Source organism: Bufo bufo, chromosome 2, assembly GCF_905171765.1.
Source record: "Bufo bufo chromosome 2, aBufBuf1.1, whole genome shotgun sequence".
Taxonomy (NCBI): domain Eukaryota; kingdom Metazoa; phylum Chordata; class Amphibia; order Anura; family Bufonidae; genus Bufo; species Bufo bufo.
In genome coordinates this window covers 310,072,169-310,144,257 of record NC_053390.1, presented here as the reverse complement: position 1 = coordinate 310,144,257, position 72,089 = coordinate 310,072,169, and the positions used below count along the sequence as shown (strand labels likewise).

At 43.5% G+C, this 72,089-nt stretch overlaps 1 protein-coding gene across 4 annotated transcripts; it reads left to right on the top strand.

Annotated features, from left to right (window-relative positions):
* The first annotated feature begins 22,530 nt into the window (after positions 1-22,530).
* TGM1 (transglutaminase 1) lies at positions 22,531-40,372 on the top strand. 4 transcript variants are annotated; one of them, XM_040416928.1, is made up of 15 exons: positions 22,531-22,662; positions 25,855-26,083; positions 26,215-26,403; positions 27,374-27,592; positions 27,729-27,847; positions 32,549-32,656; positions 32,780-32,954; positions 34,215-34,353; positions 34,665-34,768; positions 34,891-34,979; positions 37,054-37,207; positions 37,466-37,750; positions 38,101-38,261; positions 39,082-39,218; positions 39,903-40,372. In XM_040416928.1, exons 2-15 carry the CDS (start codon positions 25,864-25,866, stop codon positions 40,039-40,041), a joined length of 2,238 nt encoding a protein of 745 aa, XP_040272862.1. In that variant the 5' UTR covers positions 22,531-22,662; positions 25,855-25,863; the 3' UTR covers positions 40,042-40,372. The 4 variants fall into 4 exon arrangements, with proteins under 4 accessions (XP_040272862.1, XP_040272861.1, XP_040272863.1 ...); XM_040416927.1 differs by lacking the exon at positions 22,531-22,662 and adding an exon at positions 25,383-25,503; XM_040416929.1 differs by lacking the exon at positions 22,531-22,662 and adding an exon at positions 25,401-25,434.
* The last annotated feature ends 31,717 nt before the right edge of the window (positions 40,373-72,089 follow it).

The window sequence follows — 72,089 nt, the reverse complement described above, 5'->3', positions numbered from 1 at the left end:
GTTAACCCGATATAGTCAGACACCTGTCGGTCTAGGCGTTCCCTGATGCTGGATCCAGAGGGCAGCTCTCGATGGGTTGGCTGCAAGAATGATCTCATATAAGTGACCAACACATCTTCAAACCGTCCTCTTCTTGCAGGAGCGGTAGGATTGGTACTCGCACCTATTTCGCTGTGGGTGGAAATTCATCTGCCAGCGCCCGCAACAGCAGAATGCAGAATCTCTCGCAGCAAGGCCTGGAAATGCTGCATTCTGCCAGCCCTCTGTGATGCTGGTAACATGTCCACCATTTTGTGTTTGTACCGGGGGTCTAAGTACGTTGCTACCAGTACTGGTCCTTGCCCTTTAAGATTTTTATATGGGGGTACCTCTTCAAACACTGGAGCATGAAGGCCCCCATTTGCACTAAATTGGAAGCGGTGGAGTTCCCTGGCTCCTGCTTATAGCCCAGGAGAATGTCGTCCTCGGTCTCCTCCCCCAGCCATGGACAACACCAGGGATCCCTGAAAAGTTTTAAGTCCTCCTCAAAGCCTGCTCTTCTTGCTCCTCCTCCCCCTCTTTCTCCCCCCAGCCACCATCCTTCTCTTCTTCAGACTCCTGCTGACTTGTCTCAGATGGAGTAGCCCCCCCTGGGACTTCCTCATCTTCCAGCTCCTGCTCCTCGACGGCTTGATCAATGATACGACGCAATGCACGCTCCAGAAAGAAGGCGTAAGGTACGATGTCCCTGATGGTGCCCTGGCTGTGACTGACCAGTTTGGTGATCTCATCAAATGGCCGCAGAAGTCTGCATGCGTCGCGCGTGAGAAGCCACTGGCGCGGTGAAAAGAAACCAAGCACCTCAGAACCTGTCCTGCTGCAGAGTTCGTACAGGTAGTCGTTAACGGCACATTGCTGCTGGAGCAGCCTATCAAGCATATACAAGGTGGAGATCCAGCATGTCGGGCTGTCACAAATCAGAAGTCTGTCGGGCAGGTGGTGTCGCTGCTGAACGTCAGCAAGGTGAGCCATGGCCGTGTAAGATCTTCTAAAATGGCCAGAGATTTTCCTGGCCTGCCGTGAGACGTCCTGGACCCCGGGATATTTGGCAACGAATCGCTGCACGACTACAGTAAGTTCAGGACCTATGCCATGCACGGCACGTTCGTCATTTTGTCCTGTTTCAGCGCGCTTAGTAGATTGGCACCGTGGTCGCACACCACTTTACCAACTTTCAAATTGAGCGGGGTTAGCCACTGATCGGCCTGTGACAGCAGAGCTGAAAGCAGTGCAGGACCGCTGTGGCTCTTGGCTTCCAGGCACAACAGCCGCAGCACAGCATGGCAACTTCTCACCAGGCAGGTCGAATAGGTTCTGGGGAGCTTGGGGGGCGCAGCGGAAGAGGCGGTAGCAGTGGAAAAGGAGGAGTCAGCCGAGGAGGAGACGGAGGATGGAGTAGGAGGAGGAAAAGAAGAGGCAGGCCTGCATGCAATCCGTGGCGTTAACACCAAATCCATACGGGTGCCACGGGTTACATGCTTGACGGCCGCCAGAAGGTTCACCCAGTGGGTAGTAAAAGTTAGGTACCTTCTCTGCCCGTGTTTGCTAGACCACGTGTCTGTGGTCAGATGTATCTTGGCACCGACACTGTGTGCAAGAGATATATTCAATTGCCGCTGAACGTGGCCATATAGTACAGGGATGCCCTTCTGGGAGAAATATTTCCTTCCGAGCACCTTCCATTGCAGTGTGCCAATGGCCACAAATTTTCTAAAGGCCTCCGAGTCCACCAGTTTATATGGCAGTAGTTGGCGGGTTAGCAGTTCCGACAGCCAGCAGTCAGCCGTTGGGCAAGAGGGTTATCCGGCATCATAAACTTTTTACGCTCGAACATTTGGACCACTGAAGCCTGCCTTCTGCCAGATGAACGCGACGACGACACTGTGGAAGGTGGAGGACAAATGGGAGGAGAGAGGAGAGGGAAAAGAGGCAGGACGTGGAGCGCCGGGAGTGTGGCTTTGTGGGTTACGACGGCATTGCTCCCACTGGGCTCGTTGATGGGAGGCCAGGTGCCTTCTTAAGGCGGTCGTCCCTAGGTGAGTGTTGGGCTTACCGCGACTTATGCGTTGACAGGACAGGCTGCAGATGGCAAAACTATTGTCTGCAGCTGACACGTTAAAAAAAGCCCACACTGCGGAGCCATGTGCCGGCGTCCTGCGAGCGCAAGATGTAACCGTGCATGGTGGATGGCTCGCTCCAGATACATTTGCAGTCTGCTTTTTGCCTCCTGTGCACTGCGAGTTCTGCCTGCTTCTCCTCCCTATCTGCTGCTCCGTCTCTCCCTCTGAACTCCCCTCCTCTCCCATCCTCTTCCTCTCTTGTGGGCACCCACGTGACGTCCATCAACACGTCATCATCATCACCTTCACCACCACTGACAATAGAGATCTCGGAGTAGGCAGCAACAGCGGGGACCACCCTCCTTGGGCTGATCTGGGTTCTGTCTTCAGACCACTGGGTGGCAGCCGTTGCTACCTCCTCTTCCTCATCCGATGCCAAGAATGGCTGCGCATTGGTAAGGTCTGGGAATGGATGGGAAAATTATTCCTCTGACTCGAGTGGAGGGGCTATTGTGCTGGTGGTGGTGATGTCTTTGGGTAGTGCACACAGCAGAGAGTTTGGAGGGTGCAGAAACGGAAGGCTTAGTGAGCCACTCAACCAACTCTGGTGCGTCCTTTGACGTAATCGCACGCACCTTCTCCAACTTCCCACTTAGGCTCCGGCCTGGTGCACCTGCCCGACCCCTACCACCCCTGCGGAATGGCCTACCTCTTTCTCTGCCTGTCATTTTCAAAATGACCCTGTGCCAAAGTCCCTAGAGAAGAGCAGTATTTGTGGAAGCAGGTATATCGCAGGCCTTTATCAGTATTTGATGGAAGCCAGTATATCACACCCCTTAATCAGTATTTTGTGGAAGCCGGTGTATTGCAGGTCTCAATCTATATTTGGTGGAAGCAGGTATATTGCACCCCTCAATCAGTATTTTGTGGAAGCCAGTATATCGCAGGCCTAAAACAATATTTGGTGGAAGCAGGTATATCGCACCCCTCAATCAGTATTTTGTGGAAGCAGGTATATAGAACCTCTTAATCAGTATTTTGTAGAAGCAGGTATATCGCACCCCTCAATCAGTATTTTGTGGAAACAGGTATATAGAACACCTGTATCAATATTTGGTGGAAGCAGGTTTATCGCACCCCTCAATCAGAATTTAGTAGAAGCCGGTGTATCGCAGGCCTCAATCAATATTTGGTGGAAGCAAGTTTATCCCACCCCTCAATAAGTATTTTGTAGAAGCTGGTATATCGCAGGCCTCAATCAATATTTGGTGGAAGCAGGTATATCGCACACCTCAATCAGTATTTTGTGGAAGCAGATATATAGAACCCCTTAATCAGTATTTTGTAGAAGCAGGTATATCCCACCCCTCAATCAGTATTTTGTGGAAATGGGTATATAGAACACCTGAATCAATATTTGGTGGAAGCAGGTATATCGCACCCCTCAATCAGTATTTTGTGGAAGCAGGTATATAGAACCCCTTAATCAGTATTTTGTAGAAGCAGGTATATCCCACCCCTCAATCTGTATTTTGTGGAAGCAGGTATATCAAACCCCTTATTCAGTATTTTGTGAAAGCAGGTATATCGCACTCCTCAATCAGTATTTTGTGGAAGCTGGTGTATCACAGGCCTCAATTAATATTTTGTGGAAGCAGGTATATCGCACCCCTCAATCAGTATTTTGTGGAAGCAAGTATATCCCACCCCTCAATCTGTATTTTGTGGAAGCAGGTATATAGAACCCCTTAATCAGTATTTTGTAGAAGCAGGTATATCCCACCCCTCAATCTGTATTTTGTGGAAGCAGGTATATCGCACCCCTCGATCAGTATTTTGTGGAAGCAGGTATATAGAACCCCTTAATCAGTATTTTGTAGAAGCAGGTTTATCGCACCCCTCAATCAGTATTTTGTGGAAGCTGGTGTATCGCAGGTCTCAATCAATATTTGGTGGAAGCAGGTATATCGCACCCCTCAATCTGTATTTTGTGGAAGCAGGTATATAGAACCCCTTATTTAAACCTACAACAACCCAAACTGCAATACAAAACTCTTCAAAGCACCTACAAACTATACCAAAAAGAACGAGGATGTTTTATGATAAAAAATATAATTTTTATTAAATACAGTAACACAATCAATACAAGTAGAGTCAAAAGGGACAGGACATGAAGACAGAGCCTCTGGGGGCTCAACAATGTGGAGAATCACACTCGAGGTGGGTTGCACCACGAACAGTAAAGTTTGCAACAATTATACAGGTACTGGAGACACTGGAGTGGTTGGGGGTACCAATACTAATCCCCACAATGTATAACCTAACATCCAATCTGTCTCAGCATCCCACATGTGAACACTGTAGGGTATTAGGACTGCAGTGTTATACTGACATAACTGATGACTATAATAACCATGGTAAGTGCCGCCCGTCCACCCCACACAGAGTATCACGTTAAATACCCATGTTGCTGCTGTTCACTGGTGACAACAAGACCCCAAGCGCTTTAACCTCGACATGTGTTTCGCCACGCAGGCTTCGTCAGGAGGTACAAGGTATAGAACCCCTTAATCAGTATTTTATAGAAGCAGGTATATCCCACCCCTCGATCAGTATTTTGTGGAAGCAGGTATATAGAACCCCTTAATCAGTATTTTGTAGAAGCAGGTTTATCGCACCCCTCAATCAGTATTATGTGGAAGCTGGTGTATCGCAGGTCTCAATCAATATTTGGTGGAAGCAGGTATATCGCACCCCTCAATCAGTATTTTGTGAAAGCTGGTGTATCGCAGGTCTCAATCAATATTTTGTGGAAGCAGGTATATTGCACCCCTCAATCAGTATTTTGTGGAAGCAGGTATATATAACCCCTTAATCAGTATTTTGTAGAAGCAGGTATATCGCACCCCCCAATCTGTATTTTGTGGAAGCAGACATATCAAACCCCTTAATCAGTATTTTGTAGAAGCAGGTATATTGCACCCCTCAGTATTTTGTGGAAACAGGTATATAGAACACCTGAATCAATATTTTGTGGAAGCCGGAGTATCGCAGGCCTCAATCGATATTTTGTGGAAGCAGGTATATCCCTCCCCTCAATACGTATTTTATGGAAGCAGGTATATCAAACCCCTTAATCAGTATTTTGCAGGAAGCAGGTATATAGAACCCCTTAATCAGTATTTTGTAGAGGCAGGTATATCGCACCCCTCAATCAGTATTTTGTGGAGACAGGTATATAGAAACCCTGAATCAATATTTAGTGGAAGCAGGTATATCACACCCCTCAATCAGTATTTTGTGAAAGCCGATGTATCGCAGGCCTCAATCAATATTTGGTGGAAGCATGTATATCGCACCCCTCATTAAGTATTTTGTGGAAGCAGGTATATAGAACCCCTGAATCAGTATTTTGTGGAAGCAGGTATATCGCACCCCTCAATCAGTTTTTTGGGGGGCAACAGGTATATCACACCCATTGCAAATAGTTGTTCCAATAACGCTTGTCGCTCTATATACCTGCGGTATCGCAGCAGAACCGCACACAACTGCTGCTCAATGCAAATGCACTATAATATACTTTCTATGTTAGTAAGTATATTATAGGTATATCACACCCCTCAATCAGTTTGTTTTTGTGCAACAGGTATATCACACCAGTAGCAATCAGTTATTCCAATAGCATTTGTCCCTCTATATAGCTGCGGTATCACAGCAGAACCGCACACAACTTCGGCACAATACAAATGCACTATAATTTACTTTCTTTGTTAGAAAGTATATTATAAGTATATCACACTCCTCAGTATATCAAACCTATCGATAGCACACCTATACCAGTCCTTAAAAGGACTTTTGTGGCTCTATTAGCTAGCGTTTGGTGTCCCTGCTCCACAAAGCAACCTCTCCCTACACTGGCAAAACACAGAATGTAAAATGGCTGTGGGGGTGTGTCCATGTGCTGAAACGTCTCAATTGGCTGTCCTGCCCCACCTGATGGATGTGTCATGGGTCAAAGTTCGGCGCAATGCAAAAGAATATGACGCATGCGAACATCGCCATATGTTCGCATGTTCGGCGAATCGAGAATGAGCAAAGTTCGCAGCGAAACGACCGCCGGTCGAACCGCAAGGCCATCTCTAATGAGCAGCTTTCTTCACCTGCATAGTGAAGAATCTACTCACCAGCAGCATCAGTTAGACCTGGAGCAGTACCTGAACCAGCAGGTGATGGCATACTTGGACACTTCCCTGCCACCCCACATTGAAGATCCACTGGACCACTGGGCAGCCAAACTGGATTTGTGGCCGCAACTGGCAGAGTTTGCCCTGGAAAAGCTGTCCTGGCCGGCCGGTAGTGTGGCTTCAAAGCGGGTGTTTAGTGCGGCGGGGCCATAGTTACCCCAAGGAGAACTCGCCTGTCTACCCAAAATGTGGAGAGACTGACCTTCAAGATGAATCAGGTGTGGATCAGCCAGGATTTCCCCCCACCAATGCCTGATGCATCAGACTAGATCATCCATGGTGCCACACCAACACTTTGACAAAAGAGACCGGTTTCTTCTGGCTACCTGCCTCAGCTACTATTCTGATGCTGCCACCCTCCTGATGCCAAGTGCTCCTTCTTACACCCACCATCGTCAGCGGGTACAGTTATTGCCACCCACCTGCCCACTCTGTCAGTGTGTCACTCTGTGGTCTCCTGATGCTGCTGCCACTTCAACACTCTGTCACCTTCCCACTCTGTGGTCTCCTCATGCTGCTACCACCTCCACACTATGTCACCTTGCCACTCTGTGGCCTCCTGATGCTGCTGCCACCTCTACACTAAATTACCTTGCCACTCTGTGGTCTCCTCATGCTGTTGCCACCTCCACACTATGTCACCTTGCCACTCTGTGGCCTCCTCATGCTGCTGCTACCTCCACACTCTGTCACCTTGCCACTCTGTGGCCTCCTGATGCTGCCGCCACCTCCACACTGTCATTGTGCCACTCTGTGACCTCCTCCTGATGCTGCTGCCGCCGCCACCTCCACACTGTCATTGTGCCACTCTGTGGCCTCCTCATGCTGCTTCCACCTCACCACTATGCCATAGGGCCACTCTGTGAACTTCTCTTGCTGTTCCCACCTTCCCTACTTCATGACTGGACCACTATTTTGCCTGTCGGCCTGGCTGACATCATCATTTAATTGACCCTACTTCTGATCGGTCAGAAGGAAGGACAAATGAGATGCACAACGGATCCTGTCTGTGTAGCAGCTGTATGGCCTGTATGGTCCCATCAGAAATGGCTTATGATTTCGTAGCCAACAGCAGTGGGTCCAAAACACAGAAGACATGCAAATATTCAATTCACGGGTCAGCTCTGTTTTGGATCCACTCCTGTTTTTTTGGGCATTAGCAATACTGATGGATTACTATCCAAATGCTGACCGAGTGAAGGCGGATGCTCCACAGACAGGATCCGATATTTGGGGGTTATTGTTTTGACAGATCAGAGGAAGGGCAAAATAATCTGTGACATCAACACTAACTTACTGCTGACACTCTCTCCACTCTGTCGGGGGGCTCTACTTGTATAAGTGTTTAATAGAACAGATTCTGTAGACATCTATGTGGAATCTGCTGACGACGGTGTAAAAGGAGTGCGCTTCTTCTTGACGCTAACATCAACCTGAGTTCATACTTGAGTTATTTGGTCAGTTTTGGCCTCGTGACTGCCCAAATAAGTGAAGTGTGCAGTGATTCTAAGAGCGACGCCTGTCATCTGCATGTCATACTGACTCGCAGTATTATTTCCCTACCACAGCAGACTCCCTATGCGTGTTACTGCAAGGCACAGTATTCTACACCACTATAAAGGCTCTCTGCAGCCAGGAAAAAGCCGTTTTTGACCGTGATTCACCGTGAATAAATTCGGATCGAACCACATTTTTTCTGAAAATTCGTCGAACCGGCCAAATCTAATTTTAAAAAAATTCGCTCATCTCTAGTTGTGGCTTGTTTTGTCTGGAGAGCAATCATCAGGGGAAATAAAATGGCTGTCGTCCTATTAGTACACACAAAACCTGTCCTAATCACACAGCAAGACAATATACTTCACAACACTGAGCTGAAGAACTGCCTCAGCCTCCTCTCCTATGTGTCAGGGATTATGGTCCTTAATACAGCTAATAAGATCTTCAGCTGAATCTATGTAGGAATGTGGGAGTTTATGAGGAGACATTAAGTACAGAAAGGAGGTGGGGATGTGGCACATGAGCAGCAGTACTTGTATGCAGTCTTCATTACCACAGTCTGAACTAGCTATCCTCTCTGTACTTCATGTCTCTTCATGAACTCCATTCCCACAGAGATTCAGCTGAAGATCTTATCAGCTGCATTCAGGAATGATATAAAAAAACTAACAAAATGAATGGGTCAATAATGATAAGTGTAGGGCAACCCTATAAACAAAATATATAACAACAGAAATGGGTGACCTTGTTAAAGATTAGCCTTTAATCAACAATAAATATAAAATAATAGCCCGGAAGTACAATAATATACAAAAAATATGTGCTGCACGAATATACCTTGATTACCAGTGCTCAGTAAAAAAGGAACAGTCTTACCACAGGGTCACAAAGTAGTGCCCCATTAGGGTCTCAAGGATCAAAGTGCTGGGTCTCTGACCCTATCTCGCCCTACTTGGCCTGGACTTATACCTATGAAAGGAGCACCACAATCACCCTATTGAGGGTGACCCCAGTGGACCAAAAGAACTCACCTACCTCGGTATCCGTACCAATTCCCCTGTGTAGCCTAATGACTGCCCAGCTTCGTCAGTAGAGGACCTGTTTATCCCTACGCGTTTCACTGGCCGTCGCCAGAGCATCAGGGGACCATCAATCCAGGCTGAGTCTACTGAAGTTGTAGTGAAAAGACAACAGACATGTAGTGCAAAACTTGGAGACCAGCACCAGACACAGGTTCGCCTGATGTCACTGGCAGAAGTTAGAGGTGCGCATGGCGTCCTTCACTCATTGCGCCTCAGCCGAATACAAAACGGGACAGTGCAGGCGCTGGATTTCTTCGCCGATCAGGAGAAGTCAGACGTCACTCAAGAGGACCTGGACGTGCTAAATGGAGGACCTGGGCGTGCTAAATGGTTCGTAGACCGAGCCTCTAGGTGCTGAATCAATGCCCTCATAGCACCTAGAGGCTCATTAGCATATTTTAAAAGTGTATTTTTTAGGAGAACGGCGGCAGCGACACAATTATAAATCACACTGTTATGTACTGCTGACATTAGCAAATCGCTAATGTCAGTCAGCTACATAACAGAATTTCTGATGACAGAAACCCTTTAAGGTGATCTGCATTATTGCCGGTCGCTGTAATTAGCTGCAGGTCTCTGCTGTTTGAAACAGCAGAGACCTGCCAGCCATGTTTGCCTATCGCTCTAGTGCTGATAGCGAAGGAGTTAAAGGGGTGTATCCGAAGTTTAAAGGCCCCCCCCCCCCCCCCCCAATGTTTTGATCCGCGTGACGGGGAGATGCAGAGGTGGCCATGCAGGGATCCGGAGCAAAGCGCGTGTCGGGGAGAAGGTAAGTATAATGGATATGAGGGGCCCGGGCTTTGGGGGTGGATCCTTTAGACTTCTGATAACCCCTTTAACCCCACTGAGTGTGTTTCTTCCATCTGATTCTCATGGGTCAGCAAGGGATATGACATGAAGGAATGTATTCAGAAGGTTTGGAGTGAGGGTCCCTACTCTATACTAGGAGGCTTACTGTTGTACAAACAGAATGGGGGTTCCCATGGGTCACTGAGCTGTCCTGCAGGGATGTATTCAGACAGGTGCAGGGTGAATATGATGCAAAAACACAGCATAGGTCCATAATCTATGCTAGGATCAGAATAGATTTTCTTTGCACAGTTGTTCGCTCAGAATGGGACAGCTGGCTCACGGCTACCAGCTATTTCTGCAGGCATGCCTGGGAACAGGATGGACACAATGACATATTGGGGGTGTGCGTGTGTAGATATATATATATAAATATATATATATATATATTAGCAGAAAGACCCGGCTTCGCACGGGAATATTTAATCTATTTCATTTTATGTTTCCGTGTGTCATAAAAAGATATCAACAGTTTCCCCCATAACAGTCACCTCTACAGTACCCGCCCTTTTAATAATGACCTCCACAGTGGCCGCCCCTTTAACATTGACCTCCACAATGGCCGCCCCTTTAACATTGACCTCCACAGTGCCTGCCCCTTTAACAGTGACCTCCAAAGTGCCCGCCTCTTTAACAGTGACCGCATCTTTAACAGTGACCTGCACAGTGCCTGCCACTTTAACAGTGACTTCCACAATTCCTGCCACTTTAACAGTAACCTCTACAGTGCCCGTCCCTTTAACAGTGGCCTCCACAGTGCCCGCCCCTTTAACAGTGACCTCCACAGTGCCCGCCCCTTTAACAGTGACCACCCCTTTAACAGTGACCTTCATAGTGGCCGACCCTTTAACAGTGACCTTCGCAGTACCCGCCCCTTTAACAGTGACTTCCATAGTGCCCGCTCCTTTAACAGTGACCTCCATAGTGCCCGCCCCTTTAACATTGACCTTCACAGTGCCCGCCCCTTTAACAGTGACTTTCACAGTGCCCGCCCCTTTAACAGTTACCTCCACAGTGCCCGCTCCTTTAGCAGTGAACTCCAGAGAGCCCGTCCTTTTAATAGTGGCCCCTGCCCCCCATGCATGTAGCAGTGTAGTTGTACCGTCATACGTCATATGACTGAATATTTAAGGACCAGCGAACTGCTAAAACCTCTGATCAGTTGTTATGGAAACCTGGAGTAGGACCTGCAAGCTTCTATTGGCTGATAAGGGACATGTGACCGTGTAAATGGCAGTTCGGATTTAAGTGAAAGGCTTGCTGTCTTCTATTGGCTAATGCAGGTCATTTTTGGGAATATCTCAGTAACGGTACGTCCTAGAGAGCTGAGAACCAACCCAAAACCTTCCCGGACTCCTGATGTACCTGTGTGACAAATTTGGTGAAGATCGGTACAGTTGTTTGGTCGCGCATGAAGAACATCCAGACAGACAGACGTCTAGACAGACAGAAACTCATTTTTATATATATAAGAGATATATATATATATATTAGGGCTGTCGAATATAATCGATGCAGCGATGCATCGCGATTCGACCCCCGGCGATTCTGCATCGATGCGGTTGCTTTAAATAATCGATGCATGTTGATGACGTCAGCGTCGCGTCCGCCGTGCAGAGCCGAGTCGGAAAAAAAAGTTTTTTGGCGCCTTCTTTCCCGCCTCCCGCCTCCCGCTGACGTGACGACAGTGACACCCCCCTCCCCCTGTGTAAATCTTTATTGGATCACACGAACCAAAAAAAAAAACACACCTACCTGACCTCATGTTGTCTGTGGCTGTGCCACATTGCCCGCTTGTCTGTCTGACCTGCTGTGGCCTGCCCTTTACCAATCATTATCCAGTGTCATGTGTGTGTTTTCTTTTTTTTTTGGTATTCTGTGGTGACTGTTTGTGATCCCATAAAGATTTGTCCAAGGTTTTCAGATTCAGTTGCCAATTTTTTCGGTCAAGGATTTTCCAGCTTCCTCTAATGGTGGCGTGGCTTGGCTTCAGTTGGTGTATGCGACTATGCGTGGTACAGTGCAGGTAAAATTTTCTGTTAAGTCACTGTGTGACGACAAGCTTTTCAATTTCTAGCACTGGGGAGAATGGTATTATTTTTTAAGATTGTGTCGGACACAATCTTCAAAAATGTGTCCATTCCATTGAATTTTCTAACTTGATGCACTGTCTATCTTTTGAATGTCAATTTTTAGGGGGGCTCAACTTAAAACCTCAGCCAAATATTCTAAAAGTGTATTTATTTGATTAAAGACAACTGACGCCCGCCAAGCCACCAGAGGAAGGCAAATCATTGAAAGAATAAATTGAAACTTAAAACCTGGAGTAAATCTTTATTGGATCACACAAATACACATTCACACAAACCAAAAAAACACACACCGACCTTCTGACATCATGTCTGACTATGGTGGCTGTGCCACATTGCCCGTCCTGTGGCCTGCCCTTTACCATTATGATTCAGTGAGGAGGATGTGTGTTTATTTTTTTTCTGGTATTCTGTGGTGTGTGTTTGTGATCCCATAAAGATTTGTCCAAGGTTTTCAGATTCAGTTGAAAATGTATTCTGTCAAGGATTTTCCAGCTTCCTCTAATGGTGGCATGGCTTGGCTTCAGTTGATGTATCGTGGTAGAGTGCTTGCTGAGTGCTCAGTGCAGGTAACATTTTCTGTAAAGTGACAACTCTGAGAGCTTATAGCACTGATCTAGACGTACTACCCATCTGGTGCTGGTGGTGGTGCTGGTGGTGGTGCTGGTGGTGGTGCTGGTGCTGGTGGTGGTGGTGGTGGTGCTGCTCCTGCTGCCAAAACAATCACGGTGAACCAGGAAGTTCTGCAACACAGACAACTTGAACACACTGTGTGACAGACAGTTCCTGACTGGCAAACATCACAGTGAGTGAACCTATAACACAGTCACTGACTGTGTTATAGGTTCACTGACTCACTGTGATGTTTTACAGTCAGGAACTGAAGTGCTCCTTTTTTTGTAGGTACTGTTTAATATTATATAATATATAATATATATTATATGGTAAAACTATTGTAAAACTTATAAACTAACTGCACCAGCCAGGCCAGCACAACAGTTTAATGTTACAGAGACACTGACAGTACTGTTTTAAATAAATACTGTTGTCTGCTGCACTGTTTTGTTCATTCAGACTTTGCTATATGATATGCAGGGAACTTGGTATGATTTGTTTAAATAGCAGATACAAATAAATATTTTTGTGCAATTTCTGACTGATTGAATTAATTTTTTGATGTAAAATTGAAAAACAAGGGGACTTGGGTAATAATCTTGATGCATCGTGATGCATCGCCGAATCGAATCGAATCGTGGACTTGATAATCGTAATCGCATCGAATCGTGAGACGAGTGAAGATGCGCAGCCCTAATATATATACATATATATATACACACACACACACACGTACATACATATGCACACAGACCATATATGTAACAATACTTCTCTTTACAAAAATTGGTAGTGGTAGCACTGAAGAAGGAACGTCCTGTTCCGAAATGCGTCTGGTAGGACCGGCCTGTTATATACTGAAAGTGTACATTAATATTTTAAGATAATCTATACAAGAGCATCCAAGTTGGTTTCGGTGACCCTGCACTACAACTACACATGCGTGAAAAAGTTATTCAAGCCGGCACATAGCAGAGCGGGCGGCCGACTGAGACATAGAGGGGGGATCACATCGCTGCAGGATTTGTGAGTTATAACCTCCCGAACCACTACCAACATAAGGAAATATACCAAGTTAATATATTAAGACAATGTATAGAGGAGTTACCTTACTGGGTATAGTACATTAAACAACAGGACATCTCAATAACAGCCCGTACCAAAGTGAGTCTCCAATAGTACTAAAAGTCCCAGTTCAAGCAAGTGAGTGCTAGTATATTGAACATTAATCAGATTTTATGTGGATGCCATGCTTTATTATAAATAAGGAGAAAGACTCGAATTCCTGCTCTGGCGCTTCAAAACCCAGTGTAGACAGTGACCTCCCACAGATGCGTTTTTTTAAAGGTTTTTTTACTGTATATATACCCCCACTTGTACCATATATATGATTACTAATGCCAACCTGATGAAGGGTACTATAGCCTCTCCGAAACGCGTTGTTTTTATTCTGTGCGCATTTTAATGAAATAAAGAAAATTTTGTACTCAAGAATGTCTACACTGGGTTTTGAAGTGCCAGAGCAGGAATTCGAGTCTTTCTCTCAAAGCACCTTTTTGGAGGGACTGGACATCCCTTTCCAAAGAAACCACGACCTGCGGCAGCACACCCGTCGACAAGATCTTGTTCAAAAAGCCTACAATAGAGTTGTGCCTACAGTAGCACAGATGAGCCTCTATTTGCACACCGTTCATACTACTAACATAATTCTGAACGTACTACTCTATTGCGCGCATTTTTCATTGAGCCCTAGGCACGTCCACACTATAAAAAAATCATTATAAATAAGGCCCAACCAAAGCATATACTATGTACACCTACACAATGAACTATAAGCATCACAAAGCCGTACCTTTTTATCATATAGTCAGGTCCATAAATATTGGGACACCGACAAAATTCTAACATTTTTGGCTCTATACACCACCACAATGGATTTGAAATGAAACGAACAAGATGTGCTTTAACTGCAGACTGTCAGCTTTAATTTGAGGGTATTTACATCCAAATCAGGTGAACAGTGTAGGAATTACAACAGTTTGCATATGTGCCTCCCACTTGTTAAGGAACCAAGTAATGGGACAATTGGCTTCTCAGCTGTTCCATGGCCAGGTGTGTGTTATTCCCTCATTATCCCAATTACAATGAGCAGATAAAAGTTCCAGAGTTCATTTCAAGTGTGCTATTTGCATTTGGAATCTGTTGCTGTCAACTCTCAGGCTGGGTTCACACTTGAGCGTTTTACAGCGCGTTCAAACGCGCTGTAAAACGCTCAACACATGAAAACCAATGCTTCCCTATGGCCCTGGTTCTCACTTGAGCGTTTTACAGCGCTGAAAAACGCGCTGTAAAACGCCCTACGCTCAAACAAGTACTTGAGCTTCTTTGGGGCGTTTTGACGCGCGTTTGTGGCCATAGGACATTGCAGTCAATCACACAAACGCGCGTCAAACGCGCGTTTACTATTGCACAAAACGCGCGTCAAAAACGCGCGTTAAACGCGCATATCAAAGACGCTCAGGTCTGAACCCAGCCTCAAGATGAGATCCAAAGAGCTGTCACTATCAGTGAAGCAAGCCATCATTAGGCTGAAAAAACACAACAAACCCATCAGAGAGATAGCAAAAACATTAGGCGTGGACAAAACAACTGTTTGGAATATTCTTAAAAAGAAGGAACGCACCAGTGAGCTCAGCAACACCAAAAGATGCGGAAGACCACGGAAAACAACTGTGGTGGATGACCAAAGAATTCTTTCCCTGGTGAAGAAAACACCCTTCACAACAGTTGGCCAGATCAAGAACAGTCTCCAGGAGGTAGGTGTATGTGTGTCAAAGTCAACAATCAAGGGAAGACTTCACCAGAGTGAATACAGAGGGTTCACCACAAGATGTAAACCATTGGTGAGCCTCAAAAACAGAAAGGCCAGATTAGAGTTTGCCAAACGACATCTAAAAAAGCCTTCACAGTTCTGGAACAACATCCTATGGACAGATTAGACCAGGATCAACTTGTACCAGAGTGATGGGAAGAGAAGAGTATGGAGAAGGAAAGGAACTGCTCATGATCCTAAGCATACCACCTCATCAGTGAAGCATGGTGGTGGTAGTGTCATGGCATGGGCATGTATGGCTGCCAATGGAACTGGTTCTCTTGTATTTATTGATGATGTGACTGTTGAAAAAAGTAGCAGGATGAATTCTGAAGTGTTTCGGGCAATATTATTTGCTCATATTCAGCCAAATGCTTCAGAACTCATTGGACGTCGCTTCACAGTGCAGATGGACAACGACCCAAAGCATACTGCAAAAGCAACCAAAGAGTTTTTTAAGGGAAAGAAGTGGAATGTTATGCAATGGCCAAGTCAGTCACCTGACCTGAATCCGATTGAGCATGCATTTCACTTGCTGAAGACCAAACTGAAGGGAAAATGCCCCAAGAACAAGCAGGAACTGAAGACAGTTGCAGTAGAGGCCTGGCAGAGCATCACCAGGGATGAAACCCAGCGTCTGGTGATGTCTATGCGTTCCAGACTCCAGGCTGTAATCGACTGCAAAGGATTTGCAACCAAGTATTAAAAAGTGAAAGTTTGATTTATGATTATTATTCTGTCCCATTACTTTTGGTCCCTTAACAAGTGGGAGGCACATATGCAAACTGTTGTAATTCCTACACCGTTCACCTGATTTGGATGTAAATACCCTTAAATTAAAGCTGACAGTCTGCAGTTAAAGCAAATCTTGTTCGTTTCATTTCAAATCCATTGTGGTGGTGTATAGAGCCAAAAATGTTAGAATTGTGTCGATGTCCCAATATTTATGGACCTGACTGTATATCCATTTTTATGTGAGAGTTCCACATTTTAAATGTTTAAAGGGACAGAGATTATGTTTTAATAAGTGTAGGCAACGCAGTTGCCGTATTTGTGGGAGGGGAGGCTCCCGCACATCGTATATAGAGCACTGCTGCGCCCTTCCCCCTGTCAGCTACGTTCGTATCACGTTCACAGCAGCGTTGTGCGCAGGCGCAGCTTTACTTCCGGGTCGCGAGCGGGGTCAGCGTCCTCTGCGCTCCAACGTACGGCCGGCAGTGTTCCCACATCGTTCGTCGGCATGTGTGTCCGGTTCAGGTAGGGTAAGTCCGGCACTCGCGTGCTCTTCCTTCTTACAGCCGAGCCCCACGTCTGGGCAGCGTTTGGCTCTGTTACATGCGGCTCGGCACATTCGGCTCTCTGTGCAGCTGCCTTAAACTACATGCAAACAGCGGACATCGGCTCTGATTTCACGCTTAGCTGTATGGGTAAATGTAGTAACCACATAATAGTGGACATATATATGTAAAGCACATAACAGTGCCCATAGGAATGTAACAACCACATTTTAGTGTTCTTATAAATGTAGCAGCCACATATCAGTGGCCATGTACTGGAAAATAGTAACCACATGATTCTGACCGTACAAACGGAGCTAACAGATCAGTGGGCACACAAATATAGTGGTTTCAAATCAGTGCCCATAAAGTTGTTGCAACTACATAACAGCCCATACACAAATTGGGTAACCACATACTGTATCAGTGCCCATACAAGCGTGTCAACCATACGTCAGTGCTCATCTAAATGTACCACTGTAGGGTTGATTCAGCTGATTTCACTACCTCTGGGTCAGCTCTAGGATACAGCAGCATGGTGTGGAGGCTCCTTACGGCTGGGCGACGGCAGAAGGTCTCAGGAGCGCGCTGGTATTCATGGTAGGATCGGAGTTGTTTGTACGGGACCCACACTGCGGTCAGCAACATGTAGTGCTCTGGGATGAAGCAAAGTTTGGGCGCTAATGGTCGAACGATGGTTGCTAGTATTGTTTGTCCAGCTATTCAGAGGCCTGGTGGGGCCATACAGTTATTGGGGTAGCACGTGCTTAGAGTAGGTATGGTTGTATGTTTTCTGATACCTGGTTTACATGCGTGTCTGCAGTTGGCTCAAGCTTTGCACGCTGTGTTTAAGTGATGGTAAATGTGGTTCAATGGTTGATAAAAAAAAAAACAGAAGCATCGTACGGAGGCTCTTTCACGCCTGGGCAACGGCAGAAGTGCCAGGCGAGTGCTGGTGTTCACTGTAGTATCAGACTTGTTTACACGAGACCCACATTACGGTCTGCGACTTGTCATATGCTGGGACGAAGCAGAGTGGGGCGCTAATGGTCAAACGACTGTGGTTAGCGTATTTTGTCCGGCTGTTCAGGGGCTTGTTGGGGGCAATTGAATATTGTTTTTGGGGTAAGCATGCGCCTAGAATAGGTATGGTCGCATGTTTTCTGATACCTGTTACATATGGGACGCATGTCTCCAAGCTACGCACGCTGTGTTTAAGTGATGATATTTTATTCAGTTCGTTTTTGATAGGGTCATGTATCTATGGTCGTTTAAAAAAAACAACGCAGCTTTGTGTGGCAGCTCGTTCACGCCTGGGTAAACAGCAAAAGGTGCCAGGCAAATGCCGGCGCTCACGGTAGGATCGAACTTGCTGCACAAGACTCACACTGCGGTCCGCGATTTGCAGTGTTCTGGGATGTAGGGGGTTGGGCGCTAATAGTCGGATGTTGGTGGTTAGGATTGTTGCCCGGCCGTTTCGGGGCTTGGGGGGGGGGGGGGGTCTACTGTATACATAGTTATTGGCATGATAGATGCCTAAAATTAGGCAGGAATGAGAGAGAAAAAAAAAAAAAAAGCTGCATGTTTAACGGTCACCTGTTTTACATGTGGGGCGCACGTCCGCAGTTAGCGCCGGACATGCAAGGTGTCGGTTAATGTGTATCAGTGGTCTGTGTATGGGGGCACAAGCAGATTTGGTCAAGGCGTCTGTAATTGAGTTCCGATGTTCTTGTATGTAAGTGTGTTTATTCTATAAACATTATTGTATGGGCAAGCATGTGTCAGCGGTTCCGTGCTATGTTTATAGGTGCACCATATGTCTATCAATTGGTGTTGCATCAGCGTTATGTTCAACCATGTTTATGTTTTTCTTAGGCCAATACGAGGTGGTGTGGTGGTGACCATCCTAAAATTTTTTATAAATCCTGCAGCATCATGTGGAGGTTCGTTCGCACCTGGGCAATGGCAGAAGGTGCCAGGCGAGTGCTGGCATTCACGGTAGGATCGGACGTTGTTACACGGTCCGTGACTTGTAGCGCTCTGGGGTGAAGGGGGTTGGGCACTAATGGTCGAATGATTGTGGTTAGGATTGTTACCTTCAAAGCTACGTCCGCGTGTCTGCATTTACATTTGTCCTATACGCCATTCACTACTAGAGCTGCGTTCATGAGTCCGCTGTTGCATTACATTAATACTCTGCTCACTTTCAGATTGCATTCATACGGCTGCTTTATACCATGCCCTTCATACTCATACTCAGAGCTGTACCCATACCATGTTAAGGCACCACTCACATCCAAAGCTGCATTCACCCACTTGTTCTTACATCATGTGTTATACTCTGTTTCCAATTAAAGCTGCATTTCTTTTCATTTCTAGGCCAATAGGAGTAAGTTCCGACTATGTTTTCACAAGTTGTTCATTCGTTTGTCACGACAAGGGTCTTCTCTTAGCGAACTGCAATGCCTCTGGCCCTTGTTTTTCTCCCATCTGTTCAATTTCACGGTTCGCGGTTGGTTATGTTTTGGATTGTGCACGTGGTTCGGATCACTAATGTCTATGCATTTTCCATCAGGTCTGGCTCACGTTTAATTACTTATCGTCACCGTAAGGTCATCCAGTTCAGTCTCTTGGCTTCGGGGGGCCTCATGGCTTCGGGGGCCCGATGACAGTTCTTCATGTTGTCCGTTAGGGGTACAATATGGTTGTAGGCTGGTTAGTGTCCCAAGTTCACTGTCAGAGAGGGTCATGGTTATGCGAGTCACCAAGTCATACTGTTGCTGCATAAGTGGTTTAAAAAACAAACAAAAAAAAAACGCCATTAGTCTCGCACGCATGGCTCCGCCATTAGTCGCTCACGCATGGCTCCGCCATTAGAGTCTCTCACGCATGACTTCTCCGGTTCAGTTTTACACATATGGCTCCGCCATTAGAGTCTCTCACGCATGGCTCCGCCATTAGAGTCTCTCACGCGTGGCTTCTCCGTTTTAGTTGTATACATATGACTTCGCCATTAGAGTCTCTCACGCATGGCTCCGCCATTAGAGTCTCTCACGCATGGCTTCTCCGTTTAGGTTTTACACACATGACTCTGCCATTAGAGTCTCTCACGCATTACTTCTCCGTTTTAGTTTTACACATATGACTCCGCCATTAGAGTCTCTCACGCATGGCTTCTCCATTTAGTTTTACACATATGACTCCGCCATTAGAGTCTCTCACGCATGGCTCCGCCATTAGAGTCTCTCACGCATGGCTTCTCCATTTTAGTTGTATACATATGACTTCGCCATTAGAGTCTCTCACGCATGGCTCCACCATTAGAGCCTCTCACGCATGGCTTCTCCATTTTAGTTTTACACATATGACTCCGCCATTAGAGTCTCTCACGCATGGCTCCGCCATTAGAGTCTCTCACGCATGGCTTCTCCGTTTAAATTTTACACACATAACTCTGCCATTCGAGGCCGGCTGCGTGGTCCCACAACAAGTAGGTTCCATGTCTTTTCTGCCTTCAGACCCGCTCGCATGGCTCGGTCATCTGCGGCTCGCAATACAATTTTCTCGTGGTGGCTCGCACGCCTGGCTTGTGCCATTAGAGTCTCACTCACGTTATTGTTTTCTCTGACTTTTGTTTTCTAGGTTGTTGGGTCTTCATTGTTTTCTTTATAAGCAGTCACCCCAAGCCTGCCTTGGCGGACATCATCTTCTCCCAGGCATGCTTACTTCACCTACAAATTTGGGCTGAGGGTGTTGGTGTCCGGCCTAAGTCCTGGGTATCGGTCCGTCTTCCAGTAGGAGGTACAGTAATAAGGCCGAAGTCATTATCCAAGAACACGGCAAGAACTTACGAGATGGCTTGGTCCCATTTTACTAGGTTTAAACAGTCTTGTCCGCAACAGGGTTTGGATCACATCACATACCTACTAGCGTTTATAGCATTTTGCCACTCAGATCTTAAACTTCCCACGGAACGATCAAGTTATATTTAGCCGGAATACAACACTATTGGCATATTTCCTATCCAGACAGGTCATCTTTATTCTTAGCACACCCTATTAGAGCAATCCTAAAATGAATACATAATACATCAACTGTGAGTAAGATTTCCAGGAAACCATTCTCAGGTGAAATGTTTAAATCCATTTCGATAATGTTAAGTGCAAACCCCTTCGGTTTAAAGACTAGCGCTTTGATCAAAACAGCCCTGTATTTATGTTTCTATGGGTTCCTACGACCTGGGGAATTCACGTGCCCTATCACTAGCAGTACCTTTGTGCTAAAACAACAACTAAAATGCCAAGGTTCCACTATGTCCTTACACTTGATCATACAAAAACCACACGACCAGGCGAAACCGTAAAGGTGACATACTTCCCTACGGGTAACAAGTGGTGTCCAGTGGCAGTCTTTAACGAATGGTCGGAATTGATCAAATGCGCTCCACCTAACTCCCCTCTTTTAGCATACAACTCCGGCCCCTAAGCATTCAAACATCCCTAAAGTACATACGTGTCTTATTGCCTAAATTATATATTGATCCGTTAAGCGTAACCGGCCACTCATTAAGAATAGGAGCCGCCTCAGCCGCATCAAGGAACAATCTACCTGTTCACATTATTAAGAAACCGGGTCGTTGGAAATCGCCATGGTACGCTCGTTACATACCCAACCCTAAACGAGAGATGTCATTGGCTTTTCAGAATTTGATGTCATAATGTTATTGTAATACAGTTCCTTGTTTTCTCTACTACTGAGTCTTGTATTTTTGGCCCCTTTAGGCTACCCTTTACAGCAGTTCCGCCACTACTCTACTGCTATGTTTTAGGTTACTGTCATTCTGATAGTCGATCCGAGCACAAGTGTAGGCAACGCAGTTGCCGTATCTGTGGGAGGGGAGGCTCCCGCACATCGTATATAGAGCACTGCTGCGCCCTTCCCCCTGTCAGCTACGTTTGCATCACGTTCACAGCAGCGTTGTGCCCCTCCCACCCAACCCTCATATCATCCTTACTTACAGGGTGGCCCCCTTTAGGCTACCCTTTACAGCACTTCCGCCACTAATCTACTGCTATGTTTTAGGTTACTGTCATTCTGATAGTTGATCCGAGCACAAATATTTTTATTGTCATTTTCATTTGAGTAATAGGAATATTGTTTTTGTAATGTATATGTATTGATTTAGTAAAGCATATGCAAATTGACTATGAGCCAGCCATTTTCTTTTTACCTTTAATAAACAATTACCGATTTGAGTGCGAGTTGAGAGTAGATGAAAGCGACATCAGGGAAATATAACTCAGTAAATAAATGACCAAGTCTAATTTTTTGGGCTCATTTGTTTGATTTGTTTATCTTTATCTGCTTATAGGCCTTGTGTGAAAAGCTGATGTAGCGTTGGGTCAAATTTATGAAGCAATATAGAAAATTCTTAAGGGTTCACAAACTATAAAGGAACACTGTATATTATCAAAAAATGAGATAGATACATTTATAATAGATATGAGATAGATAGATAGATTTAGGAGACAGATAGATAGATAGATACTGTAGATAGATAGATAGATAGATAGATAGATTGATAGACAATTGGAACGGACAGATAGATTACAGGAGTTGTGGTATTAGTGACAATTGCTCAGTAAATATTGGCAACACTGCCTGCACAGGTGAATTACCAGGTATGTTACATTGTTTGCTATTAGTTAGCAATGGAATGAGTTGCCTTTCATGCAATTAGCGGATGTGGGCACGCGAGTGTCACACAATGAGAGGTAAAGAGGTTGAGGCGTGTAATAATGTGAGGTGTGTACTGTATGAGAGGCCCTCCTATGGGTGTGAGGTGATGAGCACTGACAGTGTTACAAGTTGCACATTCCTAGGATTCCAGTTGTTTGGCATGGCACTCATATGGGAAGGGCCTTCTTATGAGGTGTGGATCTTTTTTTTTTTTGTTCCACCCCTTGATTTATAGACACCCCCCACAGCATAAACCACACTGAGAAGATCTGTCATTATTCACACAGCAGCTTACAAGGTCAGTGCCACATTTATTTCATACTTTAGAAACGTAGATTATTACAATATGAAGTGTGTATTGTAGACTTTTATGCATGCTAGTTTCTGTCACATTATGAGATGATAGGAGCAAGTTTATTGGATAGATAGATAGATAGATAGATAGATAGATAGATAGATAGATAGATAGATAGATAGATAGCATAGATAGATAGATAGATAGATAGATAGATAGATAGATAGATAGATAGATAGATAGATAGATAGTGTAGCATAAAGGTAAAACTGCAAGTATACTTCACAGACGTGAGTTGAGCCACAATGTAGAAAATACATAATTTCAGAAAGTGTGAAATGACAGATGGATTTGAGGATGGAAACAAGCAGGAGATTCCTTTTATAAGCATTGTAGATATGTAAGAATAGGATGGTTGGAATAAATTAGAAATAGGGAGAAACTCAATAGTAACCAGGGCTTATGCTGTTCTTCACTATGTACAGGGACTGAGGGTAATGACTGATAGACTGTAGCAACTGGGTGAAACATCAATGTATGACATTTCCTGGAAAAAACATAATCTCTATGTATCTTATCTATCAGTATTCTCTCTGAGAAACATGAAAAACTCACAATTCCTCCTTAGGAATAGTGTGAAGACTGGAAATGAACCCTTATGTCCCAAGAGAAGCAGTGGGGTGGCCACATAGGAAGTATTCCATGGGTACTCCAGAGTGGGAGACACTCTTGGCAACAGCTCTCGCCTCTGGTTGATAGAAGCGAATTTCGATCAGGGGCATGAGGAATCCTGATGGCACATCCCTTTTCATAGTTTTCATAATTTAACTATTCACAGAATGGAATTGTGGCTGGAAACTGATATATTCTAACCTAGTTACCAAAGCATCACAGCAGTCATTTACACAGAAAGGTATGCATTTAGGGCAGTGTAGACTGGTTGAGCTGATTTTTATGTAGTTGACTTAGAGCAAAATGTATGGAATGCCATTTGTTATTTTAAAAATATGTCACTCATACCAGCATTTTACCAGCTGAAATGAAATTGAGGGAGTTTTACAATACATGCTAACACTACATCTATATGTAATAGAGCTACATGAGCTTTTATTAGTCAGAAATTGGGGAAAACCGCAAGTCAGGGACCATGCTATATGGAGGTGTGATTGTTTACATGGGTGAATCCATAGTGCAGCACAGCCTGCTTTATACATTTTTATATAGCAGATCTGTAGACTCGCTTTATAGAATTATTTCAGTACAACTAGGCGCTCTCCATAAGAAGATATAGTATCCCCTGAATCCTGACCTAGGCCTCTCACACAGTTAAGCCAGGGGGCAATCACCATGTAACAACTGTCTGCAGATGAGGTGCTGGCTTAGCTATAATCCTAAATCATGTCTTAAGGCCTGTTTAAAAGGTTGAACATTACATAGTTACATAGTTAATACGGTTGAAAAAAGACATAACTCCATCAAGTTCAACCAAGGGATAGGTGGGGACGTAAATCCCAAAGAAAGTGAAGAATCCCAGAAGGAAGTGAACATTGATTTATAGGATGGCTACCTTACATCTGGGAGCCTTAGAGACAGATCTTGTTAAGAGTTCATTTGCATATCCTCTTCCCAGAATTCCCAGAGGAGTGTTGCCTGGCCTATATGACTCCTCATACCTTTTAGGCACTCACTATAAGGAGATATAATATCACCCGTTACCCTCTCTCTATATATATATATAGTATATGGAAATTCAATATATATAGGTAACTTACAGGTATGTGTATGTAAAGACTAATGCTAATATAGACCAGATTTTTATTTTCCATGTATACTGACCTTTTTTGAGAAGACCAAATTTATGACCATTTTTTATTGCAGTCCCTGTATATATATAATATGTATGCATTAGGGTGTTTCATTTTGTAATGGAAAAAAGGGATCCTGAAACTGAAGTCGTTTTTAGACCAACCTCCTAGGTACAGGTGTGAGAGTAGTAATAAAAGTGATCAATGTGTGCAACCCCTAAATATAATCCAATCTTCTTGAAATTTGGCATATATATCTTTTACATCACTGAGACTCTGGGCGTAAACAAATTCATATGAAAATCACATCTTTGGAAAAATGAAACACCCTAGTATGCATGTTACTGAATTATTTAAAAAAATTGGATTTTCAGATGGTCATTAATTGAATTAGTTGTATAGGCAGAGGACATTCAAAAGAACAGCTCAAAAGTTCTGTTTTTCGTCAGAGATGTAATTGATTTGCCATGATTATTGTTCCTCATCTTCCTACATTATTTAGCAGACAGGGCTGACATGTAGCAAAGTCCATAGAGATGACCTCCTCTGTGTTTGTGTGTAGCCTGTGTTTAAAAGTCATATTTATTGTATTTCAGCATTTTGCTGAATGTGTAGTATGAGTTTCCCGGAATCTATACTGACTTGAAGGGGATTTTTACACTAGCAGACAGAAGTAACAGTACGGTGCATTTTGTGTGTCTGTGTCACGGGAAGGACACAGCTGAGCGTGGGGAGATATGTTAAGAGAGCTTCACAACCAGGGTGTGGTTACTTGTTGGCAGAGCTTCCTTTTTCGTTTCATTTCTTATTTTGGCTGTATGATCAAGTGGGTCAGTAAGTGATACTATGGGGTTAAAAACTGATGAGCAGGGAGGAGGTTACGAAAGGGGAGGTTTAAAAGTTCACAGTAACAGGATGGGGGCCTGCTCATGGGTCTACTAAATGCTTGAGCCTTCCTCTGCTACATACAGTAAGACTGCTTCCAAGGCAAGACTACTTATATACATGGCTGTTTAGAAGAGGAGAAAGCTATTACAAAGTATGGATTCTAGTTGGGACACTAGATGTTTTCTGCTGTGACAAGTATCTATTTAGACAGAATACTTTTCTCTAAAGCAATGACTTCCTCTCCTTTATAATTCTTCAATGTCTGCATTTATTGCAGCGCTTGGAGTCCTACAATGTGAGAATTTATGAGATGGCTTGTTTTGGCGTGCAGTCACAGGAATATGATTATGACATTAGAATGAGTTGGCTTCATTCAAGCAGCCACTCATCAGCATCCAACCAGCAAACTTACATACTGTATATGTGTGTGAGCGTACACTTTCTACACAGATGATGAGAGTAGTCTACTGCATTTTATAACATGACTGATCTACTCTTTCAGATATAAAACATGTCACGGTATGTGGAACGAAAGAAGTCCTGGTGGCAACGATGCTGTTCTTGTTGCTCCAGAGGGGAAGATGTTGAGGATTATGGGAGAGGACCTGGAGGACCAGGCGGCAGACCCTCTGACAGAAATACAAATGGAGACTACCATGAAGAAGGCGACAGAATTCCAGATAGAAACACTGAACCAGGACGCAACAATGATGATCTGCCAATGCCCACAGGTAAGAACTAACCCCTACTTCTATTTTTATCTATTAATTTAACCTTGCCTGTAATGGTGAATAAATTCTAATTTACATCACTAAGCTCCTGAACCACCTTTACTGAGGTCTGCCAATCTTTGAATTTTCAGGCACATTACAAATTCAAAGTGTTGACTTACTTAATTCTCGGAACTCGGAAAATCGCAAGTCCCATCACACTGATGAGTTTGAATGTGATGAACTAATTGTAAGGAGAGGACAACCCTTCCAGATCTGTGTCACCACCCAACGTCCTTTTAATCCTAAGAGTGACCAATTCTGCATCATTATGCATTTAGGTGAGTTATTTGCAGGTTTGGATATTAAAGACATAATATAACAGAGCAAGCTATTAAATGCACTGTTTGAGTAAAAGCCCCATTATACCCATATAACCGTTTAATAGGATTAACAAGGTGTACTGAGTCACTAGGGGTTTACCTGCTTAAATTATTTTATACATAGAAATCACTACGTTATAAATTCTTACATATGAAGTATGTGTTTCATAGGCTATGCTTGGTTTTGAGTTTATGATCGCTTACTGAGTCACACCACTTCTGCCCAAGTTTTAAGGAGTTCTCAGTATGAAGATATGTGGATAATTACTGGTATTGATAATAAAGGACTTGCTCATAACTTCCTTGTCCTTAAAATGATGGCTCATGATGAGGAATGAAAATTATGCTGTGCTGTGATGAATCTCAAATGATAACCTCCTAGGTTGTGTAAAGATGGTAATACGCATGCATGGAAGTACGAAAAAAATAAAAAAATGAAGTAGCACTGAGATGTAAAAAGGATGGTTACTGACCCAATGTCAGACAGCAAAGTCAGCTGCTCATATGACCACCTTCTATTCAGATGATCTCTCATTGATCAGCTTAAAGAATTGTTTGCCGTTAATTGATCGTTAATTGGCTGAAATTGTCCAATTTGATCACCTTTAATGTGTAGGGATACCTCTTTCTTCGGTGCCATTCCCTGCCGCTGCTTGTTTACATACCTGCACGTGATTGCAGCAGTCTGTAAAAGAGCAGCGGCAGACAGACCGGACCAGCGTCACAGAGAACAGCACCAGAGAAAAAAGTGGTAAAAGTATAATATTTTTTTTTTACACCAGTTGGGGGCTTGCCCGAGACATTTAATATCCTCCTTTAACTCCTTTTCAATCCTGAGTAAAATACATCCTACTATATCTTATGGTAACATGGTATGGAACTATGTGCGACACGTAACCGATTGACGCTGGTTGTCATTCTCTTTCAGCAAATTCCCAACCGATCACTGTACCATTTGTCAAAGAATTTGATGAGGGTGGCTGGGGATGTCAAGTGTCTGAAGATAGCGGACAAAAAGTTTTACTATGGGTGAACACCTCTGCACAGGCTGCTGTGGGAAAATATCAGCTCAGTGTTAGAAGTGGCGCAGGAACTTACAATGACTCTAAACTGAATGTCTACATCCTGTTCAACCCTTGGTGTCGCAGTGAGTATGAACCATTGCATCTTTTCACTGTTCCTCCTATTCATTCAATTGCATTCCACTCCCATTTCCCTTTATCTACTGTAGATTGCCAAGAATTTTGTTTTCCTAAATTAATAACTTTTTCCTTTGCCTTTAGTGGATGCTGTATTTATGGACAATGAAGCATGGAAGCAAGAATATGTTCTCAATGAAATTGGAAGAATTTACTATGGCACAGAACATCAAATTGGAGAACGTTCCTGGAATTATGGACAGGTAAAAACTACTACCAATAGCGAATGTGCCATCAGAGATGTTTGACAGAGGAAGGGGCCTCCTTTTGTCAAACCATTGGTGCCCCTCTGGGGTGTGTGTCACTGGGTTACTAACAAAGGCCTACACATCAGCTATAAGCATCTGTTTCTTAGGCCATGCATGCTATGTATTCCAAGGTATTATGTAAGCGATCAAGAAATCACTGCTTTAAAGAGGACCTTTCACCGATTCTTACCCTATGAACTAACTATACAGATATGTAGAGCAGCGCCCGGGGATCTCACTGCACTTACTATTATCCCCGGGCGCCGCTCCGTTCTCCCGTTATGCCCTCCGGTATCTCCACTCACTAAGTTATAGTAGGCGGAGATACCAGTCCCTAAGTTATGGTAGGCGGAGTCTGCCCTAGCGCTGGCCAATCGCAGCGCAGAGCTCACAGCCTGGGAGGTTATTTTCTCCCAGGCTGTGAGCTCTGCAATGCGATTGGCCAGCGCTAGGGCAGACTCCGCCTACCATAACTTAGGGAACGGAGATACCGGAGGACATAGCAGGAGAACGGAGCGGCGCCCGGGGATAATAGTAAGTGCAGAGAGATCCCCGGGCGCCGCTCCACATGTATGTATACTTAGTTCATAGGGTAAGAATCGGTGAAAGGTCCTCTTTAAGTCCCTTTGGGGGACAAAAGAAGTAACATGTTTAATTAAGTTTAACAAAAACAACATGTAACAAGACTGCAAATGTGTATGGCCCAGGACCTCTGAGGCCAGTGACCATGTGTATATGGGAACATCACCTCTGCAGCATGGTAAACAAAGTTCAGGGGGAGGCAGAGAAGCTGTGGCATAAGTGTGGCTTCTTTTTTTGTTATATTACACCTCCTGCATTGTGCAACTGTTTATTTTTTTTGTTTACAGTAACATGGACAATTGTTTTAAGAGGCTAAAGTTTGTCTTAGTCATGGAAATCATTTGCTAGAAGGTTTACTGAGTGCTGTGGCTCCTTTATTTTGAAAATCGGCGGAGGTCTCACAAGTGACCTCCATTATGTTGAAGTTGGGATCACACATGCAGTTGTTTTTTTAACTAGGAGTGGATCCAAAAAGAAGGAACAAATAAAGGAAAGGCTGATCCTTCTCTTATTTTTCCTTTCCTGTTTTTGGCTCAAACAACTGTTGCAAAAACTGCATGTGTGACTCCAGCCTTAGGAATCGAACATGCAGTTTTATGTGACAGTTTTTGTGTGCAATTTTTTTTATCCAAAGACAGATGTGAACTATCACTTCAACTGAAAACGCACCATTGACATATAGCCTTTAATTCAATTATTGAAACTCGACAATTCACAGTTATTACTGATGATAACCAATCAAGTTACGGAGAGCTTAAAGGGTTTCTACCATCAGAAATACTGTTCTGTAGCTGACTGACATTAGCGATGCGCCCATGTCAGCACTACATAACAGTATGTTTCTAACATTAGTCCCTGCAGCCGTTTTTGTAAAAAATGCATTTTTATTATATGCTGATGAGCCTCTAGGTGCTATGTGGGTGTAGAATCAGCACCTTGAGGCTCCGTCCACTCAACCATTATCCCGCCCAGGTCCCCTTTTCTGCCCGCCCAGCTCCTCTTGATTGATGCCACGGTCCACCGCATCATTGACGAAATCCCGCGCCTGCGCCGTTCACTTCTGTCTTTGGCGCAGGCGCAGTGAGTGAAGGCCGCTTTCCTGATGCCGGCTTCCTCACTGTGACGTAGTCGGCGCAGGCGCAGTGAGGAATCCGGCACCAGGAGCGCATCATTTACTCACTGTGCCTGCGCCGAAGACAGAAGTGAACGGCGCAGGCGCGGGATTTCGTCAATGATGCGGTGGACCGTGGCATCAATCAAGAGGAGCGGGGCGGGCAGGATAATGGGTGAGTGGACGGAGCCTCTAGGTGCTGATTTTACGCCCACAAAGCACCTAGAGGCTCATTAGCATATAATAAAAGTGAATTTTTTACAAAAACGGCTGCAGGGACTAATGTTAGAAACATACTGTTATGTAGTGCTGACATTAGCGCATCGCTATATCAGTCAGCTACATAACAGTATTTCTGGTGGTAGAAACCCTTTAATATGCACAGTTGAAGGATATAGCCAGTCACAATTTGTTGGGGGGACTTATCCCAAATATTCGTCTAGTACTTGTGTCATAACTTGGTGACAGGGAGATTTACATAGGTGATAACTATAAGTTTGTGTTAAGAGAATTGTCCCTACAATCATCCTTTACTTCTCCTGCCTGACTGTGGGGCAACTGACATGATAAAGAGTGCCCTCACTCAGCGATGGCTTTCCACTGCTGATCTGCTATAAAGCCCTAACGACATACACCTCCCAATGTGTTCCCCCTATGTTTATACCTTAAGAGTTCATCATGGAGATGATGTTAGTGAGTTATGATAACATGCAGGATGTTAGATCCTGCCCCATAGATGCTGGCGGCCTGATGTTCAAGCATGTGACACCTCAGGATGCCATCATCTATGGTGCAGGATGTTTGACTATCTACCTGTAGTATCCTGCATAGAATCATATCACAATAATTCTGGTTTTCCCTTGATGAATCCTCATGATGTAAAAACAGGGGGAAACACATTGGAATGTGTATGTCTTGACAGCAGATCAGCCATAAACAGCCAAAAGCAATTACTGAGTGGGGGCATTTTTTTCAGGGAAGTTTAGGGTGAATTTAAGGAGAGTTGGTATAACGTGAACTTGGAACAATCGCCTACAGAAATCACCATGTCACCAAGTGGAACCCTCCCAACAATTGGTGACTGACTATAACAGTGTTGGCGAACCTATGGCAATGGTGCCAGAGGCGGCACTCGGAGTCCTCTCTGTGGGCACCCGCACCATGGAAAAAGTCTAAGGTGTACCAATATGCCATAGACTTTTCCAGCCATTTATCAGCGCAGGGCGCACTATGAACAGCACAGGCAGCGCAGAGCGCACTATGAACAGCACAGGCAGCGCAGGGCGCACTATGAACAGCACAGGCAGCGCAGAAAGCACTATGAACAGCACAGGCAGCGCAGAACGCACTATGAACAGCACAGGCAGCGCAGGGCGCACTATTAACAGCACAGGCAGCGCAGGGCGCACTATGAACAGCACAGGCAGCGCAGGGCGCACTATGAACAGCACAGGCAGCGCAGGGCACACTATGAACAGCACAGGCAGTGCATTGAATGTAGGCAGGTTATTATAGATAAATGATAAAAGTACATGGAAGATATACTATATTGGTATTCATATTAAATTGCAGTGTTGACACTTTGCAATAAAAAAAAGTGGGTTTTGGGTTACAGTTTGGGCACTCGGTCTGTAAAAGGTTCACCACCACTGGACTATAACCTCAAGCTTTACACATCACTGCAGCTTAAATTAGAAGTGAATTTTTGGAGTTTTAATTATTGAATTAAAGGTTATATTTTAATAGGGTGTTTTTCAGTTTGCCGTGATAGTTGATTTCTATGATTAGATGATTTGAACTGTGACAGCGAAGTCAGGAGTGGATTCAAAATGAATGGGAAATATTACGGAAGGATTTGAACTCCTCGTTCCTTCACTTTCTTTGGCTCAAAAAAACCTGCATGAAAATCTTCAAATTCTTGCCTGTGCAGTAGTTCTCCCAGTGGGGGAGGCTATGCAGGCAACTGCTGATGGCCTCATTCTCTGGAATGGGGCATCAATGTAGGTCTCCACCTAGCAGGTGTTCGGGGCACTGCCGTGGAGAGCAAAGGCACGGAAGGAGACACAGTGCTGGTGTAGTTTTGTGCCTCGATTACTGTTTGTTCTCCTGTACCCTCAGGATCATTTTCAAATACTGGACCCCTACAATCATAAAGTGAAAGCCTATATTAGGCTACTTTCACACTGGCGTTTTGGCTTTCGGTTTGTGAGATCCGTTCAGGGCTCTCACAAGCGGTCCAAAACGGATCACTTTTGCCCTAATGCATTCTGAATGGATAAGGATCCGCTCAGAATGCATCCGTTTGCCTCCGTTCCGCTCTGGAGGCGGACACCAAAACGCTGCTTGCAGCGTTTTGGTGTCCGCCTGACGATGCGGAGGCAAACGGATTCACTGACACAATAGAAAACGGATTCCGCCCCCTATTGACTTTCAATGGTGTTCAAGACGGATCCGTTTTGACTATGTTAAAGATAATACAAACGGATCCGTTCTGAACGGATGCAGACGGTTGTATTATCTGAACGGATCCGTCTGTGCAGATCCATGACAGATCCGCACCAAACATGAGTGTGAAAGTAGCCTTATTAGTCTTTCTAGGATAACAGTATAACATGGGAAAACTCCATGGCTTTGTGTTTTTCACTGTGGCAAATCTGCACTGTTCAGATATTACATACACACAAACTTTCTGTTTGATAGCTGAGGGTTTTTTGGCTCATGCAGGTTTTACATGGCATATGTGATTTCTATGGCATGTATGCTTTATTCTAGCCTCATTTTTCTCCATTTATACAGCTCTGTAAAACTTTTGCAAAGAAAGTGATTATGATTTATACTTGAGACTGCATTTGAGTCATTTGGAAAATAAGCATGCTGTGAGAACACCAAGAACATATATTGGTAAAATGTTTCCTGTAATTAAGTAATACCTATAATTACATAGCATTCTTTTTAACCTACAGTTTGATAAGGGGGTTCTGCAAGCTGTACTGTACATACTGGATCGTGGAGGTATCTCACCTGCATCAAGATGCGATCCCATAACTGTTACCCGAGTTATATCTGCTATGGTAAGAATTTTAATGAATTTAATTATATTGTCCTAGATGCATACAGTAATAGAAACAGGAAGGAGAAAAAGCTATGTTTTCTTTCTAACCCATGACATAAACCTTTCTCCTTCCACCTTGCAGGTGAATTCCATGGATGATAATGGTGTTGTTGCTGGAAGCTGGTCTGGTGAATATGCTGATGGTGTAAATCCTGTTGCTTGGGTAGGCAGTGTGGATATTCTGCTCCGATATCACCAGACTGGAACCCCTGTAAAATACGGCCAGTGCTGGGTATTCGCTGCTGTTACAACAACAGGTAGATACAACTAAGATGATTATTCTAGATGGAAACCAAACTTACTTTCAAAGATCAGAGCTTCAAAGAGGACCTTTCACCGGTCTTGACATTACAGTATTAGTACCTGGTACTGTAGGACATGTTGAGGAGATGTCCTCATACTTATTTTTTCTCTATGAGCTACTTTCTTTTCTCCCTGGCTGTGATGCGCTCCGCTGCGATTGGACAGCTCACCTTTCGGGAGAAGAAGACGCCCCCTGAGAAACACAGCCATCTCCTCCTCCCTGTACCAATGGTATGGATTACCATACAGGGCGGGAAACCAGAACGGGGGGCACAGCGGGGAAACGGAGCAGCCCATAGGAAAACAAAATAAGAACGAGAACGACTCCTTAACATGCCCTACAGTGCTAGGTACTAATACTGTAGCATAGTAACATAGTTTATAAGGCTGAAAAAAGACATCTGTCCATACAGTTCTGCCTATTATCCTGTAAGTTGATCCAGAGGAAGGAAAAAAAAAACCTGTGAGGTAGAAGCCAATTTCCCCCACTTTAGGGGGACAAAATTCCTTTCTGACTCCAATCAGGCAATCAGATAACTCCCTGGATCTACGACCCCTCTCTAGTAGCTATAACTTATAATTTTATTACACTCCAGAAATACATCCAGGCCCCTCTTGAATTTTTTTAGTGTACTCACCATCACCACCTACTCAGGTAGAGAGTTCCATAGTCTCACTGCTCTTACCGTAAAGAATCCTCTTCTATGTTTGTATATTGTAATGTCAAGACCAGTGAAAGGTCCTGTTTAAAGGGGTTTTCCCATCTCAGACAATGGGGGAATATCGCACCTGCACCTACAATGAGAACGGAGCCGGGAAATGAACGGAGGGCGCACTGCTATTGCCGTCTGCCCCATAGAAATGAATAGGAGCATGGGCCGCGCATGCGCGGTGCGCTCCCATTCACTTCTATGGCAGCAGCGCTTGGTGGTGGACGGACCCCGGGAAATCCGGGGTCCTCCAGCCGCAGCAATCCCGCTTCGTTCTCATTGTAGGTGCGGGTCCCAGTGGTAGGACCCGCACCTATCAGACAATGGGGGCATATCCTAGCGATATGCCCCCATTGTCTGAGATGGGAATACCCCTTTAAAGGTAAATCCCTTCTTCCTAGAAGGGTCCTCTGATAATAAGGTGATGAGATGGTGTCTTACCAGTATTTTGCCACGTATAACATGCCTGCAAGCAGAGTCTTATCTGCTCTTGTCTTCTTTTAGTGCTCCGTTGTCTTGGAATCCCAGGACGTACTATTACCAATTTTGCCTCAGCTCATGACACTGATAGAAATCTAACATTTGATGTCTACTTTGATGAAAACATGAAGCCATTGGAGGATAAAAACAGTGATTCTGTCTGGTGAGCATCCAAATAATTATATACTTTACGATACATGCATAGTGTCTTAGCGTCATAGTGTCTAGAGTGTCTTTTGCATAAGCATACAGTGAAATTTCTGAAAAGTCCACCCAAAATTGCACTGAAAAAATGCGATGGACATCAAGAAGAAGAGGACAATCTGTAACAAAAAATCTGGTCTAGACAAATCTGTAGTCTTTTGCATAGGTTGTACTATATATAGCCAAACCATTATTGCCTATTATCTGTGGAAAGCAAGAAGATTATCCCTTTAGGAGTATGTGTACTAACATTGACATGTATCTATCAAGGAATTATCACTGTTGGAATGACTGCTGGATGACCCGCCCTGACCTGCCATCAGGATACAGTGGATGGCAAGCCATTGATGCCACGCCTCAAGAGACCAGCAATGGTAATTGACAGTCATGTAGTCTTTCTCTTTGATCTGTTTGCTTGTATTACAGAAAGATTTCTAATCTCAGCCCTGCTATACACCTCAAACTTATTACTTGTGCTTATGTCTCTCATTTTTAGGTATATACTGCTGTGGTCCTTCTCCTGTCCTTGCCATCAAGAATGGTTTAGTCAATATCAAATACGACACTCCTTTCATTTTTGCAGAGGTAATTATATGTGAATATACTGTATATGACCTGTAGTTTTCATAAATAACTCAATGCAATTTTGTGATACTGTTTACTATTAAATGGGTTTTTGGGAGTAGAATGTTGATGACCTATCTTCAGCACAGGTCATCGATAGCTGCTTGGTGACGCAGCACTCTGGTATGAGCTGCAGCCTCTTCCTAGGTCAGTGACATCACGTTCATCAGTCACCTGACCTATGTGCTGCTGAGTCCCATTCAGGTGAAGGGGCCTGGGCTACAATACAAATGTAATGTACAGTGCTGCGCTTGGTAAGCTGTGAGGAGGTTGCAGTGCTCATTCAAGGACCGTGGCCTCTTCACCTTGTCCCCCCCCAAAATTTTTTAATAACAGTCAAAAAGTTGTATGTACCCCAAAAATGGTACTAATAAAAACTACAGGTTGTCTGCAAAAAACACGCCCTCATACAGCAATGTAGATGGAAATATAAAAAACTTATGGCTGTCAGAAAATGGCAATGCAAAGAAATTTTTTTTTTTTTTTTACCAAAGGTTTTTATTTTTTTTAAAGTAATAAAACAAAATAAAACTATACTATTTTGGTATTGCTGTAATCACATTGACCCACAGAATAACCTTGTCATAGTGTAATATCAAAACCCAAAAATCCTTGGTTACTTTTTTCAATTATGTCCCACAAATAATTTTTTCTCCATTTTAGAAGACATGGGTGCCATTAAAAAATACATCTTTTCCCGCATAAAAGAAGCCCTCATATGGTTATGTGAACAGAAAATTTAAAAAGTGACTAAACTTTTATTCAATTTTTTTTTTTTAAATGTCCCAAATGCCCTAAAAATAGTATTTCGAATATACCAATTGATTTTGACTTTTTACCAAATAAATTTCCACCTAAAGACCTGATTTCAACAGCACTTTAAATTCACTATATTCACACATCGCTGACTTGTCAGTGGAGTACGAACTCTGCACTGTATCAATGGGGCAACAACGAACAGTGTATGGACAGGAGCACACATGGCTGCTCCTGCTTGTGACCCCTGAGGTTGGATATATACTGGCATACTGTAGCACTTCAGTACCCTGTAACAATGTGCTATGCCAGGACTGGCTGAGCGGGCTCCTGGCTGTGCTGGCTTCGCTAACCTAAAATTCCTGCATGTAAGATTTAGTAATTAGTAAAAAGTCTAAATCAATTACCATAATAAAGTATATTAGAAAAAATATTTTTAAGTCATTTGGAACATAAAAAAAAAAAATTGAATAAAAGTTTAGTTACTCTTTAAAAAGTTATTACTATTGGAAGGAATGTGGGGCGGAAAAATCAGAAATGCAAAAATGAGAATAGGCCCAGTCCTTAAGGTTAAGTTTATTGTTTGTGTTATATTTGATTAAGAAATTTAGTGAAATTAAATAAAATGAACAATCCAGGGAGACATCATCTTCACTTGATCTGTTCTAACTGTGCAACTGTCACCTGTAATCCCACAATCCACTGTCTCCAGATGAATGAAAATCTGCAAAACAAATGTGAAGGAAACACGGCACAATTAAAGGGGTTATCCAAAGTATAAAACATTCCCCCCAATCCCCGGGCCCCTCATATAGATTATACTTACCCCATTCCCTGGCCCCTGCATTGCTCCTAACCCCGGCACGGCCGCTGCTGCATCTTCCCGTTGCGCTGATCGAAACATCCGATGACAGGGGGAGCAACCAATAGCAGGCCACGACGTGGACAAGCCTCCCTAGCATCGTAAGTGACTCTAGGGAGGCTGGAGATGCAGCGGCAGCCATGCGGGGATCAGGAGCAACATGGGTGCTGGGGAGCAGGGTAAGTATAATCTATATGAGGGGCCTGGGCATTGGGGGACATGTTTTCATGTTTTAGACTTTGGATAACCCCTTTAAAATGTAGTACAAGTAAAGCAAAGGAGTTGAAAGTTAGTCAATATTTAATGTTGAATTCATCTGTGAAATATCGTAAATTGATTTTCTAAAATTGAATTTTCCTTGAATGAGCAGCTTGTAGAAGTGAACATAGACTGAGCTGTTTATTGTGTGCAATGCAGGTGAACAGTGATAAGGTCTTTTACCAAAGAACGGAAAATGGGAAATTTAAGCAGGTCCATGTGGAGGAACGCGCAGTTGGACATTGTATCAGCACCAAAGCAGTGGGATCCAATGCAAGAGAGGACATCACTTATCTGTACAAACATCCAGAAGGTAACCAGATGACATCTTCAGCATTAATAGAGGCCTGACTGAGAATACTTGGAGTAGAATAAATACAGAGTAGTTTAGATAAATCATACCGTTTGAGTTATGTAGTGTTTTCCAGTTAGAACAGTTACTTTATTATTTCAACTGTATTCATAACATATGGGATAAATGCCATATTATTGCAACAACCAGATTTTATTTAATAAGAGCTCGCTATTTTTCATGAGGAATCTCTCCTAACTCACACCTTTTCCCCACCAGGATCTGCAGAGGAGCGTAAGGCAGTGCACACAGCTGCACAGTATGGTAATAAAACACTGGCAGATGTGGAGGCAGCAGATATAGGAGATGTCTCTCTTAGAGTTGAGTCACAAGATGGTGTATCCATGGGCAGTGACATTCAAGTTCGTATCTTATTGAAGAATGGTAGCGGAAGCCGTCGCACTGTGTCTTTATCCATGGCCATTGCTGTTATGTATTACAACGGAGTCTGCAAAGAGTCATTCAAGAAAGAAGATTGTAATGTATTGCTGAACCCAGGAGAAGGTAAGTTGTACCCTGTCATTTTTTTATTATATTTTTTGCATATTCTTAAATATATTTGTGCAAATATAAATTCTGTCAAAATATATATATATATATATATATATATATATGCATGTGCTTGCAGTATTATGTATACAGTTTTAAGTAATTATTAGGATATTAAACTTTTGAAACTTTGGGTGTAACTGCAACAACCCATGTCGTACTGACAAGATCCAGCAGGTTGTAACATGGGAAGTTGTTGGTTAGGCTTCAGTTTGCTTGTGTTCAGAGGTGGACATTCTATATGTGCAACCTATGTTATACTTGAGAAATAGATTTTAATCCCTTCTCCAATTTCTGTTGTATAGCCAAGACAGTGGGAATGACAGTGGCTTACAGTGAATATTGTACACAACTTGTGGATCAGTCAGCCATGATGTTAACCGTTTCTGGAATTGTCAAAGAATCTAGCCAGAAATTAGCCACCCAGCACACATTCAGGATAAAGACCCCAGATCTCATGATCAAGGTATCAAAGCTTCTATACTTATGTATTTGTCATCTGTGTATAAATGAAACATTATAATAACTATAGCAAAGGCTAGCCTAGGACACAAGATCAGCCTAGGCCATCAATGATCCAACAGAAGGCAACACGGTTTGGAGCCAATCACTGCTAGGGTCTATTTATTATGGGATGATTCATAAATTAACTATTAGATTTTATCAATGATATGTTCTGGGTGTGCAATGATAACATTAAAGATTACCATGCAATCAGGAGCTGATGTGCACATGCTCTGTGTGGACTGAAGGTGTCCTCAGGCTCATCTCCAATGGTAGGCCCAAGGGACCCCATTCTAATACTGCCAGGTGTGTCTTCATTTCCCTACAACCACAATTTGGTGGTCAGAGCAATTGTCATTGTTCTAGTGCCTGAAAGTAGTTCTATTAGTAGAATTGAGAAAAATTCTGCAGAGTGGGTAATAGTCGCAGTGTATATTATAAAGCACCTAGAAGTGCAGAAGAGCAGGAACAAATCAGTATACAGTATGTGGACTTTTACAGTTGGAGTGGCCAAACTATGGAATGCCCTACGCCAAGAACTGGTAATGGTAGATACTATGTCAGCATTTAAGATAGGGCTCTATGTTTATCTAATGGATGCTTAGCAAATGGCATTGAGGCATAATTAATCTAAAAATTAATCTGTATAATTCATACAGAAAGGTTGCACTTGATGGACTTGGGTCTTTTTTCAACCTATGTAACTATGTCCCTATGTATAAGGTAAAAACAGTAAAGATAGCAGTATTGTATTAGCTCATACTGTGAAATAACTGTTACAGGTCCGTGGTGAAGCAACTGTTGGTCAACAAATTGAGGCAGAAATCATATTCCAGAACCCTCTCCAAACGACTTTGCACAATGGCCGCTTCCACGTGGAAGGGCCTGGACTGCAAAGGCCAAAGGTTGTACAAGTTGGGTAAGTAAATCACTCAATTTATTTTATTCTCATTTTTGTGTACATGAGTTAGTGTTCTCAGGTTCTTGCAGTGTTCAGTGACACATCACTGGTACACAACAGAGTTAAAGCCAGGTATGAGTCAATAAGGCCTTACATCCAACTGATGGAAATGTGGTTCTACCAAGGTACAGTTGACAGGGTTCACAAAATCATTAATCTAAAGAATGGACAGCAATCTGTACATTTGAGAAAAAGGGATTTTTTTTTTTACTGTCAGGGTCGTTAGACCACACATACACTGCCAAAGTATATGGCATTGGCTACTCCTTCATTACAAGGAAACATATCAGTAGGTAAACCTCTTAAAGGGAACTTGCCACATTGAACATGGTGTTTGAGCTTTTCCCATAAAACGATATATTCATCTGCTCAGCTACTCCTGCTGTATAACATGTTACTGGCAGATTACACTGCATTTTCATAGTGATGGGTTCATTTTAAAATGCTTTATAGAGAGCTAAATTGAGACTAAATTGATACAGTTCAGCAAGTCTATCAAGCTCATCCTCCAGGTCACCAACAAGATATTTTCAAATAATAACATAATGAGCAGATTCTTTTCCAAACCTGCTCTTCCTCTATCTACCATGTTATATGATGTATGCTGGGTCTGACACTATATACTCTTACTTTCTTCTACAGAGATATTGGGGCACTGAAGACTATTTCCATCACAGAACGATTTACACCTCGACGTACTGGCAAGCGTCAGCTAATAGCAAGCTTTGAGAGTGATGAGATGAGTCAAGTACATGGAGTCACTGAAATAATGGTACAGTGAAGACCTCATTTTGAGCCAAATCCAGTTTTATTCGGAGCCAACCCGAATTAATTTGGCAGTATTAATTAATACCATGGGAACTCTATATCATCCTCGGACTGAAAAAAACTACTGAATATTTCTGTTTTCGTTAATCAATCTTTCTAGTATATCGAGATATCCAAAAGGACTAATGTGACGTGTGGTATTACATTTGTGACAGTGGACGCCTACCAGAATCCTAGCAGAAAACGCTGTAAGCGATCTCTGTAATCTGAATTAGGAACCCAACCAATAAGATGTCTTACATATAGCTCACTAAAAAGAAATCTAGTCACTCACAATAGTATTTTTTGGAAAAATGTGTCCCTTTATAGTTATGTGGTATTCACAGATGAATAAGGACACGAATAGCAGAGGAAACAAATGTTATTACAATTGAAATGTACACTCAGTGAAAATTATTTTTGTATCTATTTCTTATACTTTGGGGTAATATGTTAAAATATATAATAGGATATGCAATATCGTCAAACTGTGAGCCTTTACCCATCATTCTGAAATCTGTACATACCTGTAGAATCTAACAATTAATGTATAGTTCTGACATACTTATTATATTTATTATTTCAATGAAGAAACTAAAAGGTGTTTATACCAAAAGGGCAAGGCTATAATCATTCTGCATACTCCTTTGCCCATCTTGTATTACACCCATTTTTTGCCTTTGACAAATACCTTGACCAAGAAGCTGGTTACTTGACATACATAATGTATGTCTTCTAGAGAAACATTCTTTTTTTTTATAATATGAAGGTAATACTGTTATGATATTATATCATTAAGTTATACTCCCACAAGGTACAGATGTAGCAGAACTGTACTAGGCAATTGGGGAAAGCTATTGTGCTAGGTTTACCTGCAGTCCTGATATATACATTGTACTAACAGTATAGTTATCTGGTAATTATGGTATGCCAACTAAGAGAGACAGTCTCTACACCTGTATATGCAATATATGTATTATAGGGAGTACCACATTGTTTTACCAGTCTGTATCCAGGTACGTGACTGATATGTGACTGCATAGACAGACTATGTCCAAAAAGGTCGGCACTGCTCGAATAGTTTGGCGGTGCACATGTCTGCGGGCAGGAATCCCAATAGATAATTCGTAAAGAACAAGACCGGCACTCGCACTGATGAATAATCTTGCAAATTTATTCAGTCACATATTACATCATAGTGACGCGTTTCAGCAACTTGGTGCTTTCATCAGACTGTGTGTCTGCATATAGACAGACTGTGATGAGAAAAAGTACTGGATTTAACTGTGCACTTTTATTTGTTAAATATATTTTTTGTTTCAATAAATATTTTATATTAATCTCTATGTGTTTATTATGGTTTGTTTAGTGAATTCATTCTATGGTTGATTGAAAGTATAGCATACATTGTACTGACCGGAATTTTTGAGGGGAGAAAAATGATGCTGTTTGGCTTGTGATGAGAGATCTGTCTTCAACTGGCTACCTCTGCTACCAAGGCCAACAGCTTCAAATAGAAATCCTATTTACATTACTCTGTTCCAACAGAGTGATGTCTAATTTGCTATGTGGTCACTGAATATAACATATAAAGGTTTCATTATGACAGCTGGCACAGCAGTTTTTATACACCCTGCTTTAGTATACTGTACAGTTTTATATAGGGTAGGGATCTAATATTTAAAGCATACCTATAGTAAAAAAAATAATCGGGGTGTTTACAAAATGCCTAATGCCAAGTAAAGGTGAACTATGGGCTACTGGAAGGCGAGAGGGTTGCTGCATTCCCCGAATAAATGATGTAACAGAAATTTCATGTTGTTACAATGGTGTTCACAGGTGCCACTGTTCTGAGCCTACCATCGGCGGCTGCTTGTGGGAGAGATTTAGGGCCATTTCTTAGTATGGCAATTCGCTGGTCCCAGTACTCTGTGTATCTTTACAGCGGATTCTTGTAGTTGTGAATGGTACCATCGTGTTTTTATCTTTTCCTTGTTCAGTATGGCAGGGGTTAATTGCCTCTTGCTTTATGTGTGTATCTCTATGCTTTGCAGGGGTTAATGTAGGATGACAATACATTTTCTTTTTTCCTGGATATATCCTCAAAAAAAAAATCGTCTGGCTAGGATTTATAAATTACAAAAAACGTCTGGGATTCCAAAGGGGGATTGGGGGTTGGGTACCACCAGACGGGCACTATAATCTTCTACAGTGGAGGGCCTGTGATGACATCACCGTCATGTGATCAGTGCAGGAGGGGCCATATCTCAGGAGTGGAGAAGAGAAGTGGTAAGGACCTGTGATGATGTCTCTGTCATGTGATCAGTGCAGGAGGGGCAGGAGCTCGGCAGTGGAGAAGAGAAGTGGTAAGGACCTGTGATGATATCACCATTCATGATCAGTGCAGGCATTGGTGGAGTTCAGCAGTGGAGAAGTGGTGAGCCTGAGAAACCTTGGAAGTTGTAGTCCTTTCCTCTTATACTCCCTCTCTGAATTGTCCTTTGATATCACATAATATCAGCCTGAACATGCTGGGAGTTTTAGTTCTCTTTTCTTATACCCCCTCCCTGTAATGTCTTCTGATATCACATTATATCAGCCTGGACAGCCTTTCTTCTTATACCTCCTCTATGTAATGTCCTCTGATGCTGGCAGTCCCTGGAAGTCGGTACACCTGGAGTAAAAACTACTCCAGATTCTGACTGGCGCAGTTTTCACTCCTCTTTTACACCTGGAAACATAGTTAATAAATGTGTCAGGGCCAATGTCGGCCACCTCCACTTGTTGTCACTCCCAAGTGGTGAGAGAGTGGCGAGGATGGGCAAAAATGCCTGTGCGACAAAATATTGTCACACAGACGTTCAAAAAAGGATCTTGCGACTATGTTTACGCCAAGAGCTGATGTAAAAATAATCGTAAAATGACCCTCTGTATGTCTGATCTGTGTCCGTTGTCGTGTCTGACTTGATCCTGCCTGTTCTCCTGCTGTATTTAGTGGGAAAGATTTTTCAAAACTGTTGCAATGGGAAACCGGCTTAGTTGCCCATAGTAACTAACCAGATTCTTTCATTTTCCAAAGGAACTCTGAAAAAAAGGTGAAATCTGATTGGTTGCTATGGGCAACTAAGCCAGTTTTCCTTTGCATCAGTTTTGATAAATCTGCCCCAGTCTGTGTTAGCCTGCTTGCTTGGTCAGGATACGTTCACAGGAGCATTGTGAATCCGGTAGCCTTTTCTGACGGGCTGTTCTGGCATAAATGTTGGCTAGACGCAGCAGGATTTGTCTGGCGGAAACCCTGTATGCCGGTAAAGCAGCCAGATCACTACCGGATCCCATTATAGTCAATGGGGACCGGAGGTACACATGCATATGCGGCAATGCTGGATATAGTGAGCTCTGATCCTCAGCCAGATCAGGCCAATGGAATTAAAATGGAACTGTAAATGGGACCTAACAGTTTCGTTCATTTCATGTTTTAGTTTTCCAGTCTGGTGTTTCAGTTCCGTTTCCAGTCTGCCTGTTTTTGTGTGTTGTCCTTGCCACTTCAGAGTGGTAGGGGTCAGCCCAGGACTTTGGCCCTGGTAAACACACAGTGGGTCATTTATCAAGTGACCTGTGACTATTTTAGTCATAAAACAGTTGCAGGTCACTTTTTTGACCATCTGTGTGACAATATTTAGTTGCATGATTGGTTTTACGATGTGTTCAACAGTTGTGCAGGGTGGGCATGCATTGTGGGTATGCCCCCAACAAATTTACTGACATTTATTACTGAAAACAGGCATAAATGTTGGCGGAAAAATAATCCTGCCAGGGACTGGAGTCGTTTTTACGCCAGGAGCACGGACTGCCGTGGATTCGCCTAATTTATATCTAGGCACACGCCTTGTCATAAATAAACCACATCTTACAGGAATCTAAGACCGGTGTAAAGGCTGGTCTTAGTAAATGACCACCACCATCTTTTACGTCAGGAAACAGTCATAAAAGAAGAGTGAAAAAGTACTCCAGTAAGGTTCAGACCTCATCATAAATCATGCGAATCCTCCAGCACTGCAGGGGGGAAGCAAAGACCAGCAAAAAAAAGCCAGTCTTTGTAAATGACCCCCATAGTTCTTTCGTACTTTGTTGTTTTCGGATGACCATAGAAGATAGGGTGTAAGGAGGGTAGTACTGTTACAATGATGTTCACGGTTGCCACTGTTCTGGATGTACCAGCATCGACTGCTTGTGGGAACGATTTAGGGACATTTCGTGTGTCAGTTTGCAGGGGCGTAGCTAAAGGCTCTGTCACGGATGAAGTTGCAGATAGCTAGAAGTTATGAATAAACGTCCGACTGGCTTGATCCCAAACTAAGGAGCATATAGGTGACCCCTATAAAACCCTAAGAGCTCACCCTGACTGCTAAGCACATACAAGGGTCTCAAAGGTAGACGATTGTATACCCCCGTACCTAAGACTTTGTGACACTTGAAAACCCTATAATAGTGAGGGGACACGACCACCGGCTCCCTGCACTTCATACGGAGGGAGTCAGGGTCACCTAGAATCAAGCCAGCAAGGAAATACAATACATGAAAGGACTTATCTGAACAAGCAGCAGCAGAAGACTCCAGCAGTGAACACTTCAAGCCAGGAAGTAGTATAAACCGCAATGTGAGGCAGTATGGGAGGGAATATAAAGGAAAGAGGATTAGTCTAAATAGGTGACACCTGGGAGAAGAAAATGAGATGAGAAAGTGAAACCAAAACAAAGAACATCATGCAAGAGGTAGAGAAGGACGTCTGTCAGACCTTCTCACAGAAGTGGCGGTGACAGGCTCATGGGCTAAGGTTCAAGAGTTCAGCTTGGGCCCCCTTCCCTCAGTGCTTTGTGGCCAACGGCAGGGAATCACATTGTCTTCGTGGTGCCTGAGGCAAAAAACTTAAACGGTACCTCCCCCCATGCCAAATTCTTGACCTAACCCCTTCCCTCCAGCCAGAGGTGTAACTTGGCCATCATGCCGGTGTCTTCTTTTAGAGCACAAGGGTCTTTGGATCCCCTCAGGCTCCTGGGCCCGGTAACAACTGCTACCTCTGCACCCCCTATAGCTGCGACCCTGGCAGTTTGTCTATCCTTCCCCTTGGCTGAGCAACAGCCTCAATAACAACATGGGCTTCATGTTTTTTAGTCTTCCAGTCTGGTGTTTCAGCTCTATTCCAGCCAGCCAGTTTTTCTGTGCTATTTGGACTCTTGAGACCTGCGATCGGTGCCTGTGGTTTTTGTGTGTTTTCTAGTTCCTGAGACTCCTGGTGAGTCCAGAGGGTCAGCTGCCAAGTATACTGGGACCATCCCAGCAGTTAGTGGGTTGGTCATAACTGGCAGCAAAGTACACAACTACTGCTCCTTAAAGGCTATGTACACCTTTGGAGCCAATTTGTGTTTATGATTGCATTTTATTCATTTTTGGCTAAAAATCATATTTTCAATTGGCCTTTATTAAAATCATTGAGCCTGTCACAAAGGGTTAACAGTTTTTCTAAGGCCTCAAAAAATGCGGATGACGTCCGTGTGCATTCCGTATTTTGCGGAACGAAACAGCTGGCCCCTAATAGACCAGTACTATCCTTATCCTTGTCCGACATGTTTTATTTTTTTGCGGAACGGAAATACAGACATACAGAAACGGAAAGCACACGGAGTAACTTCCGTTTTTTTTGCGGACCCATTGAAATGAACGGTTACGTATATGGTCCGTGAATAAAACGGAACGGACACGTTTGTAATAAACCTTATCTCTAAACTACTAAGAGGTCATAAACACTTATTTAAACCCCATTCTGATCAGTAAGATAAGGATTAAGCTTTAACCCCTTCCCACATCCTCACATACATGTACGTGAGCGAATGTGGCTTCTTGCCGCATTCTCACGTGCATGTACGTGTAGGGATTGTGCGGGTGCAGTAGCTGCACCCACCCAATCCGCAGCACGGGCCTGGCTGTTACTGATAGCCGGGCCCCTGCTGTGATGCTGGCGGATAAACCCTTTCACGTGCGGCGGTCAGCGCTGACCACGGCACGTACAGGGTATACAGAGGGAGGGGGCTCCCTCTGACTCCATCCCCCCGCTCCACGCTGCGCTGGCAGGGAGTCGATGGTTGCCATGGCAGCCCCGATGCCTGTGTAAGGTATCGGAGCTGCCAGCCTACGGAAACCCAGGAGATCCAGCCTGAGCGCTGGGTCTCCTAGGCAACTGTCAGCCTCTCACTGTGTGAGAGGCTGACAGTTCAATTCAGTACAATACAGAATGACATATTAGGTATTGCCACGTCCATAACGACCTTCTCTATAACAATATCACATGAGTTAACCCCTCAGTTGAGCAACGTAAAAAAGAAATTTTTAAACGGTGTAAAAAAGCAATTTTTTGTCACCTTACATCACAAACAGTGTAATACCAAGCGATCAAAAAATCATACGCACCCCAAAATTATACCAATCAAACCGTCAACTCATCCCGCAAAAAATGAGACTCTACCTATGACAATCGCCAAAAAAAAATAAATAAATATGGCTCTCAGACTATGAAGACACTAAAACATGATTTTCTTTGTTTCAAAAATGCTGTTATTGTGCAAAACTTTAATAAATAAAAAAAAGTATACATATTAAGTATTGCCGCGTCCGTAATCACCTGCTGTATAACAATATCCCATGACCTAACCCCTCAGGTGAACACCGTAAAAATAAAAAAAAACTGTGTCAAAAAAGCAATTTTTTCTCACCTCACATCACAAAAAGTGTAATACCAAGCGATCAAAAAGTCATACATACTCTAAAATTGTACCAATAAAACCATCATCTCATCCCGAAAAAAATGAGACCCTACATAAGACATTCGCCCAAAAATAAAAATAAATATGGCTTTCAAAAATGCTTTATTATGTAAAACTGAAACAAACAACCAAAAAAGGTAGTCATATTTGGTATAGTCGCATCTGTAACAACTTGCTCTATAAAAATAGCTCATGATCTAACCTGTCAGATGAACATTGTAAATAACAAAAAATAAAAATGGTGCCAAAACAGCAATTTTTTGTTACCTTGCCTCACAAAAAGTGTTATATAGAGCAAGCAAAAATCATATGTACACTAAAATAGTACCAACAAAACTGCCACCTTATCCCGTAGTTTCCAAAATGGGGTAATTTTTTGGAGTTTCTACTCTAGGGGTGCATCAGGGGGTCTTCAAATGTGACATGGCCCTCCAAAAACCATATGGCGTTCCTTCCTTCTGCGCCTGCTGTGTGCCCGTACAGCAGTTTACGATCACAAATAGGGTGTTTCTGTAAACTACAGAATCAGGGTAATAAATATTGAGTTCTGTTTGGCTGTTTACCCTTGCTTTGTTACTGGAAAAAATTGTAAATCTGCCAAAAAAGCTAAATTTTCCTTTAATTCTTGTGGAACATCTAAAGTTTGTGTAATCAGTTTTGAATACATTGAGGGGTGTAGTTTCTAAAATGGGGTCATTTTTGGGTGGTTTCTATTATGTAAGACTCACAAAGTGACTTCAGACCTGAACTGGTCCTGAAAAAGTGGGTTTTGGAAATTTTCTGAAAAATTTCAAGATTTGCTTCTAAACTTCTAAGCCTTCTAACGTCCCCAAAAAATAAAATGGCATTCACAAAATGATCCAAACATGAAGTAGACATATGGAAAATGTAAAGTAATAACTATTTTTGGAGGTATTACTGTCTATTATAAAAGTAGAGAAATTGAAATTTGTAAATTTGCTAATTTTTCCAAATTTTTTGTAATTTGGTATTTTTTTAATGAATAAAAAAAAATTTTGACTCAATTTTACCACTGTCATGAAGTACAATATGTGACGAGAAAACAATCTCAGAATGGCCTGGATAAGTAAAAGCGTTTTAAAGTTATTACCACATAAAGTGACACATGTCAGATTTGCTAAAAATGGCTTGGTCCTGAAGGTAAAAACTAGCTTGGTCTTGAAGGGGTTAATGAGTGATTATAAGGTCAGAGAGCAGACATAAGGAGTCCCGTCTGCTCCCCAGATTGATTGAAAAGACAGAAAAATCCAGAAGCAGAGCTGGTAGACCATGTCAGCTCTGTACGCAAAAAAGGATTCCATATTTTTAATAAAGACCAACTAAAAAAAATATTTTTAGCTCAAAATAAGTACAATGCAACAATAAAAAAAAAAGAATTGCCCCCGTACATAGCCTTTAACACATGTGTACTGACTTTTGTAACCATGGCACAGCCTTTAAGTCTAATTTACATCTTCATCCTGAAAGAGACGTAAATTAAAACTCCAGTGAAATGTGAAGTTTTCTATTGTATTTGTCCATTATAGATATTTTGGCAAGTCTTATGTTTGCTAGGCAGCCCTCACATAAATTTGAGTGGTTGCCTAGGAATAAGCACCTTGGGCAACCAGTCACACAGATAGGGAGTTCTGTCTTCTACCAGCTTGATTGTCTGTGAAATAGAAGGCATTGAATATTCTACAAAAAAAAAAATAGAATAGCTTAGAAATCAGATTTAATATATTCTCAGGCTGGAGGGGGTATCAGTTTGAGTTGCCAATAACAGAATGGAGAACATTTCCAAAATTCACATGAGCATCAGCCCCCATATACATCCTGCCTGGGCACAGATCCCTATCCTTCACAGTAGGCTACCTGCACATGTTGCAGATTACATACGCAGCATTATACAGTACCAGCAAAAATGTATGAGTAAAAATTCTTATGTAAACTTTGCTTTTTTGTTCTGTGATGAAATTCAAAATCTGTAGCGCGTCAATTGATTGTGCAGATTTCACCCTTTCATCAGTGGCAGTAAGAGCTACATTACATGCAACAATTACTTCCACTGTATGGAGATAAGCGATAGCTAATGCCATTGCTCATCTTCATACAGAGTAGAGATGAGTGAACCAGTCGAGATTTGTTTAGGGTCAGGTTTGCCAATTTATGAAAAAAAAAAACAATGTTGCTCCAATTGCCCTGAAGTTGGTATATAACTCCCACTAGCCTCCTAGGACTCTTAATTTTTTTAGGAAAACATCTCTTTTCATTTATTTTTTTATGATTTTTCCCCTCCAAGACACCCCCCCCCCCCCAAGCTCTGGAACGGAATGACAGCAATAGTAAATAGCCATGGGTAAAATACACGTTTTATGGCGTTAAAGGGGTTGTCTCACTTCAGTAAGTGGCATTTATCATGTAGAGAAAGTTATTACAAGCCACTTACTAATGTGTTGTGATTGTCTATGTTGCTTCCTTTGCTGGCTGGATTAATTTTTCCATCACATTAGACGCTGCTCATTTACATGGTTACGACCACCCTGCAATCCATCAGTGGTGGTCGTACTTGCACACTATAGGAAAAAAGCTCCGGCCTCTCTGGTGGCTGGGATTGTGGGAGCGTGCATTATCTGGTGCATTTTCCCATAATGTTTAAGCAAGTCCACCGTTGCTGGATTGAAAGGTTGTTGTAACCATGGAAATGAGCAGTGTATAACGTGATGGAAAAATGAATCCGGCCTTGTATTAACTTTGTCTACATTATAAATGCCCCTTTCTCAAGTGAGACAACCTCTTTAACATACATTGTGTTTAAAAACACACCATGTGGGCACGTTTCATTCTTTTTCATATTCCAAAGCTTCCACAAACTGTCCCTTATCAGCCCCTTAAGGACCAATGAGGGTCAGTTCGCAGTGTTCCCCAGTGAACACATGCGGGCTGCCATCTTTAGTAAGGTAGACTCACCCATCCGGCGATGCACAGGTAAGCCCCTTACCTGTGCCGGAAGCCGGTCTGAAATCAAATGCAGTCACCGGGAGCAGGCAGTTCCGAGAACAACCGCCGGGGGGCCTTCATCGGGCTGTACTCGGAACTGCCTGCTCCCGGTGACTGCATTTGATTTTAGTCCGCCTCCCGTCACAGGCACAGGTAAGGTCTTACCTGTGCATCGCCGGACAGGTGTGTTCTACCTTACTAAAGATGGCAGCCCGCATGTGTTTGCTGGCGAACACTGCGAACTGACCATCACGTTTAAGGACCCCCACCGTATCATGTACGGCGCTGGTGGACGTGACTTAAGAACCAGCGCCGTACATGTACAGTGGGCTGATCGGGCGGGTGCAGGACCTGGGTCTGCCCGATCAGCAGCACGTACCCGGCAGTCACTGACAGCCGGGCCCCTGCTGCATACGCCGCCATCTATCAAGACACGATGCCGGCATATTAACCCCTTGTATGCCGTGGTCAAAGCTGACCACAGCATGCAGAGGGTTTGTGGAGGGCACGGGTGCCCTACACACTACACTTCAGCTTGAGGACCCGATGGCAGTGAAGGTAAGCCTGATGCCTTCCATAGGCATCGGGGCTTGCCTTCTATGGAAACCTGTGAGATTCATCCCTTAGGCTGGGTCTCACAGGCAGGCTGTCAGTGTAAAGGCTGACATGCAATCTATTACAATACAATGTGTATTGTAATACATTGCAGAGGGAATCAGACCAAAGAAGTTGAAGTCCCAGAGTGGGACAAAAATACATAGTAAACAATAAAGTAAGAAAAAAAAGTGTTTTTCATAATAAAAAAAATAAAGTTGCAAGTAAAAAAATAATTTACATTTCCCAAAATAAAACACATAAAATTGTAAAAAAATAAATAAAATAGAAGGAAAAAAGAAAACCAGACATATTGGGTATTGCCGCGTCCGTTATGACCGGCTCTATGAAAATATCACATGATCTACCCCCTCCCCTGAACATCATAGAAAAAATAAAATAAAAACTGTGCTAAAACAATCATTTTTTTTCACCTTACATCACAAAAAGTGCAACACCAAGTGATCAAAAAGGTGTATGCCCCAAAATAGTACCAATCAAACACTTACCTCATCCTGCAAAAAATATGAGCCCTTACATAAAACAATCGGGCAAAAACTAAAAAAAAAACTATGGCTTTCAGAATATGGAGACAATAAAACATGATTTTTGTTTGTTTTAAAAATGCTTTTATTGTGTTAAAAGTAAAAAATATTAAAAAAGACATATTAGGTATCGCCGTGTCTGTAACAACTAGGTCTATTAAAATATCACCTGACCTAACCACTCAGATGAACACGTAAAAAAATTAAAATAAAAACAGTGTCAAAAACGTCATTGTTTGTCAACTTACATCACAAAAAGTATAATACCAAACAATGAAAAAGTCATACGCACCCCAAAATAGCACCAACCAAACCATAATGTCATCCTGCAAAAAATGACATTATGGTTTGATTGGTACTACCTAAGACAATCGCCCAAAAAATAAAAAAAAATATGGCTCTCAGAATATGGAGACACTAAAACATGATTTATTTTGTTTAAAAAATGCATTTATTGTGTAAAACTTAAATAAACAAAAAAAAGTATACTTTTTAGGTATTGCCACGTCCATAACGACCTGCTGTATAAAAATATCACATGATCTAACCGCTCAGGTGAACACCATTAAAAAAAACGGTGTTAAAAAAGCAATTTTTGTCACCTTACATCACAAAAAGTGTAATACCAAGCGATCAAAAAGCCATATGCATCCTAAAATAGTACCAATAAAACCATTATTTAATACAGAAAAAAATGAGCCCCTACATAAGACGCCCAAAAAATAAGATAAAACTATGGCTTTCAGAATATGGAGACACTAAAAAAATAATTTTTTTCAAAAATGCTTTATTATGTAAAACTGAAACAAACAACAAAAAAAGGTTGTCATATTTGGTATTGTTACGTTCATAACAACCTGCTCTATAAAAATAACACATGATCTAACCTGTCAGATGAACACTGTAAAAAACAAAAATAAAAACGGTGCCAAAACAGCTATTTTTTGTTACCTTACCTCAGAAAATATGTAATATAGAGCAACCGAAAATCACCCTAAAATAGTACCAACAAAACTGCCACCTTATCCAGTAGTTTTCAAAATGGGGTCACTTTTTTGCATCAGAGGGTCTTCAAATGTGACATGGCAACTTAAAATTATCCCAGTGAAATCTGCCCTTCAAAAACCGTATGGCGTTCCTTTCCTTCCGCACCCTGCCATGTGCCTATACATCAGTTTACAACCACATATGGGGTGTTTCTGTAAACTACAGAATCAGGGCAATTAATATGGAGTTTTGTTTGGCTGTTAATTCTTGCTTTGTTACTGGAAATGTGCCAAAAAAGTGAAATTCTGAAATTTCATCTATATTTTCCTTTATTTCTTCTGGAACAAAGGGTTAACAAAGTTTGTAAAATCAGTTTTAAATACCTTGAGGGGTGTAGTTCCAAAATGGGTTCACTTTTTTGGAGTTTCTACTCTAGGGGTGCATCAGGGGGAGTCGTATAGTGGGACATGTCTCGTCAAACTCAAAGTGACAGATGCCCCGCCCCCTTTTCACACCATTACCCCTCCCAGAAACGCACTAACCCCGCCAAGATCCGCCCATTTCTCTCCCCTCGCCGCCCCAAACCACGCCTAAATGCCTCCCACTTTGATATGATTTTCCTATCATTTTATATGGTTTAATATAAATTTTAAATCAAATGATAAGCTTTTTATATCACTTTAAAAGTCCTTATCAAATGATAAGCTTTTATTAACACTTTATATCCCATTTATAACATTTTGATATGTTTTTATACCACTTTTATGGCATTTTGTGATTTGATATCGTTCCTGCTATAAATGTACATTTTCCCACAGGTCCACAAGCGTACAGTAGATTGAAACTTGGGTTTCAAGTGGGTTATGGGCATAGCACAGGACGACAGCTGTTACCTAAAACTCACGGCCCTTACATCCTAACACCAACTTTTCATTTCCTACAAGACCACACACATGTGTATCAGGTAGCAGCTGTGACAACCTTAGAGGTGTTAATTTTCTCGGGATCTGTCTATAGCAGAGTTAACACAAAAACTATTGGTATCGCTTCAACAGCTGAGGCAAATACTATGCAGTATGTATCTATATTTTTGAAGCATCTCTTTTCAGGAAACAAAATGATTGTGATTGGCTGTATCACCGCCAACACATATTGCATATGCTAATGGTAAGAAAAATGGCTTAATATAAATTTTATATCAAATGATAAGCTTTACATATCACTTTATAAGTCCTTATCAAAGGATAAGCTTTTATTAACACTTTATATCCCATTTATAACATTTTGATACGGTTTTATACCACTTTTATATCATTTTGTGATTTGATAACACTTGGACATCATTTTGATATGACTTTTATATATTGGCATGCCCGGGTATGCCCAAAAGACGTATACTACAAGGCCGGGCGTCTTTTAATTATAATAGCAACGATAAAAAATCAGGGATGACAAAATTTAAATAATTTTTAAAAGTTTTATTAATTTTTCTTTATTTACAACACGTCAGCGTACATTTTAACAACCACTTAGGGGCCGACAAGTTTGTGCCTAATTACAACAGCGTATACATAATTGTTTCATGCGCTTCGCTATAAAGGAGTGCACAACACGATCATTTTTTCTAAAATCACTCGTAAACATTTTTAATACACTTTCAAAAGGTATTCCTTTAGCTATACAATGTAAGATATAGATGCTGTAATGGCCGCAGACCGAACTAGCGACGTCCTGGATTTGTCTGTTTAGATACCTTATAGTCTTAGAATTATTTTTTTTAAACTCGTTTTATTGAAAAAGAGTAACAAGGCATATACATGGTACAGTCTTACAGGCAAAGTACAAAGACATATTACAGGTCAGATCACGTTGAGTAGTGGTGGTATATACATAAACAATTCGAAGGAGAAAAGGCACAGCACTTCCATTGCGTATTCATTAGTGATACAATAAACTGAGTTATACAAGGTGTAGCGTAAGACTCAGAATGTGTTAGTCCTATCAAGGGCCTAAAGAAACCGCTGACCTCTCTGAGGTCGTTAAATGTGACTCACACCATAGACCCCACACCTTCTGGAATTTATCAGGGCACTTTCTGTTGACATATAACACCTTCTCAAAAGGGATTACTTGATTAACCAACCTCTTCCATGTCCCCAGAGTTGGTAAATCATCCGCCATCCATTTAAGAGCAAAAACTTTGCGGGCTAAAAATAAAGATTCGCTTAAAAATATCTTATTATAATGGGTCCAGCTATCATCATCCAGGATCCCTAGGAGACAAACCTTGGGGCAAAGTGGGATAGGACCTAAGCCCAGTGATGAAAGTACCCCCAGTACCGTTTGCCAGTATAGCCTGATGTACTCACACTCCCACATCATATGCCAGAAGTCTGCGTTATTATGTGCACATCTTAAGCAATTGAATTGGGGAATCCTTCCCATCCTGTATAACCTAGCGGGGGTTAGATAGCTGCGATGCAGCATAAATAGCTGGATCAATCTATTGTTAATCGAAGGAGATACCTTAGTGACTGCTTCTAACGCCTCTGTCCAATCCTCCGCTGAGAGATGCGGAATGTTCCCCCTCCATCTGGCCTCAGCTAATATGGGTTGTGCTGACATGTGATTCTCCAAGAGATGAGTATATAGCACAGACACTATGCCTCGGGGTCCTTGTGATTTGATAACTCCAATGAGGGGATAAGAAGAGATGGCCCTATTTCCATTTCCAAACTGTTCCTGAAGGGCGTGCCTAATCTGTAGAAATTTAAAGAATTGGGTACGTACTATTCCAAATCGTTCTTGAATTTGAGAGAAGGAGCGTAGGACACCTTCGCTATATAAATCCCGCAAGACCACAATCCCGGACATTGCCCATGTATGTGTACCTTCTATCCCTTGCAAATGGGGGAATAAAGGGTTATCCCATAAAGGTATGGTATCGGCCCAGTCTTGATATTGTCTCAGTTTAGCGTCTCTCCAAACCTGCTGTGCCAGCCTATGCACCGGTAGCATATGTCTCGACAAGGAGCCTACCCTCTCCAGTACAGGCCACAAGTTAGATAAACCCAGGTGCTGTTGCAAATAATATTCCATATTCTGCAGGGGCTCACCATTAACCCAACTAGCTAAGAATCTTATTTGTCCTGCCAAAAAGTACAAATGGAAATTTGGTAGCGAAGCCCCCCCCCTGCACTCTGGACCTCTGGAATGTATTCATAGCGAGTTTGTGTCTGGCCCTACCCCAAATGAACTGAATCATTAAGGAGTGTAGGCGGTCCAAGAGATTCCGTGGTATTGGGGTGCAAGCATGTTCCAGTATATACAATCCTTTTGGTAGTAGGACCATTTTGATTAGATTGATCCTGCCCATGACAGACAGAGGGAGGGTCTTCCACACCTTGAACTTCTCAGTGAATAAGGCTTCTAGAGGGGCAACGTTTCTGGAGTAGGAGTCTCCCGGTACTCTGGTAATGACTATCCCCAGATATTTAAAGTGATACACTACTCTAAGGTTATGATAGATTTCGGGCCAATCAGATCGCCACAACGGCATCAAGGCAGACTTAGCCCAGTTAATGTGCAGTCCTGAAAAATGGCTAAATTGCTCTATGATCGTGATCGCTTGTGATAAGGAAGTATCCATATCACTCATATACAATATGAGGTCATCTGCATATAGGCCTACTCTGTCCTCCCTGCCCCCCAATCCAACTCCTCTGAATATCGAGTCGTGGCGAACGCGCAGAGCTAGATGCTCTATGGCAATCGCAAACAGAAGGGGAGAGAGAGGACAACCCTGCCTCGTACCTCTCTGCAAAGGGAAGTAGGAGGAGGCAGTACCGTTAATCGAGACATTAGCCTTCGGATTTTTGTATAATACCCGGATCCATTGTAGGAATCTAGGACCAAAGCCAAATCTCCCCAACACTCTCAGCAGGTATGGCCACTCTTGCGAATCGAAGGCTTTGGCCGTATCTAATGAGGCCATCGCCCACTGCCTTCCTTGACAGGTCCCAATTTGGGCTATGATTTGTGCTCTGCGAATGTTACTGGAAGTTGATCTTCCCGGTATAAACCCAGTCTGATCGCAATGGATTATGCTAGACACTATTTTGTTTAACCTATTGGCCAAAACCTTCGTGAGGATTTTGTAATCCAGGTTTAGCAAAGATATTGGCCGATAGGAGGAACAATCCAACGGGTCCTTGTCAGGTTTAAGAATCACTACTATGGATGCTTCATATAGAGAGTCTGGGAGCCTACCGAGACGCCACGCTTCCCCAAACATCTCTCTCAATTGGGGCCCAAGAGCGTCAGCATACTTGGAGTATACCTCCAGAGGCAACCCGTCGGGGCCCGGGGACTTCCCGTTTGACAGTCCAGCAATTGCATTTTGTATCTCTTCCAGAGTAATATCTTCCTCCATCAGGTTGCTGTCCTCCAATGAGAGTGATGGGCAAGATATTCCATCTAAGTAGTTCTCAAGCTCAATCTCTGAGTATGACACTCGTGTTTGATATAACTCTCGATAGAAGTCAGCAAAACATGCTACCATATCCGGGACAGATTCTTTGACCTCCCCTTCCATGTTCCAGATACGTAGAACCGGCGGGGCAGAGGTATTTCTATGCACTATATGAGCTAGTAATCTCCCTGCCTTGTCACCCATTTCAAAGGCCTGCTGTTTATAGAAGAATAGTTTGCAGTCACTTTTTTCATGCAAGTGGACTAAATACATCCTACCTTTCAACAACCAGTCCTGTCTATGTGTCTCCGATGGGTCTGCCAGAAACCTTCAGCTTCCCTAACACTAGAATTAAGGGAGTCCTCCTTTCTCCTTGTGTCCCTCTTAATATAAGAAATCGATGACTTAAGACATCCCCTTAGATATGCCTTTAATGTTTCCCAGAGAAGGAGGGCATTCGTATCAGCGTCATGTACTTCAAGGAAAACCTGTAATTGATCTGGGATCCTATCCTGCTCCTTCAGTAAGGTAAGCCAAAATAGATGAATCCTCGTATTCAAACAAGGGTTCAGCCCCTGAATAACATTAAATTGTGCAATCAAAGGCGCATGATCAGAGACACTTTGAGGGCCATGGAGAATAGTGGACAGGTCCAAGTAGGCATCAGGGGATCCAAATATGTAGTCTATCCTAGACAGAGCTCCATGGGAAGGAGTAAAGCAAGAGTACTGGCCCTACCCCAAATGAACTGAATCATTAAGGAGTGTAGGCGGTCCAAGAGATTCCGTGGTATTGGGGTGCAAGCATGTTCCAGTATATACAATCCTTTAGGTAGTAGGACCATTTTGATTAGATTGATCCTGCCCATGACAGACAGAGGGAGGGTCTTCCACACCTTGAACTTCTCAGTGAATAAGGCTTCTAGAGGGGCAACGTTTCTGGAGTAGGAGTCTCCCGGTACTCTGGTAATGACTATCCCCAGATATTTAAAGTGATACACTACTCTAAGGTTATGATAGATTTCGGGCCAATCAGATCGCCACAACGGCATCAAGGCAGACTTAGCCCAGTTAATGTGCAGTCCTGAAAAATGGCTAAATTGCTCTATGATCGTGATCGCTTGTGATAAGGAAGTATCCATATCACTCATATACAATATGAGGTCATCTGCATATAGGCCTACTCTGTCCTCCCTCCCCCCCAATCCAACTCCTCTGAATATCGAGTCGTGGCGAACGCGCAGAGCTAGATGCTCTATGGCAATCGCAAACAGAAGGGGAGAGAGAGGACAACCCTGCCTCGTACCTCTCTGCAAAGGGAAGTAGGAGGAGGCAGTACCGTTAATCGAGACATTAGCCTTCGGATTTTTGTATAATACCCGGATCCATTGTAGGAATCTAGGACCAAAGCCAAATCTCCCCAACACTCTCAGCAGGTATGGCCACTCTTGCGAATCGAAGGCTTTGGCCGTATCTAATGAGGCCATCGCCCACTGCCTTCCTTGACAGGTCCCAATTTGGGCTATGATTTGTGCTCTGCGAATGTTACTGGAAGTTGATCTTCCCGGTATAAACCCAGTCTGATCGCAATGGATTATGCTAGACACTATTTTGTTTAACCTATTGGCCAAAACCTTCGTGAGGATTTTGTAATCCAGGTTTAGCAAAGATATTGGCCGATAGGAGGAACAATCGAACGGGTCCGTGTCAGGTTTAACAATCACTACTATGGATGCTTCATATAGAGAGTCTGGGAGCCTACCGAGACGCCACGCTTCCCCAAACATCTCTCTCAATTGGGGCCCAAGAGCGTCAGCATACTTGGAGTATACCTCCAGAGGCAACCCGTCGGGGCCCGGGGACTTCCCGTTTGACAGTCCAGCAATTGCATTTTGTATCTCTTCCAGAGTAATATCTTCCTCCATTAGGTTGCTGTCCTCCAATGAGAGTGATGGGCAAGATATTCCATCTAAGTAGTTCTCAAGCTCAATCTCTGAGTATGACACTCGTGTTTGATATAACTCTCGATAGAAGTCAGCAAAACATGCTACCATATCCGGGACAGATTCTTTGACCTCCCCTTCCATGTTCCAGATACGTAGAAGGTAGAGGTATTTCTATGCACTATATGAGCTAGTAATCTCCCTGCCTTGTCACCCATTTCAAAGGCCTGCTGTTTATAGAAGAATAGTTTGCGGTCACTTTTTTCATGCAAGTGGACTAAATACATCCTACCTTTCAACAACCAGTCCTGTCTATGTGTCTCCGATGGGTCTGCCAGAAACCTTCAGCTTCCCTAACACTAGAATTAAGGGAGTCCTCCTTTCTCCTTGTGTCCCTCTTAATATAAGAAATCGATGACTTAAGACATCCCCTTAGATATGCCTTTAATGTTTCCCAGAGAAGGAGGGCATTCGTATCAGCGTCATGTACTTCAAGGAAAACCTGTAATTGATCTGGGATCCTATCCTGCTCCTTCAGTAAGGTAAGCCAAAATGGATGAATCCTCGTATTCAAACAAGGGTTCAGCCCCTGAATAACATTAAATTGTGCAATCAAAGGCGCATGATCAGAGACACTTTGAGGGCCATGGAGAATAGTGGACAGGTCCAAGTAGGCATCAGGGGATCCAAATATGTAGTCTATCCTAGACAGAGCTCCATGGGAAGGAGTAAAGCAAGAGTACTCTATTGCATCTGGATGTTTCTCCCTCCAAAAATCTAGCCATCCCACCTCACCAGTCCAAGCCCCCAGCAATGTAGAGTGGCTGCGAGTCGAGGAGGCGGGATGAGCACAGAAGCGGTCCCTCTGCGAGTCCATGACCATATTAATGTCCCCCACACATAGAAGTCTCGCATGTGGATATTGAGCTGCAAATATGGTTGCAGTTTCTAGAATAGTTAAATCAGCAGGAGGGGGACAGTAAACGCTCAGGATCACATAAGGAGTGCCGTTGACGTGTGCATAGACAAAAACATATCTACCCTCCGGGTCGCTCTCAGTCGTATGCAACTCCCATCTGACAGAGCGATTAATTAGCAGAGATACACCCCTGGAATGGGAGGTACCGTACGAGTGATACGCATATTGAACCCATGGCTTCTTGAGTCTACCAGCAGTGTCAGATGTCAAATGGGTCTCTTGCAAACTGAGTATGTGAGGAGTATATCTGCGGACATGCGTAAAAACCGACATTCTTTTACTCGCATCTCCAAGTCCCCTCACATTCCAGGACATTAAAACTAAGGCGGCCATAGCATTCGCACCTCACATATCCAGACGAGTCTACACTTCTGCTGCAATGTCGAATAGACTCCTCCCATCACATCATTCCATATATTCACACAACTACCTGTACTAAGTGGCGTACCATATAATGCCCAAACAGAGTATACAAACTTAAGGCAAAACAAAACATGCCATAAACAAATGGTGCAATAGTATGCATTTTGCCCAGAATGGGAAAATGATTTCCCTGTGGCAGCAGTGGCAGGGACCTGCATATTACAAGGTGGTGTCTCAACTATGCAGGTAGCTGAGCAGCTCCCATAATATTGTATAGCATACTGACATATAACAAATGATATACCAACGTATCAGCAAAACCCTTTTTCGGGGGTGGGAGGTCGCGAACACTACAAAGTCCAGAATTGAACATGTCCAGATAATGTAGATAGCCAATCTCCTCCCCCAGATAACAGTGAGTCCTACTGATGGTGTCCCCGATCAAGGAGAAAAGAAAAAAGGGGTATCAACGCCATACCACACATCAAGATGGAGCCATCCTGCGCGATTTCCTTACGACCCAATCATCCGCTTCCTTGGGGTCAGTAAAGAAGTGTGATTTTTCTCCATCCACCACCCTTAGCCTAGCAGGGTACGCCATAGAATAAGGTAAATTCATGTCCCGCAGCCTTCTCTTGACCGAGACAAAGGTCGCCCGCTTTTTCTGGAGCTCGGCAGAGAAGTCAGGAAACAAAGACACTTTAGCATTCTCATACATAATAGTCAGTTTCCTCCTCGCCTGTGTAAGGAGGAGGTCACGATCCTTTCAATTCAGCATGCGTGCTAACAACGGCCTAGGTGGAGCTCCAGGTGGCGGTGGACAAGCTGGAACCCTGTGGGCCCTCTCCACTGCGTACGCCATGGAAAAGGCTGCTTCCGGGAAGGTAGATCTGAACCAGGCCTCTAGGAAAGAAGCAGGATCTGGCCCCTCCGAGCGCTCCGGTAGGCCCAAAATACGCACATTGTTCCTCCTGGCCCTGTTTTCCAGGTCGTCACATTTTTGCCTCCACAGAGAGACCGAATCCTCCAGGGCATGAATCTTGGCTGGCATGGGGCGAGTAAGATCCTCCAGGTCTGAGATCCTTTCCTCGGCACCCTTCACCCGCTCCCTGAGCTGCTGGACGTCTTGTCTAAGTAGGCCTACATCCACACGTACCTCATCAATCTTGGTAGTGAGGGAAGTTTGACAGGCCAGAATCGCTGACAGGAGTTGTTCATGTGCCTCCTTCGGTGAGAGCTCTGGCGTATCTTCTATATCATTGACCGCCTGCTGGGCCACCTGGCCACGAGTATGCTGGGTGCGGGGCGTGCTGGTCGTTGCGGCGCCATGTTGGGTGTCCTGGCGCGCATATTCCTTCAGGCGGTCAGCCGCCGATTGACCTTTGCTGGGACCCATGGTGAGGTTCTGTGAGGTCTCGTGGTATCGCTTGTCTATTCCGTTGGTAGATAGACCGTGTCAGTGCTCAGGATTGTTCAGGATTCTGTACGGGAGCCGGAGCTCAGCTCAGATGCGGCCGCTCATGTCGGCAGTTAGCCACGCCCCCAGTCTTAGAATTTTTGTATAAAAAATTTATAAATTCAGCAGGAAATAGCTCACTCGACGGCGATAATCCATAACTATCAAAAAATATAGATACGTCGTCAGGCTGTAACATTAAAATCCAGTGTCGTCCCCGCTTATACGAATTGTCCGTATTTACAATGTAGGCCGCCGGGCGGTCGATGTTTTTTTTTTTTTAGGTAATAAATCGCACGGTAATACATCTTTAAATATGCGACGGGCGTGAAAGTCGGTTTTAATAACACGTGTAATTTCATAATTATTCATTTTTATTGAAAAGCATATAAAACTTCCCTTCTATTATTTATTTCAATAATGTTTTCATGAACTGAATACACAAGCATGTTAATAGTGTTTACAATTCAGCTCTGAGATTTCCGCTTTTTACTAGCGAGAAATGACCGCAGGTTCTTTATCCGGCGATAAATAAAAAGCGAACAATGTGTAGCCGTTCAAAAATTCGGACTGGTCCGCGGATAAAGCGTTGTCAGCCTTAAGCGCCATATATTCTCGAACCGCTGATTCATCTTGGAAATTAGGTTGAAACGGTTTTGCAGGTATCTGTTGCCCCCGTCCAAATATAAGGCCGCATAATTCGCATTATAGCGGTTGAAGCCCAAGAATTTCTTTGGTAATGACCTGAAAATGGCTCGTTGTCCACAAACGTTAGTATTACTGTTCTCGGTATGTTCCCCAGAAAAATATTCTCGTGGTTAGATATACGAACAAATTTTCGTACTTCTCTGAATAAGGGCTCTACGCCGCCATAAGAGCCGACAGCTTTCGGCATTTGGTACTGTTTTCGCAATATCTCGGCAATACCCGTCATTTTAGCAACGTTTTTAAGCAACGTCTATCAAACAATGCGACCCAACTGTTTACGCAATTTTAACTAATCAAGATAGTGGATTTATTGTAAAAAGAAAAAAGCGGACTACATTTTATTTAAAAACTGTTTATGTAAAACTAATAAAAACATTACAAGACATTGCGAACAAACACATTTTATATACATTCAAAGTAAAAAAAATTATGTAAAACGAATAAAAATATTTCAAGACGTTACATACAAACACATTTTATATACATTCAAAGTAAAAAAATGTATGTAAAACAAATAAAAACATTATAATACGTTACATACAAATACATTTTATATACATTCAAAAGTGTATCATCTTCAAAAGCTTTCTAAAAAGAAACGTGTTTTACCGGGGTACATTTGCCGCGCCAACGTAATAATCTGTAATTTATCACGAGGGTTCTTAAAAAGGACCATGTATTTAGTGTTTAAATTTATAGTTCGGCTTTTCTTACCCTGACAAAAAATATATTTTTTTGAACCAGATACACAATGCTCAAGTTTCTGTGGTGTACGTATTTGGTGAATGCGTTTTGCATTTCAAGATTTTCACAAGCCGCCTCCATTAAATCATGAACGACTGCCAAATTTACCTTGTCCGTCGGGAATAGATCAGCGGCTGTAAAATTTTGCGGTATTCCCGCGACAAACCTGATATTTGTAAGCAAACGCGTTAGTTCATTGTGCAATTTCTGCCAACAAGCGTAAAACCAAATGACGTCATCAGGTTTGTGCGCCATTAACGTATCCGCTTGTATTAACAAATGTTTAACAAAAAACTCTTTCCGGAACTTGAGGGGGCCTGCTAAAATACATGAAAAAGGGTGTTGAAATTGAGCCGCCATGTTTAACCACCTCAGCCCCCAGTGCTTAAACACCCTGAAAGACCAGGCCACTTTTTACACTTCTGACCTACACTACTTTCACCGTTTATTGCTCGGTCATGCAACTTACCACCCAAATGAATTTTACCTCCTTTTCTTCTCACTAATAGAGCTTTCATTTGGTGGTATTTCATTGCTGCTGACATTTTTACTTTTTTTGTTATTAATCGAAATTTAAAGATTTTTTTGCAAAAAAATGACATTTTTCACTTTCAGTTGTAAAATTTTGCAAAAAAAAACGAGATCCATATAGAAATTTTGCTCTAAATTTATAGTTCTACATGTCTTTGATAAAAAAAAAATGTTTGGGTAAAAAAAAAATGGTTTGGGTAAAAGTTATAGCGTTTACAAACTATGGTACAAAAATGTGAATTTCCGCTTTTTGAAGCCGCTCTGACTTTCTGAGCACCTGTCATGTTTCCTGAGGTTCTACAATGCCCAGACAGTACAAACACCCCACAAATGACCCCATTTCTGAAAGTACACACCGTAAGGTATTCGCTGATTGGCATAGTGAGTTCATAGAACTTTTTATTTTTTGTCACAAGTTAGCGGAAAATGATAATTTTTTTTTTTTTTTTCTTACAAAGTCTCATATTCCACTAACTTGTGACAAAAAATAAAAAGTTCTATGAACTCACTATGCCCATCAGCGAATACCTTGGGGTCTCTTATTTCCAAAATGGGGTCACTTGTGGGGTAGTTATACTGCCCTGGCATTCTAGGGGCCCAAATGTGTGGTAAGGAGTTTGAAATCAAATTCAGTAAAAAATGACCTGTGAAATCCGAAAGGTGCTCTTTGGAATATGGGCCCCTTTGCCCACCTAGGCTGCAAAAAAGTGTCACACATCTGGTATCTCCGTACTCAGGAGAAGGTGGGGAATGTGTTTTGGGGTGTCATTTTATATATACCCATGCTGGGTGAGAGAAATATCTTGGCAAAAGACAACTTTTCCCATTTTTTTATACAAAGTTGTCATTTGACCAAGATATTTATCTCACCCAGCATGGGTATATGTAAAAAGACACCCCAAAACACATTCCTCAACTTCTCCTGAGTACGGGGATACCAGATGTGTGACGCTTTTTTGCAGCCTAGGTGGGCAAAGGGGCCCATATTCCAAAGAGCACCTTTCGGATTTCACTCCTCATTTTTTCCTGAATTTGATTTCAAACTCCTTACCACACATTTGGGCCCCTAGAATACCAGGGCAGTATAACTACCCCACAAGTGACCCCATTTTGGAAAGAAGACACCCCAAGGTATTCCGTGAGGGGCATGGCGAGTTCCTAGAATTTTTTATTTTTTGTCACAAGTTAGTGGAAAATGATGATTTATTTATTTATTTATTTTTTCATACAAAGTCTCATATTCCACAAACTTCTGACAAAAAATAAAAACTTCCATGAACTCACTATGCCCATCAGCGAATACCTTGGGGTCTCTTCTTTCCAAAATGGGGTCACTTGTGGGGTAGTTATACTGCCCTGGCATTCTAGGGGCCCAAATGTGTGGTAAGTAGGTAAATGACCTGTGAAATCCGAAAGGTGCTCTTTGGAATGTGGGCCCCTTTGCCCACCTAGGCTGCAAAAAAGTGTCACACATCTGGTATCTCCGTACTCAGGAGAAGTTGAGGAATGTGTTTTGGGGTGTCTTTTTACATATACCCATGCTGGGTGAGATAAATATCTTGGTCAAATGCCAACTTTGTATAAAAAAATGGGAAAAGTTGTCTTTTGCCAAGATATTTCTCTCACCCAGCATGGGTATATGTAAAATGACACCCCAAAACACATTCCCCAACTTCTCCCGATTACGGAGATACCAGATGTGTGACACTTTTTTGCAGCCTAGGTGGGCAAAGGGGCCCATATACAAAAGAGCACCTTTCGGATTTCACAGGTCATTTTTTACAGAATTTGATTTCAAACTCCTTACCACACATTTGGGCCCCTAGAATGCCAGGGCAGTATAACTACCCCACAAGTGACCCCATTTTGGAAAGAAGAGACCCCAAGGTATTCGCTGATGGGCATAGTGAGTTCATGGAACTTTTTATTTTTTGTCACAAGTTAGTGGAATATGAGACTTTGTATGAAAAAAAAAAATAAAAAAATAAATCATCATTTTCCACTAACTTGTGACAAAAAATAAAAAATTCTAGGAACTCGCCATGCCCCTCACGGAATACCTTGGGGTGTCTTCTTTCCAAAATGGGGTCACTTGTGGGGTAGTTATACTGCCCTGGCATTTTCCAGGGGCCCTAATGTGTGGTAAGTATGTAAATGACCTGTGAAATCCTAAAGGTGCTCTTTGGAATATGGGCCCCTTTGCCCACCTAGGCTGCAAAAAAGTGTCACACATGTGGTATCGCCGTATTCAGACACTGGGGAATGTGTTTTGGGGTGTCATTTTACATATACCCATGCTGGGTGAGAGAAATATCTTGGCAAAAGACAACTTTTCCCATTTTTTTATACAAAGTTGGCATTTGACCAAGATATTTCTCTCACCCAGCATGGGTATATGTAAAATGACACCCCAAAACACATTCCCCAACTTCTCCTGAGTACGGCGATACCAGATGTGTGACACTTTTTTGCAGCCTAGATGCGCAAAGGTGCCCAAATTCCTTTTAGGAGGGCATTTTTAGACATTTGGATACCAGACTTCTTCTCACGCTTTGGGGCCCCTAGAATGCCAGGGCAGTATAAATACCCCACATGTGACCCCATTTTGGAAAGAAGACACCCCAAGGTATTCAATGAGGGGCATGGCGAGTTCATAGAAATTTTTTTTTTTCGGCACAAGTTAGCGGAAATTGATATTTTTTATTTTTTTCTCACAAAGTCTCCCGTTCCGCTAACTTGGGACAAAAATTTCAATCTTTCATGGACTCAATATGCCCCTCACGGAATACCTGGGGGTGTCTTCTTTCCGAAATGGGGTCACATGTGGGGTATTTATACTGCCCTGGCATTCTAGGGGCCCTAAAGCGTGAGAAGAAGTCTGGAATATAAATGTCTAAAAAATTTTACGCATTTGGATTCCGTGAGGGGTATGGGGAGTTCATGTGAGATTTTATTTTTTGACACAAGTTAGTGGAATATGAGACTTTGTAAGAAAAAAAAAAAAAATTCCGCTAACTTGGGCCAAAAAAATATCTGAATGGAGCCTTACAGAGGGGTGATCAATGACAGGGGGGGTGATCAATGACAGGGGGGTTGATCAATGACAGGGGGGTGATCAATGACAGGGGGGGGATCAATGACAGGGGGGTGATCAGGGAGTCTATATGGGGTGATAACCACAGTCATTGATCACGCCCGTGTAAGGCTTCATTCAGACGTCCGGATGCGTTTTGCGGATCCGATCCATCTATCAGTGCATCCGTAAAAATCATGCGGACATCTGAATGGAGCTTTACAGGGGGGTAATCAATGACAGGGGGGTAATCAATGACAGGGGGGTGATCAGGGAGTCTATATGGGGTGATCACCACAGTCATTGATCATGCCCCTGTAAGGCTTCATTCAGACGTCCGGATGCGTTTTGCGGATCCGATCCATCTATCAGTGCATCCGCAAAACGCATCCGGACGTCTGAATGAAGCCTTACAGGGGGGTAATCAATGACAGGGGTGTAATCAATGACAGGGGGGTGATCAGGGAGTCTATATGGGGTGATCACCACAGTCATTGATCACGCCCCTGTAAGGCTTCATTCAGACGTCCGGATGCGTTTTGCGGATCCGATCCATCTATCAGTGCATCCGTAAAAATCATGCGGACGTCTGAATGGAGCTTTACAGGGGGGTAATCAATGACAGGGGGGTGATCAGGGAGTCTATATGGGGTGATCACCACAGTCATTGATCACGCCCCTGTAAGGCTTCATTCAGACGTCCGGATGCGTTTTGCGGATCCGATCCATCTATCAGTGCATCCGTAAAAATCATGCGGACGTCTGAATGGAGCTTTACAGGGGGGTAATCAATGACAGGGGGGTAATCAATGACAGGGGGGTGATCAGGGAGTCTATATGGGGTGATCACCACAGTCATTGATCATGCCCCTGTAAGGCTTCATTCAGACGTCCGGATGCGTTTTGCGGATCCGATCCATCTATCAGTGCATCCGTAAAAATCATGCGGACATCTGAATGGAGCTTTACAGGGGGGTAATCAATGACAGGGGGGTGATCACCACAGTCATTGATCATGCCCCTGTAAGGCTTCATTCAGACGACCGGATGCGTTTTGCGGATCCGATCCATGTATCAGTGCATCCGTAAAAATCATGCGGACATCTGAATGGAGCTTTACAGGGGGGTGATCAGGGAGTCTATATGGGGTGATCACCACAGTCATTGATCATGCCCCTGTAAGGCTTCATTCAGACGTCCGGATGCGTTTTGCGGATCCGATCCATCTATCAGTGGATCCGTAAAAATCATGCGGACGTCTGAATGGAGCTTTACAGGGGGGTAATCAATGACAGGGGGGTATTCAATGACAGGGGGGTGATCAGGGAGTCTATATGGGGTGATCACCACAGTCATTGATCACGCCCCTGTAAGGCTTCATTCAGACGTCCGGATGCGTTTTGCGGATCCGATCCATCTATCAGTGGATCCGTAAAAATCATGCGGACGTCTGAATGGAGCTTTACAGGGGGTTGATCAATGACAGGGGGGTAATCAATGACAGGGGGGTGATCAGGGAGTCTATATGGGGTGATCAGGGGTGATTAGGGGTGATCAGGGGCTAATAAGGGGTTAATAAGTGACGGGGGGGGGGGGGGTGTAGGGTAGTGTAGTGGTGCTTGGTGCTACTTTACTGAGCTACCTGTGTCCTCTGGTGGTCGATCCAAACAAAGGGGACCACCAGAGGACCAGGTAGCAGGTATATTAGACGCTGTTATCAAAACAGCGTCTAATATACCTGTTAGGGGTTAAAAAAAACACATCTCCAGCCTGCCAGCGAACGATCGCCGCTGGCAGGCTGGAGATCAACTCTCTTACCTTCCGTTCCTGTGAGCGCGCGCGCCTGGGTGCGATCGTTCACAGGAAGTCTCGCGTCTCGCGAGATGACGCGTATATGCGTGACTGTGCGCAGGGCTGCCACCTCCGGAACGCGATCCTGCGTTAGGCGGTCCGGAGGTGGTTAATAGCCGAAAGGTAGCGTTGTAAAGTCGTCAGTCAGACATCTCTTTGTGTAGACGCACTTTTGCATTTACGTAACGGTCTTGTCTCTACAGTCAAACGTTTTCTGTTTCTGAAAATTCAGTTTTGCTCGATACCTATTGTTTTCTGTGTCTCGGGATCGGAGTTGCGTGAGTAGTCCGATACAAGGTGTTTTAAACTGTCAAAATTAGGCGTTAAACCCTTAACCTTTAATACAGTTTTACCGTTGTCGAGTTTGTAACCGTACATCAACGTTAGAACCGTTTAGCTAGAATGTGTATTCATCAACAGCGCGGCTTAGTGAGTTTAACAGTACCATGTACACAGAACATTTTAGATTCGTTAACCTCGAAGCCATTCGTTCATTTGTCGACGCTCTTGATGCTATACACGCAGCTATGCAATCTTTGCTAGATAAGTTTTACAGGCCGCTGAGCCGTGTGATTATAACGAACTGCGCTTAGACGATGGCAAGACGTTTGACTCCGTTTTTTCAAATAGATATTCTAGAGATGAATTTAGCGTCGAAACATTTTTGAACAATATCGCTAACGCTTTACAGAGCAACACGGGGTGCATAAGCCGGTAATTCACTAAATTAGTTGTCATCACTGTCAGGGACCGTCGCCGGTGGTGCCCGAAGTCCGTTTGGGCGGCGTAGCTATAGCCGTATTATTGAACGCAAAAAAACAACATTTATACTTTAACAATTACGATAATAACGTTTGTCTGGCCGGTAGCGGTTTACGCTATTTTGGAGGGGGGCCGCTTTGAGTGACGCCGTGTTGTTAGAGAAAGCCCAACAACTGCATTGCGATTTACAAATACCCGAAGGGCGTTTGGTATCGTTTAGCGAAATTGTTGAGTTTGAAAAAATATTTAAACATAACAATTAAGGTTTTGTATCACAATAGGGGCCAGCGGCATTATTATCATACATGCAATACCGCTAAAGAAAAGACGGTTTATATAATGCATCAAGAAAATCATTATTACGGCATTAAAAATCTAAAAGCTTTTATCGGAGCCAAATATTTATGCGTCCGGTGCTGCTCTGTATACAACAATAAACACCAACACGGGTGTATACAGTTTTGCAAAGCGTGTCAGCGGTCGATTGCGTTGATCAGGACGATAATGTTCGGTGCCCGATATGCCTGGTGCTTTGTCGTTCAGGGACGTGCTTTGAAACGCATAGAAACCATCACTTAGTGATAACGTGTTTTGTAAGAAAAAAAACGTTTTTGCGTTTTTTGTTACAGATATATAGACTGGGGCGCTGAGCACAAGTGTAGCGGTCTAAAATGCAGCGTCTGCGGCGGGCTGGTTGGCAAATTTGACGACCACGTCTGTTACATGCAGCCTTACAACCCCAAACAAGCGACTGACAAGTACATCTTTTACGACTTTGAGTGCATGCAAGAAACAGGCATACATATACCCAATACATTTACGCGACTACATTATACGGCCCTAATTCCTGGCAATTTAGCTGTAAATCCTGTAAACGCCATTTTGTACGCTTTTTTATCGACTGAAAGTTTTTCCGGCTACAGTTCCATAGCACAGAATGTCGGTCGTTACGACACTTATTTGTTATACAGGAGCTGATTAACGAAAAATGTAAAATTGACATTATAAACCAAGGCGGACGGTTTATGTGCGTTACCCTGACTGATTTTAAAAATTAGATTCATAGAGTCGTTGGATTTTATACCGATGATACTCAGTTAGATGCCCGAAGCTATGGGCTTTTTCAGGCGCCAAGGGTCACTTCCCGCATTTTTTCAATACGGAAGAAAATCTAAATTACATAGGCGTCGTCCTGAATGCGCGGTATTACGGCTGCGATTACATGATGCCCGGCGAGAAAAAAGAATTCATGGTGTGGTACGAAGAACATAAAAATGACACCTTTAATTTTCAGGAAGAGCTAAGAGCTTACTGTAAGCAGGATGTTGACAATCCTTTCTGGGTCTTGTGGTAATATCTGCAGGGACAATCGCTATGGTATTTTCGGGAAGAAATTTAACCGATACATTGCCATACATACTGACGACAACTCCACGATTATGGCTGTGACTGAAAAAAGTGACGCAATACTTGTATCAATTAGTGTTCACCAGCAGGTTCTACAACTATAATATGGTTCCCTATCAACATGTAGATATGCACCACAATGCTATCCCCATGCAATACTCCAACTGCCATGTCCATGACACCTGTTGTGCCGCCCTCCTGTGCACGTATGCACCTCCGCATCCCATGCCACCCTCCTGTGCACTCGTTTGTGGCGCGGTGGTGTGATGTCGCCTCCCGTGCACGCGTGGTCGGCTCCACTTTTGTGCCACCCTCCTGGGCACATCACATGGCTTGGTGGTGTGGTGCCGTCCTCCGTGCTCGGGTTCCTGGCATGGTTGCCGTGCCGCCCCTTTGTGCACATGCGTGTGGCTCTGCCTGCTTTTACCGGCCTGGCGCATGTGTGGAGGAGGGCGGCATAACTCTTAGACGGGCCTTCCGTTCTTGGTCGAGATGCTGTTTTTTTCCGGTTGTCATGTGCCATGTCGGGCTCAGGGTTTTCTTTATGAACTCGTTGTCATTCCAGGGTGCTGATAAGTTTTTTCCCAACATGAACAGGACTGCGGTATCAGCTTATCCAGACTTCCCGTTCAGCCAGGTAGCTGCTCATCAAGTTTCTGAGTTCTTCATGTATCTCGCATATGTTTTTTTACTATTTCCACGTTGTCGTCTTGCTCTCACACGCCATAGGTAGTCTACCTGGACCGCCCAGGTTCGCTTTGTCGCTGTCTTCCTGGATCGCCCAGGCTCATTTTTTGTCTGTCATCCTGGATCGCCCAGGCTCGTGTCGTTGCGGTCTTCCTGGTTCGCTCGCTTTGTCGCTGTCTTCGTGGATCGCCCAGGCTCGCTCTGCCTCTGTCGTCCTGGAACGCCCAGGCTCGCTCTGTCTCTGTCGTCCTGGATCGCCCAGGCGCGCTCTGTCTCTGTCGTCCTGGATCGCCCAGGCGCGCTCTGTCTCTGTCGTCCTGGATCGCCCAGGCTCGCTCTGTCTCTGTCGTCCTGGATCGCCCAGGCTCGCTCTGTCTCTGTCTTCCTGGATCGCCCAGGCTCGCTCTGTCTCTGTCTTCCTGGATCGCCCAGGCTCGCTCTGTCTCTGTCGTCCTGGATCGCCCAGGCTCGCTCTGTCTCTGTCGTCCTGGATCGCCCAAGCTCGCTCTGTCCCTGTCATCCCGGATCACCCAGGTTCGCTCTGTCCCTGTCGTCCTGGATCGCCCAGGCTCGCTCTGTCCCTGTCATCCTGGATCGCCCAGGCTCGCTCTGTCCCTGTCGTCCTGGATCGCCTAGGCTCGCTCTGTCCCTGTCATCCTGGATCGCCCAGGCTCGCTTTATCCCTGTCGTCCTTGATTCGCCCATTCACGTTCCTTATAGGCCCTCCTGAGCACGTCAGGTCCACCTAGTTAGACGCCTCTCCAGTTTGACTCCTGCTGCCAGGGTCAATTTCCTTCCTGCTTTGCACAGGCATCCGTTCCGGTCAGTGTCCACCTAGATCGGCAGGTCCTTTTTCTCGCTTTCCTTTTCCCTACGTCGCTTGGGTCACCTTTCGGTCACGGTACGTTCACATCCTAGGATTTTCACTCGACTCACCCAGGTCCTTCCAGCTGGCACCAGAGGCGTTCAGTTCCTCTTGTCACCTGTTCACCCGCCCCCGCCCTCGGCACTTTTCGGCCTTTTTCCCAGCACTCCGTATTCTGGGCTTGGTTCCTCTCTCTTGTTCATTGTTCTCTTCCATCCTTGCTCCCGGCCTTGGTCCTT

What these genes read in the sequence shown, in the direction of transcription:
- TGM1 (XM_040416928.1), top strand. Translation starts at nt 25,864, where the DNA reads ATGTCACGGTATGTGGAACGAAAGAAGTCCTGGTGGCAACGATGCTGT. An exon ending in CCCGAGTTATATCTGCTATG is followed by an intron (nt 32,657 to 32,779) that starts GTAAGAATTTTA and finishes TCCACCTTGCAG; the next exon opens with GTGAATTCCATGGATGATAA. An exon ending in CCAAAGGTTGTACAAGTTGG is followed by an intron (nt 39,219 to 39,902) that starts GTAAGTAAATCA and finishes TTTCTTCTACAG; the next exon opens with AGATATTGGGGCACTGAAGA.